Here is a 63076-nt window from a genome sequence, read left to right as displayed (position 1 = left end):
TGAGGCAATTGGGGTTAAGTGACTTGCCCAGGGTCACACAGCTAGTAAGTGTTAAGTGTCTGAGGTTGGATTTGAACTCAGGTCCTCCTGAATCCAGGGCCAGTGCTCTATCCACTGCACCACCTAGCTGCCCCTGAAGTGCGATCTCTTGCCTGCTCTCCTGGTCCGATGACTGGCGCTGCTCAGACAAACGTGGACTGGAGTTGGACGCGGCCCGGCTCACCGTTAGCAGCACATGCTTGACTCGGTCTCTCTCTCTCCCCAAAGGTGGCCTTGGGCTTTTGGTGAGTTTTATACAGAATATAGACTAAGCTTAGACTTAAGACTATTTGTTTTGTATTTCTACTTTCTTATCCCTCTAATCAACATCACCTGGTAACTACCACACACTAAAAGCTCTAACTAGAAAACCAGAAGCTTCTTCCATTTACTAGTCTGGGAGATAAATTAAGGGAAAGGTTAAAGAGGGGAGATTTATGATCTAATATGCAATTTTAAATCTCACAGGGTCTAATATTATCTAATTTAATACTTATCTAATCTAATATCAGGTCATCTGACGGTTGAGTGATTAGTCAATCAAAGTGTAGCAAAATAATTGTGGTTCCTATTTTCCTTCCACATGGAAATAGGGAGCAAGGAGTTCTACCTCCCCTATCTTGACTAGTGAGCTGGGGGAATGAGAGAAAATTCAACGAGTGCTGGAGAGAGGGCCAGGGAGGCTGTGTCATCAGAAGGGACCCAGATGAAAAACAAGTTTACTGTCTATGGAGCAGGCATCCCAGACATTGAAAGGGTTGGGTTGAGGGGCATTTGAATCAGAGATGGGGCAGGGAGGAATGGAGAACTGGCTTGCATAATCACTGCCAAGGGTTCAAGATCACCAGTATAGGGAAGATATAAGCTGGTGGAGTTTGTTAACCATTGAGGAAGGTTATCAACATCCTTAGGTGATTGTTCTCTGAGTAGAGTCTTCTCAGGGCCTGAGGCAGCTCAGGTTGGGGGAGCTGAAGACATGGTGTTACTCTCCTTCCCCCTAAGGCAGGAGACCAGGTAGAAGACATAATGGAATGTTATCTCTCTTCCCCTAGGAGGCCCAAGGTGTGATGCAATAAAATGGTGTTTCCCCCCACCTTGCCCCAAAGGAAATAAAACAACATAAAATACAGAGTTGAAAGGAATATACAGAGCCCTGCATACAAACTGTACTTGAACAAGAATCCCTTCTACAACACTCCTAACATGATCTTTCAGCCTTGGCTGGAAGGCAAAGTGATGGGGAACTCACTACTTTTTGAAACAACCCATTCCACATCTTAGACAACATGGATAGTTAGGGAGTTTTGTCCTCACATGAAGTTGAAATGCATCCTTGGTCTTCTCTCTAACCTTTCCTGTTAGGTAGAAAAAGCACCTTGTAAGATTTGGAGGGTCCAGAGGATTTTGGATGGGATGTAAAAGCAAAAGCTAGCAATACTTTAGGGAAAGAAAAAAAGAATAGTTACCATTTAGAACTATGGACAGACTTCTGGGGTGGAGCCAAGATGGCGGAGGAAAGGCAGTGAGCTCTCGAACTCATGACACAATTGCTCCAAAAAACATCCAAATAAGGTCATAGGAAAATGCCCGGAGCAGCAAAACTCACAGAAGAATGTGCTGAAATCATCTTCTAACCAAGAACGGCTTGGAAGGTCAGAAGGAGGGAGCTGCTGTGCTGATGCAGGAGTTGGGCCCAACCCCACAGTCACCCCGACACAGATCCAGTCTCAGGAAGTCCTCACCAGAGAAGGAGACCCCCAGAGCCTCTGACTCAGCTGAAGCACCAGTGTCGTCTGGAACTAAACTCACACTCTGGTGAGTGGACTGAGCCCTGGGCAGGGGAGAGACTACAGGGGTCTATGCTGGTGCTAAGACAGAACTTGGATTTTACACCCCTGCTGAGAACCAGGTGGTAGGCTCAAGTAGCAGTGGCCCAGGTGGGGGAGGGGCACAGGCTCATCAGAGCTAACAACCACAACACACAAAGCTGGTTGACTGGCAAGTTGGTCTGGGGTCATCTAGGACCAGGAAACAGGCTGGGCGAGGGAAGAACCTGATTCTCCTTAAATCATACCACCTGGGACTTCTAAAGCTTGGGATACTGCAGCCTGGAAACAGTGCCCCACTTTAAGGAGCTAAAAGTCTAGTAAAAGAAAGGCAAGATGAGCCGACAGAGAAAGGTGAGGACCAGAGAAAGTTTCTTCAGTAACAAGGAAGACCAAAGGGCACCCTCAGAGGAAGATGTCAACATCAGGGCCCCTAGATCTAAAGCTTCCAAGAAAAATATGAATTGGTCTCAGGCCATAGAGGTGCTCAAAAAGGACTTTGAAGATAAAATTAGAGAAGTAGAGGAAAAAATGGAAAGAGAAATGAGGGGGATGCAGGAAAGACATGAGAAAAAAGTCAACAGCTTGAAAAGTCAAATGGAAAAGGAGGTACAAAAACTCTCTGATGAAAATAATTGCCTTAAGAATTAGGATTGAACAAATGGAAGCCAGTGAGTAGGATGGGAAGTACACCCACTGACCCCTGTAATAGAGACTCGAGGAGAAAGAAGGCCGAAGCATTGATTTTATTTCTTTCGAAAGAAAGGTGTACCACACTCACTGGGACAACCAGGAGGTGTGACACACCGGGATTAGAAATCAAGCAGTTTTTATACTTTTTACAGACATCTAATTTGAGCAAAATGCGGTAATTGGGTTCAGCAATAAATCTTTCTCCTGGGATGTTCAGCGATAAGTCTCTCTCTCCTGGGTCAGAGTGCCCCAACCTCAGGGGTTTAGCCATAGGTTATTTTGCAAAATTTCATGTTTCAGCAACAATTTATCATATCTACATAATGTCTCGGTGCAGACCCTATGAAGCAATTTTTAAGTTGATATGCCTATATTTAGAAAGGGGAATAGTAGCTTCCCGTTATTGCCTCTCTCTAGAGAAAAAACAGAGAGAGAGAGAAATAGGGGGCTTTAAGGGGCTTTAAGACTTTGACATCAGATCACTAGGCCGAAGTGGGGGGCACTTTCCATCTCAGTGGAGGGTCATATCCATATGTCCCTCTCACCAGTGACTATGAGAAACCAAGACACAATAAAGCAAATCCAAATAAATAAAAAAATAGAGGGCAGCGTGAAATATCTTCTAGGAAAAACTGCTGACCTGGAAAATAGGTCCAGGAGAGATAATTTGAAAATTACTGGTCTACCTAAAAACCATGATCAAGGAAAGAGCTTAGACACCATCTTCCAAGATATTCTCAGGGAAAATTGCCCTGAAATTCTAGAAGAAGAAGGTAAAATAGAAATTGAAAGAATCCACTGATCACCTCCAGAAAGAGATCCCCAAAAGAAAACTCCTAGGAATATTATAGCCAAATTCCAGAGCTCTCAGCTCAAGGAGAAAATATTGCAAGCTGCCAAAAAGAAAGAATTCAAGTACTGTGGAGCCCCAGTCAGGATAGCACAAGATCTAGCAGCTTCTACATTAAAGGACCAGAGGGCATGGAATATGATATTCCAAAGGGCAAAGGAAATGGGATTACAACCAAGAATCACCTACCCAGCAAAAGTCAGCATAATCTTTCAGTGGAAAAAATGGGACTTTAATGAAAAAGACTTTCAGATATTTGTGATGAAAAGACCTGAACTGAATGGCAAATTTGACTTTCAAATACAAGACCCTAGAGAACCATAAAAAAAAAATTGGATCTGGGGGACATACCTGGGATCGTACAGTGGGCGACTGTCTTGTGTCTGAGGCCAGGTTTTGGCTGGGATCCCCCTGGGTCCAGGGGTGATGATTTGTCCACTGTGTCACTTAGCTAGATGATAACATCTTTAGGGTTAAATTGAGGGGTGAAGGGAATTCATTGAGGGAGGGGGAAGGGCAGAAGTGAAATCCTACAGGAAAGTAACAGGAAAAGGCTTATGGAGTAGGGGAAAAGATGGGAGAGAAGCAGGGCAGTAAATGAATTTTACACTCATCAGAAAAGGCTCAAAGACCTTAAACTCATCAGAGCTGACTCAAGGAGGGACTAACAGACACACCCAACTGGGTGGAGTAATCTATTTAATCTGGGAAGTAAATGAGCCTAACACTCATCAGAATTGGCTCAAAGACCTCAATCTCATTAGAATTGGCTCAAGGAGGGAATAATGTACACACTCAATTGGGTAGAGTAATCTCTATAACCCTGCAGGAAAATAGGAGGGGAAGGGGAGAAAGAGAGAGGGGCAAAAGAAGGAAGGGCAGAGTGGGGGAGGGGACAGACAGAAGCAAATCCCTTTGGAAGAGTGATAGGATGAAAGAAGATGGATAATAGAATAAATATCATGGGGAAGGGAATAGGATGGAAGAGAAACAGTTAACAATAGTAATCATGAAAAAGAAAAAAGGGGGAAAAATTGTACAAAAAATATTTATAGGGGCAGCTAGATGGCGCAGTGGATAGAGCACCAGCCCTGGAGTCAGGAGTACCTGAGTTCAAATCCGGCCTCAGACACTTAACACTTACTAGCTGTGTGACTCTGGGCAAGTCACTTAACCCCAATTGCCTCCCTAAAAAACAAAAAACAAAACAAAAAATATTTATAGCAACTCTTGGTGGAGGCTAAGAATTGAGAATCAAGGGAATGTCCATCAATTGAAGAATGATGGAAAAAGCTGTGTTATATGATTGTAGTGGAATGGTCTTGAGCTACAGGAAATGACAAACAGGATGATCCCTGAAAAACCTTGAAAGACTAATGAACATCGATGTATGGTGAAGTGAGCAGAGCTGAGAGGACATTGTGGGTAGTGACAGCAATATTGTTCAATGAGTAATTGTGAATGACTTAGCTACTCTCAGCAGTACAATGATCCAGGACAATCCCAAGGAACTAATGAGGAAGCTTACTATGCACTGCTATAGAAAGAACTGATAAAAAGAACACTTGTGGATTGTACATATATAACCTGATTGCGATCTTGTGGAGGGGGGAGGAAAGGGAGGGAGGGAGGGAGAAAAATTTGGAACTCTAAATCTTATGAAAATGACTGTTGAAAACTACCCTTACATGTAAATGGAAAATAAAATAAATGTTTGTTGAGAAAAAAAAATAGAACTATGGACAAAGGACAATCAAACTGCGCAAACCCTTTGACCCAGTAATACCACTACTACATCTGTATCCCAAAGAGATCATTAAAAAGGCAAAGGACCAGGCAGCTAGGTGGCATAGTGGATAAAGCACCAGCCCTGGATTCAGGAGTACCTGAGTTCAAATCCGGCTTCAGACACTTAACACTAGCTGTGTGACCCTGGGCAAGTCACTTAACCCTCATTGCCCTAAAAAAATAAAAGGGAAAAGGACCCATATGAACAAAAAATATTTATAGCTGCTCTTTTTGTGGTGGTAAAGAATTGAAAATTATGGGAATGTCCATCAAATGGGGCAGCTAAGTTGCGGTATATGAATATAATGGAGTACAATTGTGCTATAAGAAATAATGAGCAGGAAGATTTCAGAAAAACCTGGAAAGACTTAAGTGGACTGATACTGAGTGAAGTGAACAGAAGCAGGAGAACATTGTATACAGTAACAGCAACATTGTGCAATGATCAACTGTGATAGACATAGCTCCTCTCAGCAATACAGTGATCCAAGACAATTTCAAAGGACTCATGGTGGAAAATGCTTTCTACATCCAGAATAAGAATTGTGGAGTCTGAATGAAGATTAAGGCATACTATTTTCATTTTTGTTTTTTCATGGTTCCCCCTTGTGTTTCTTTTTTCACAACATGACTAATGTGGAAATGTGTTTAACATGATTGCACATGTATAACCTAAATCAGATTGCTTGCTGTGTTGGGAGGGGGGATGGGAAGGAGGGAGGGAAAATTTGGAACTCAAAATCTTATAAAAAATAAATGTTGAAAATTATATTTACATATAATTGGGAAAATAATACCACTTACAAAAACAAAACAAAACAACAGATTTCAATAGTCCATCCTCCTAAATTAAATTTTCCAATAACCAGCTTAAGCATCAGGAACCCATAATTCACCCCAAACTCCAGCAAATTTAAGTTTTTATGTACCCCTTGCTATTTCTATCTATACCTAACCCCTGTACCTGAAATAGACACTGCCAAAAACAGGCTAAAGGGAACATCTTTAAAAGAATTTATGAGGATCTGATAGGTAAAATGAGCCCTTCTGGTTAAAGATTTAATATTTACCTAAGTAGATGTGTAAGCTAGGGTTAGTAGGGGTAGTTAGTAGTGGCAGTGGTAGTGGCAGTGGTGGTGGCGGTTACTAGCAGTTAGTAGTAGCGGTAGTTAGTAGTAGTAGCCAGTTAGGTAGTGCCTTTCTAAATTGGCATTGATTTCATTATGATTGAATCTTTTAAGACTGGCATTCATTTATTTCATTCTGTATTTTGGATTTAAGCCTCATAAGGACAGCTTGGTGAGGCAGTGGAGAGAGGACTGGGCTAGGAATCAGGAAGACTCATCCTTCTGAGTTCAAATCTGGCCTCAGACACTTACCATTTGGGTAACCTGGGCAAATCACTTAACTCTGTGCCTCAGTTTCCTCATCTGTCAAATGAGCTGGAGAAAGAAATGGCAAACCATTCCAGTATCTTTGTCAAGAAAACCCCAAATGGGGTCATGGAGAATCAGACACGACCGAAATGACTCAAAAATATTTACGAAATTCAAGTAAGAACTGATAAATCAAAACCCAAACATTCCAAGGTATCACAGAACACAAATTCTGAAAACTCCTCAGATCAAGCATTAAAAAACACCCCAGGGGCAGCTAGGTGGTGCAGGGGATAGAGCACTGGCCCTGGAGTCAGGAGTATCTGACTTCAAATCCAGCCTCAGACATTTGACACTTACTAGCTGTGTGACCCTGGGCAAGTTACTTAACCCCAATTGTCTCACCAAAAACAAACAAACAAAACAAAACAAAACAAAACAAAAAACACCCCAGAGAAGGCCTAGTTTGTGCCCAGGGGGAACAATACAATTGTATACATAAAGTCCTGTACCTAATTTTAAAAACTTATAAGAACATGCTCAAAGCCTGTATGTCTCATTAGGATAGTTTACATTTGACATATATACTTGTCTGAGCTTCTTGCTTTCTCAAAATTTACTACTGCTTTTACTTTTTTTTTTTTTTTTACTTTTTAAATTTTTTTGCAGGGCAATGGGGTTAAGTGACTTGCCCAGGGTCACACAGCTAGTGTCAAGTGTCTGAGGCCGCATTTGAACTCAGGTACTCCTGAATCCAGGGCCGGTGCTTATCCACTGCGCCACCTAGCCGCCCCCCCTGCTTTTACTTTTTAAACTATTAAATAGAAAAACCTTTATATCTATGTCTAATTCCTTCCTTAGGAGGAAATCATTCCATTTATTAAACACTTACTATATACCAGGCACATACTAAGTAATGTGGAGACAAATACACCATGTTTGGGAAAGTAGATTGGAACAGCACTTAACAACTTGTATTTCTGCTAGTATTAATATATAAATACTGTTTATAGCCATTAATTGCAAGTTTAGCTTGAATTAGAACATTTTGGGGAACCATTAACTTAATTCCAGGTAGTTTTTGTCATTGTTGTTCAGTCATGTCTGACTCTTCGTGACCCTGTTTGGGGTATTCTTGGCAAAGATACTGGAGTGGTTTGCCATTTCCTTCTTCAGCTCATTTTACAGATGAAGAAACTGAGGCAGACGGGGTTAAATGACTTGCTTGGGCTACACAGCTAGTAAGTTTTGAGGCTGAATTTGAACTCAGGTCTTCCTGACACCAGGAACTATGTTCTATCCGCTTCACCACCCAGCTGCCCCCAGTAGCGTTTTGAAATATGTTTTATTAGCAGAGTTGGCACAAATGCAACAATATGGTAGACTAAGAGATGGGGCTCATACTAAGAGATATGTTCCTATGGAAACTATTTGAATATTTGCCTCATATGGATTTTTATTCGCTTTTCAAATATGGTGCTAAAGACTGACCCTCAGCTGCTAAGCAAGCATTAGTAGCTTGTTCAATGGCAGAATGGAGTTGAGTTTAGTGTTGTGACCTGTTTTAAAAATAAAAGTGTATTGAAATAATTAGGTATTGGAAAAAGGATTTTTCCTAGTGGTTTGACTCAAATTATCTTATTAGCTAAATACAGATGTCAGATTACCTCAAAAATATAAGTATACAAGGACAGCTATCCATTAAATAACAGCCACTTGGCTTAGGTTATCTTTCTGACAGTGATGACTGTTAGGCAGCAGAAAATGCTTGAAGTTTTAATATCCCAATTGATTTTCTCAGTCCTTTCCACCAGATACTTTCTTTCCTAGCCATCACTTACAGAAAGGCTGGATAGATCGAACCCATTCTGACATCTTTTCTATCTTAAGTACAGGACCTTAAAATAGAGATGTCTCAGATCTTGACAGAGGCATTACAACGAGAATTCAAAAATATATGCACCTCTCCCACCACCTCCCACCACTATGAAAAATCCTTGGCCGAAATCCTCAATTGATGAAATTCAATTCACTCTCTGTATTTTTGGTTACTTGTCTTCATGGTGTTATATGCAAATCAGTTTTGAATGACTGTAAGAATTTTTCCGATACCAAGAAAAAGAAACACAACCTCATACTGACTTTAAAATAATTCTGCATTGACTATTCTCACTTATCTTTGTTAATTTACCTAGTATGAGGGGATTATCTCAGAGTTGTTTTAATTGGCATGTCCGTTATGATTTGGGAGGAGAGGGTTTGGAGTGTGTTTTCTTGTATCCATCTATAGTTGCAAATCCTTCTGAGAACTGACTGAATCCTTTGACCATCTAGCCAATGGTTCTCCTGTGATATTTCATAAACATACCCCACCTTTGGCATGTGTCTTTGACCCTGTCCACCATCTTGTTCCCAGGGAACTTCCAAATATAGCTAAGGGATAGTTCAGGTCTCATTTCATATTAAGAGTCTTTTCTCTTCCACTCTGTGTGACTCACAAAGAAATGGGCAGCATGATTTAGAAAACACTCATTGCTAGAAAGCCTAATTAAAAGGACATAGTAATAAAGCTTCAGGTGGAGCTGGGCCGTTTAGATAAAGGACCGGGCATCTGTCATGCTAACAGTGGCAGCTGCATTCATGGGTAATTCATACATTTACTCTTCCCAAAGGAGCCAGCTCTCTTAGAAGCTATTGGCAGAGGAAGGCCATTGTTCCCCTCTTCCCCCATTAAATTTGTAGTCTTAAAAGAGGGGGAGTAGGGGCAGCTAGGTGGCGCTGTGGATAAAGCACTGGTCTTGGATTCAGGAGAACCTGAGTTCAAATCCAGCCTCAGACACTTGACACTAGCTGTGTGACCCTGGGGAAGTCACTTAACCCTCATTGCCCCACAAAAAATAAAATAAAATAAAATAAAAATAAAAGAGGAGGAATATACTGCCTTGCCTCAACCAGGTTGCTGTATAAGTAGTTCCTCAGAGGATTCTGGGTCAGAAGTTACCCCCATTTTTCATCACTGGAATCATCCCATGGCAAATGGCTATGTTCATAGCTCCGGGGATAGAAGGGACCTCAGAGGCCTTATAGTCTAACCCCTTCATCTTGTCGATGAAGAAACTGAGGCACAGAGAGACTACATGACTTGATAAACTCATAGGATCTTAGATCTAAAGCTGAAGGAAGCCTCAGAAGCTCTTTAGTTTTTACAGATGAGGAAAGTGAGGCTTAAGGGAGTTTCAGTGACTAGCTGTGTGACCTTGGGCCAGTCACTTAACCTCTGTTTTGTCTTAATCCACTGGGGAAGGAAATAGTAAATCCCTCCAGTATCTTTGCCAAGAAAATCCCATAGACAGTATAGTTCACAGGGTCAAGAAGAGTTGGAAATGATTGAATGGCCGCACAACAACATACACATATATGTGTATGCACATGTATACATGTATACACACATATATATATATTATGTGTGGGGTTTTTGCAGGGCAATGAGGGTTAAGTGACTTGCCCAGGGTCACACAGCTAGTAAGTGTCAAGTGTCTAAGGCCGGATTTGAACTCAGGTCCTCCTGAATCCAGGGCAGGTGCTTTATCCACTGCAGCACCACCTAGCTGTCCCTTATATTATTTATTAATAATAATAAGCATAGCCTCCATTTATGCGGCATTAAGGTTTGCAGGGTACTTTATATGATCTCATTTGATCCTTGAAACCATCCTGTGAAGTAGGAGCTATTGTTTTCCTCATTTTATAGAAGAGGAAACTGAGGTCCAAAGAAATGAAGTGACTTGGCCATAATCACACAGCTCTGAAATATCTGAGGCAAGATTTGAACCCAGATCTTCTTGATGACTCTAAGGCCACAACCTTAGCTGCTATGCCAAACTGCCTTTCTCACCTGGAAAGGTAGGTAGGTAGGTGTCAGCCAGCATTCATCACCTCCTCTGCCGTTGGTAAGGGATCAGTCAACAAACATTTGTTAAGTGCCTACTTCACGCCAGGCATTGTGCAAAGACCAAAATGAAACAGCGTGCCTTCAAAGGAGAGAAGGGACCAAACCTGAGCACTTTTCACAACCTCAGGGAATGTTAGGGTTCTTTTCCTGGAGAGCGGAGATAAATGCCTCCCTCTCCTTGCAATGGGTGGGGATGAACAGTTTGTATTTAAGACAATGTCTGGCAGAAGTCTGGCCTCACCATAAAGGCCTGAGGTATGTTTTGGGGAAGGATAAAAAGGGAGGCTATTAAAATCTGGACCCACCCAAACCAAAGTGACAGGTGAACTAATTCCTCAGGCTCACTGACTTGGGAAAGAACTGCTTTCTTAGGCCTGGAGCCAGGCTTCCAGACAGGCAACCTGGTGGAAAAGGGAAGCCCAGATAAAACCACTCTGCCCCTGATGGTCAGAAGCCTTTTCCTAGCCCAAAGCAGCTCAGGGCTGGGCTCAGGAGTGTGAGGCTTTAAGGAGTGCAGGAGCTGAGCCTAGAACTCAAGAGTGGCTCAAGGGACCTCAGATTTGGGGCCTGGGCTGTCATTGGATCCAGAGGGAACCTGGGAGATGTGGAATCATGGATTTAGAACTAGAAAGAACAGTGGAGGTCATTTTTTCTGCCCCCCCCTCATTTCACAGGTGGGGAAACTGAGGCTCAGAGAAATGAAAGGATTTGCCCAAGGTCATATAGTAAGTCAGCAGGCATCAAACCCAGGGCCTCTGGGAAGCAGAAAGGTGGCTCAATGGATAGAGCAGTAGGCTGGAAACAGGCAAGAGCTGAGTTCAAATCCAACCTCAGACACTTACTGGCTGTGTGACACAGGCAAGTCACTTAGCTTCTGACTACCTCAGTTTCCACAACTGTAAAATGTTGATAAAAATAACACCTGCTGGGGGCAGCTAGGTGGCCCAGTGGATAGAGCACTGGCCCTGGAGTAAGGAGAATATGAGTTCAAATCCAGCCTCAGACACTTGACACTTACCAGCTGTGTGACCCTGGGCAAGGCACTTAAGACTGCCTTAAACATCCGGAGAGAGTGAGGTTGGTGACTTTGCACAGTCCTCCCTCATTTAAATTCAATTCATTACAAGTCATGACATCACCTCCTCTTCCAGAAAGGACAAACAATAACAATGAATAAGTATTAAGCACAGACTCAGCCACACATTCCAGTTGCTTATCTCTCCTGAAATAGAAGCCATTCCTTGTTGAACATGTCTTTCAACAGCCCATTCATTAACTGTGGAAAACCCTTAATGTTGTGGGTCCTTACATGCGAGATCAGGAGCTCATCACTACAGACTGCTCTACCCGGGATCTTCACATGCAGTCTGTGGCAGTCAACTAGCATTTATTAACGATTTACTATATACTAGATACTCTTTAAAGGCTGAGATTTACAAAGAGGCAAAAACATTGTTTCTTCCCTTGAGGAGCTCAGCATGTAAAGATAAGAAACACAGAGGAGATGGAAGGCATTCTCATAGGAAAAGGTACTGGAAGCTGAAGGGAAAGTCCTCCTGAAGATAAGCTTTTTTTTTCCCCCCCTTCAGGGCAATGAGGGTTAAGTGACTTTCCCAGGGTCACACAGCTAGTAAGTGTCAAGTGTCTGAGGCCACACTTGAACTCTGGTCCTCCTGAATCCAAGGCCAGTGCTTTATCCACTGTGCCACCTAGCTGCCCCGAAGGTAAACTTTTAAGCTGAGTTCTGAAAGAAGGCAGGAAAAGAAAGAGGTAGAGGTGAGGGGTGGGGCATATGGAGCATCAGGGGTGGCCAACAAAGATGCAGAGATGGAAGATGGAATGTTGTACATAAGGAAAAATAATAGACCCAGGGTAGCTGGATTAGAGTGTGTGGAAGGGAGTAAGGTGTCTGACAACTGGAAAAGTCAGAAGAGGAAAGGATATGAAGGGTTTTAAAAGCCAAATGGGGGGCAGCTAGGTGGCACAGTGGATAGAGCACCGGTCCTGGATTCAGTAGGACCTGAGTTCAAATCCGGCCTCAGACACTTGACACTTACTAGCTGTGTGACCCTGGGCAAGTCACTTAACCCAATTGCCTCACCAAAAAAAAAAAAAAAAGCCAAAGGGGATTTTCCATTTGATCCTGGAGGTTACTGAGTGGTCACACTGCAGTTCTGAAGGCTCGCTTTAGAAGCTGGGTAGAGGACCACTCAGGAGTGGGGAGAGATTTGAGGCAGAGGAAATAATCAGAAGACTATTGAGATTTTTTAGTTCAGGTGAGAGGAGACGAAAGTCTTCACTACAGGGGTAGCAGCAGAATGAAGAGAAAGGGATATAAAGTGTCCCAAAAGTCTTAGTTCAGTTTAACACTAAGGCTTTTGGGACACTCTATGAGAGATTTGGACATTTGGATTGTATACGTAGGATGAGAGGGTGAGGACTTGAGGATGACACCAAGGTTTCAAGGTTGGGTAAGCAGGAGGATGGTGGTACCCTCAGCAGTAATAGGGAGATTCAGAAGAAAGATGTTGGTAAATCTGTTTCCGACATGTTGAATAGGAGATGACTATGGAGCATCTAGTATTCAAAAGGCAGTTGGTGATATGGATGGATTGGTGCTTCAGAAAAAGGACAGACTGAACGTATAGATAAGAGAATTCATTATTTGCCTAAAGATGATAAATGAACACAAGGGCATGGGTGAGATCATCAAGTAGGATATCACAGAGTGAAAAAGGAAGGGGGCCCAGGAGAAGCCCTTGGGGGCCCCACAAGGTGAAGGAACCAACAAAAGTCAACGAACATCTCCATATTCTAGACAACACTCTCAAACTCCAGCTGCAGAGAAGGAGGCGAACCTGGATGGGTAAAGGGAGTTTCCTCACTCAAGTACTTCTCTAGACCAGTGAAATCACAAGTCCAGTCTCTAGCCAATGACACACACACAACCAATAATAAAAAATAGGGTACCATGGGGCAAAGAAACATTCCAGACAAGGTGATCTAGGAAAATGTGGATAGAGAAAATACTCAGTATTGTTTGAGAGCTCAGAGAAGGCTGCAAAGAAGAAGGAAATTGCAAACCACTCCAGTATCTATGCCAAGAAGTCCCCAAATGGGGTCACGAAGAGTTGGGCATGACTGAAAAGACCCAACAATAACAACAACAAAGAATTCAACAGGTGGAGAGGGCAAGAGAGGACATTTCAGGCACTCATTTTTTACCCCTTGGGATCAATCCCTGGTTTCCTTGGAAGCTCAGTCATGACCTTCTACATGAGGCCTTTTCTGATTATTAATGCCCTCTCCCTATTCCCCTAGCCCCAGCGGCCCTGCATCTTTTTTTTTTGGGGGGGGGCAATAAGGGTTAAGAGACTTGCCCAGGGTCACACAGCTAGTAAGTGTCAAGTGTCTGAGGTTGGATTTGAACTCAGGTCCTCCTGAATCCAGGGCTGCTGCTTTATCCACTGTGGCACCTAGCTACTCCTCCTGCACCTATTTTTATCTCTACATATACAGGGTGTCCCAAAAGTCTTAGTATGGGTTTAAGCTTTAATAGGCTAAAACATCACTAAGACATTTGGAACTTCCTGTATATGTATTTGTTGGCTCAGCTGATAGAATGTAAGCTCCCTGAGTGCAGGGACTATAAATTTCTTTCCTTTGTATTCCCAGCCCCCAGGACAGTGCCTGTCACTAGAGTATATCCTTGTAGATTGATTGAAGGTGTAAGCCCCAGCTTCCTAAACTTTTTCCACTCCCAACCCCTTTTGCCAGACAAATTTTTACCTGACCCTGGGTATATAGGTACCTAAAATAGGTATACATAACCTTTTTTTTTTTTTTTTTGTGAGGCAATTGGGGTTAAGTGACTTGCCCAGGGTCACACAGCTAGTAAGTGTCTGAGGCCGGATTTGAACTCAGGTACTCCTGAATCCAGGGCCGGTGCTTATCCACTGCGCCACCTAGCTGCCCCTATACATAACCTTTTACTGTTTAGCCTGTATGGTTTTTGTTTGTTTGTTTGTTTTTTAGGGCAATGAGGGTTGTGACTTGCCCAGGGTCACACAGCTAGTGTCTGAGGCCAGATTTGAACTCATGTCCTCCTGAATCCAGAGCCGGTGCTTTATCCACTGCACCACCTAACTGCCCCTAACCTTTTACCGTTGACAAATTTTTCAAGACCCCCACATTCAGTTAATCGACCCCATATTGGGTCACGACCCACAGTTTAAGAAACTAGGGTGTAGGGGGCAGCTAGGTGGCACAGGGGGTAAAGCACCAGCCCTGGAGTCAGGAGTACCTGAGTTCAAATCCGGCGTCAGACATTTGACACTTACTAGCTGTGTGACCCTGGGCAAGTCACTTAACCTCCATTGCCTCAAAAAAACTCCACCCAAAACAAAACAAAAAAACAAAGCCCCAGAGGATTAGGGGAGATGACAGCTATCCAGTTTGGCAGGAAGGAACCTAGAGTGCTTAAAGCATAGTAATCTGAGACAAGACTTGCTGAGATAAAGAGGCACCAGGTTTAGGAGAGCCTTGAATGTCACACAGAAACTTCAGTTTTTTGTTTGGTAAATAAATGGGGGTGGGGCAGCTAGGTGGTACTGTGGATAGAGTGCCAGGTCTGGAATCAGGAAAGGAAGATGAGCCTTCATGACTCCAGGCCCTGTCTATTCCGGGCTCTATCCACTGAGCCACCCAGCTGTCCCTCACACTAAATGCCTTCCCTGCTTACATTTCCTCATCATGCCAGCGACAGTGGAGGAATACATTTCTTTTTTTTTTTTTTAGTGAGGCAATTGGGGTTAAGTGACTTGCCCAAGGTCACACAGCTAGTAAGTGTTAAGTGTCTAAGGCTGGATTTGAACTCAGGTCCTCCTGACTCCAGGGCTGGTGCTCTATCCACTGCACCACCTAGCTGCCCCTGGAATACATTTCTTTTTTTTTGGGGGGGGGGAGGCAATTGGGGTTAAGTGACTTGCCCAAGGTCACACAGCTAGTAAGTGTTAAGTGTCTGAGGCCGGATTTGAACTCAGGTCCTCCTGACTCAAGGGCCAGTGCTCTATCCATTGCGCCACCTAGCTGCCCCGTGGAATACATTTCTAATATGTTTTATAATGTTTCCAACATGTTAAAAAAACCCAACTGTTTGTGTATGCACATCCTTTTGGGACTTACCGGACTGATGTTTGCTCTTTCCTGGGGTCAAAGGCTTGGTACTGGCTCAGGGTTTTCCCAAGCCTGATGACCGCCCCCCCCCCAAGATTTGCCTAACTTTGGATTTCTCATTATTTAATAGGTCACAGCCCCGCCCCACACGACATCCCATCTCTTGACTCCGTGCATTAGTTATACCCTATGCCTGGTCCTCTTTGCTGCCTCACCTCCAACCGCTGGCTTCCTTTGAGATTCAGCTTCTGCAGGAGGCCTTCCTTGGACTCCCCAATGCTAATGCCTTCCAACCTTCCATCCATCTACTGTGCACAGATCTTGTGCTGTATCATTTATATGAATGCAGTCTCCCCTGTTAGACTGTGAGCTCCTTGAAACCAGAGACTGTCTTTTGCCTTTCATTGTAATACCAGCACTCAGCACAATGCCTGGTACATAGGTGCTTAATAAATGCCAGCTGATTCACTCCTCCCCTCTCCCTACCATCCCAGGACAAATACCAGCCTTTCCAACAATTTTCAAAAGTTGAACATACTGGGGGCAGCTAGGTGGCGCAGTGGATAGAGCACCAGCCCTGGATTTAGGAGGACCTGAGTTCAAATGCGGCCTCAGACACTTACTAGCTGTGTGACCCTGGGCAAATCACTTAACCCTCACTGTCCCTCCCCCCCTCACCCGCCCCAAAAAAGTTGAACATACTGACAACCCTTTGAAAAATTCTTTGTACTCACTATTTTTGTTAAAAGAGCATTGGGCATCTACTATGTGCTAGATGCTATGGAAGAAAGATCTCTAAGGGCAAGTAGGTGGTGCAGTGGATAAAGCAGCAGCCCTGGATTCAGCAGGACCTAAATTCAAATCCAGCCTCAGACACCTGACACCAGCTGTGTGACCCTGGGCAAATCATTTAACTCTCATTGTCCTGCAGCCCAAAAAAAAAAAATTAAATCTCTAAAACAGGGGCCCTGCCCTCACAGAGATTATAGTCTGGTTGAAAGAGCTGAGATTTAGATACATCAGAAGGATGATGTTCTGTTTCATCCAAACGTCTTTCCTTCAGCACCTGCTATAGTGCCCTGCACACAGGAGGCACTTATTATGTAAATATTTGCTAAATGAATAAATGGCTTAGAGAAAAAATTCTGGAGACAAACCAATTCACATTTCAGCTGTGTTTTTTTGTTGTGTGTGTGTTGTTTTTGCGAGACAATGAGGGTTAAGTGACTTTTTTTTTTAAGCCGCCGGTGCTTTATCCACTGTAGTACCACCTAGCTGCCCCTTCAGTTGTGTTTTAAGGTTGACAGGACACTGTCCTATTAACAACTCTTTAATGTAGGGCAATGTAGATTTCCTCATTTTACAGATGAAGAAACTGAGGGAGGTGAAGAAATTCACTCATATTTAAATGGCTGCTAAATGTCAAGGTGGGATTTAAACCCAGGAGACTCCAGTAGGTCTACTTTGCTAATAAACATTTGCCAAATGGTCATCACTGGCTTCCTCTAAGGGTTGGCTCAAATTCTACCTTGTACAGTGGGCCGTTACCAGTCCACAGCCCTAGCTCTGCTAATGCTGACCCTATTCAAGCGGTCTTTTACTCAGCACAAATGTGGAAGTAGCTGTTTGTACATTGTCTCTTCCAGCACAAATTGCATTTTTTTTTTTTAGTGAGGCCATTGGGGTTAAGTGACTTGCCCAAGGTCACACAGCTAGTAAGTGTTAAGTGTCTGAGGCCAGATTTGAACTCAGGTACTCCTGACTCCAGGGCCGGTGCTCTGTCCACTGCGCCACCTAGCTGCCCTGTACGTTGTGTCTTCCATTAGACAGAGCTCCTTGAGGGCAGGGCCTGGCTTGTCTTTCTTGGTCCTGAGTGCAGGGCACATAGGAGGCCCTTAGTGAATGGTGCCTGACCCATAGAATGGTGGATTTGGAGTCAGAAAGTCCCAGCCAAACTCTCCCCTCTGACATTGAATTTACTTAGCTGTTCGACCATGGGCAGGTTACTTTATTCCTCTAAGATCTGGGCTACTCTTCAAGGACTAAGCTGGACGTGGGTTTCCATCTCAAGAATTTCCATGACAATGTCCCTAACATAGTGGCCCCTGACTCAACCAAGACAAGACAACAGAAGTGTGGCATCCATGTTTTTAATTTTTTTAATTTTTTTTTAAATGGGAGTCATTGTACATTGTACAAACCATATCTACTGATGGAATAAATAAGTGGAAAAAAATCATACCTCTATACAACACACCAGAAAAAAAAAATCATGAGAAGAGGGGAGAAAAAAAATGAACAACAAAAAAAAAAACCCAAAACGATTAGGTATTGAAAAAAATTCTTTACACCTTCTAACAGGTCCTTAGAGAACAAACATTCCAAAGCATTACACTTTTATGAAAGGAGGTTACCACCCAGAAAAGAGACCCTAACTGCCCTGAGGGTCACTGATGGTTGATTTCATGAAGTGCCAGCACTATTTGGAATGTGTCACTGCGGCGTGTCCCTGGCATAAAACAGCCCCCCCCCCCAAGGAACAAGTTCAAGTTCATCCTGGGAGGAGAAAGGGCCAGTTTGGCCAAGTGCGGAAGGCCTTTGGGTCTCTCTCCCTGCCCTCTATTCAAGCCGCAGGCTCCTTTATGATGGGTGGTGGCTGTGGTGCGGTGGCAGCGATGGGGTGGCGTGGTCCCTGAGGACCCTGCGCTGCGCCCAGGAAGCACATTTGGATTTTTGCACTATTTCTAAAATGTGGTCAGCAGAAGAACTTTGGGTCACCATCAAGCCCAGGGCAGGCCAGCCTGTGTCCAGCCCGTGTCTTTCAGAGCGCCCTTCTGACCGCTGGGATCCACTAAGACCCCCCCCAACCTTTCCTCCCGAGCGAGACAGTGGGTCCATTCCTACTTTCAGGCACTTCAGAGAAAGCCTAACGAGGGGCTCAGCGTTGCATCCTCACTCCAATGGTCCAGTCCCTCTGGTCTTTTTGGAGAGGGGACGATGCTGAAGAGATGTGAACAACCCCAATGAACTTCGCCCTTTCTTTAAAACAAAACAAAACAAAAACAAAAGTTTCCTCTGGCTGTCTGTACCGTAACCTCTGGTCTCCCAACAGAAAAGGATAGAAAACTCTAAATGCACCTTCATTTCATCCAAACGGAGATGAGCTGTGATCAAAGGTCAGTGTAGGGTTTGCAGATAAAGCCTTCCACCTCACAAAGTGAAAGGGCAATGGGGATTATTTCCTTCTTCTTCTTTTAAATTGTAAGATATTGCAATGCACAGTTCTCACAGCGTGAATGACTGCCCAGGGGAGAACAATTCATGGATACAAGGATCTGTTTGAAGTTTTTCAAAAGAGAGCTACCAGTTTGAGCGTCACTAACTCCAAAGTCAAGACTTGAGTTGTTTTCCCTTTATTTAAGGAGAAATTTTGCATGAGGTATTTGAAATGCAGACTTTTTTTTTCTTTTTCTCAGAAGTGCAGGAAGAGACTTATTTTAAAAAGAAAAGCCAGACCCCCTCCCCTCCTTGGAAAGTCATAGAAAAACCAAGCCTGGAGACGCTGGAGGTGATGGCGGTCAGCCCCCCTGGCGGTGGAGGTGTCACCGGAGAAAAGGGGACAGACGTCCAGAGAGAATCCACAACTAGAAAGGCTGTAAGAGAGAATGCCGAGGACATCACCTACAGAGGAGAGGATTCCCAAATCTGCAACTGAACAACGGGCCTCTATTCCACTCGAGCCAGCCAGGAAGAGCCGGAAAGTCTCTGAGGGCCCCGGGGTTGAAGAGCCAGCTTTCCTAATCAGGGGCACTTGCATTTGAACAACAGTCACCCGGACTGATGCAGGTGATCCGAGGGTGATGCTACCGCTGCTCTCTCAACAGGGTGCAAAGGTTTGCAGAGCTCATTTCTCTAGCGGAGGCGTTACCTGTCTGAAGGATGCCCTTTCTGCAAGGCCAGAAGGGATCAACGAAAAAGGGGGGGGGGGGTTGGCTCTGGTAGAATGCAAGGGTGAAGGCTGGGGTGGGGATGGGGGTTGGGGGGCTGGGGGACGGGGAGGCAGAGGGCAGAGCACATGACTTGGGATTCGCAAACCCAAGTGAAAAGGTGAGGTCAGCACCAGCTCATCCGGGCCTCTCCCCATCCCACCATTCCCTCTCTCCCAGCCTCAGACCTTGATACAGAGCCTGCAAAGAAAACTTCAATCATTAAAAACTACAACTACAGTCTCGCCATTTTCCACTTTGGAGATCTGAGAGATGCATTTCAGGGTGAGTGAGGATTGGAAGCGCCGAGTTTGCACAATCATTCTGGTCCCAGGGCTATGGCCAGTGGAGGGGGGTGGGGTCCCCCAGGATGGAGCTCAGCTTCCCAGAGAGAGAGATTGAAAAAGAGCAGCAAATTGGGGAGCAGCGACAGCATCCCCAGGCAGGAACCCCTCCCCTGGGGGCATGGAAGGAGGCCACCTCCCACCCCCACCTCCACCCTACAATCCCGAGGGAAATCCCCACCAGCTAGTCTCAGGTAGGTTAAACCCTCGGGGAGCCGGAACCTGGAGTTCAGGGCGAGAGGGGTCCAACCCCAGACTCGGCTTCTCCAAGGGGGAAAATGGCCAACGTTTCCGATTTTCCTCCATCTCTGCTCCGTCTCGAGGTGGGGCTAGGGTGGGGAGGGGGGCAGGGATCAGGAATGAGTTGGAAGCAACCTAGGAACAAGAGGGCACTTGGCAAAAGAAGAAGAAAAGCAACTGGGATGGGGGGGGGAACCCCAGACCTCGAGAGTTGTTCTCAGGGACACAAGGCACAAAAACCAAGCAGATGGAATTGCTGGAACAATCAAGGGAAAAAAAGCAAATGACTGACCTGTATCATCCTTAAATAGCTTACATGGTTAAATAGAGAAATGAAAAGATACAGCGGCGACACAAATGTAACCGGGACCTTTTTTTTTTTTAAAAGAAACAGTGCATTAGACCCTCCTGAGTTGTTGACTCCAACCTTGCCAAAGACAGTAACTTAGAACTTCTGAACGTTTGCTTTCACAGGAAAAAAAAATTAAAATAAAATAAAACAGTGTTCCATTTTGTATTTTTTTTTCAGTGTCTGAAAGAAGTCACACCTTCCTAGGTCTCCTTGGAATTTTTTTCTTTTCTTTCTTTTTGCTGGGTAAACTTTAAAAAGTTAGGAGTTCTGTTCTCATCCATGAGAAGCTGCGTGGGTCAGCGTGGGTCTGCGTGTTCTAGAATGAAGCCCCACCGGTGTACCTTCGGTAAAAATGGGATTGGAAAAACCTACTTCCGTGTCTAAATCTCGTCGGAGTTTTGGTGGGAAGCCTCTAGTTTCATCTTTTTAGAAGGTGGTGCTCCTTCGGAATCCTGGAGAAAGGGGAGGAGGAAAGAAAGAAAAAAAGGAATGAGATTAAAATGTAATGTTTAGGGGGCAGCTAGGTGGTACAGTGGATAAAGTGGATTCAGGAGGACCTGAGTTCAAATCTGGCCTCAGACACTTGACACTTACTAGCTGTGTGAGCCTAGGCAAGTTACTTAACCCCCCTGTTGCCCTGCAAAATAAATAAATAAATATGATGTTTAGGGGGCAGCAAGGTGGCACACTGGATAAAGCATGGACCCTGGATTCAGAAGGACCTGAGTTCAAATCTGGCCTGCTTTTAGGAAAACCAAAGTCTATTTCCCCCATTATTCACCAACCCCCACCCCCCAGTCCTGACTCTCTTCCTTGTTATCTGTTTAATCTTGGGTAAATCACTTCACCAACCTGGGCCTCAGGATATTCATCTGTAAAATGGGGGGCCTCTGAGGTTCCTACCAGCTCTAGGTATATGAGCCCGAATGATCTTTTTCCCCCTTTTCATGGCAATGAGGGTTAAGTGACTTACCCAGGGTCACACAGCTAGTAAGTGTCAAGTGTCTAACGGCAGATTTGAACTCAGGTCCTCCTGAATCCAGGGCTGGTGCTTTATCTACTGTGCCACCTATCTGCCCCATGGATGATCTTATAATTCATTATTCATCTTCTACTTTGCTACTTATAAAAATATGGATAAAAGTGGCTCACATTTCTATGGGTATTTCTCTTTTGTAAATTCCCCCTCCCCCCCCATTTTGATTTCTGTAGTTAAGTAGAAGCACAACAAATACCTCAAATGAAATTAGCTCACTTGAGCCTCACAACAGCCCCATGAAGGGATTTTTGCAGATAAGGAAAGTAAGCCCTGTTCAAAAGGTAAAGTGATTTGTCCAAGGAAACAAATCAGTAAGAATGGGCGTTGGACGTTGGGTTTTTGGACTCTTTTTAATCCTGTTGTAATCTGTATCACACCATGCGGTGTCTTAAAAATGGTCTGGAAGAAGAGCCAAGAATTCACCACCATCCCTTCTTTGCAGAGTTGGGTGGCTCTGTTGGAGAGTAGGGACCAAGGTATATCAGGAAATTAAGGTGATAGAAAAATAAAATCAATCTTTTTAAAAAAAAAATCTAAAGAAAAAGGAAAGGAAAAAAGGGGAAAAAAGAAGAAAAAACCCAAGTCCCACAATCTCGGACTGTTATAAACTGAGGAAAGATTCAGTGAAGGGAAAGTCTTTTTGCTAGATGGAGTTTTATTAAGCACCTCCAACACCTTGGCGGCCTTAGGTGAGCCTTTGCGATTTCAAAGGAGAGACTGGTGGGGTTAGTAATCACAGCTGATATTTGTATTGTGCTTTAAAGGTTTACAAAGTGCTTCGCATGCATCATATTATCTCGTTTGATCCTTACAGCCAATCCCAGGAGGTAGGTGCTTATTATTATTATTATTATTTTTTTTTTTTTGGTGAGGCAATTGGGGTTAAGTGACTTGCCCAGGGTCACACAGCTAGTAAGTGTTAAGTGTCTGAGGCCGGATTTGAACTCAGGTACTCCTAAATCCAGGGCCGGTGCTTTATCCACTGCGCCATCTAGCTGCCCCCGTAGGTGCTTATTATTACCCCCATTTGAGGAATTTGGGGCAAACAGAGGTTAAGAGACTTGCTCAAAGTCACACAGCTATTAAGTGTCTGAGGCTGGATTTGAACTCAGGTCTTCCTGACTCCAGGCCCAGCACTTTACCCATTGTGCCACCTATGAGACTGCTTCTTTGTAGTTCAGACAAAAGTACAAAAAGAAAAAAGAAAAAGAAAGGCACAAATAAAGGACTCACTGAAGTGTTTGACTTAGCACTGGGGCTACTGTGACGTCAAATACTGATAAAAATCAATCTGAATAATGCCCTCTTTAATGTGCCCGCCTCCCTCCTCTCCCCTAAACAAAAGACCCACTGGGAAACTTGGCTGCCCTTCCACGTCTAGAGGTGAGTACCTGAGAGTTATTTGATGCTTCTGTGGTTATATCGTTGTCCCCAGAGGGTTGCATTTCGACTTTCTCTGAACTGTTCATTGAATTTTCCATTGAAGACTGTGAATTCTGTTCATCAGAAGTATCTGAAGGGAACAAAGAAGAGACAGTAGTTGTTGTCAAAACACATGGGCAGATGGTCCACAACCTAACAACATCCAAAGTCTGTTTGCTTGCAAAATCGACACCTTTCATCCATCCGTCCATCCATCCATCCATGCACCCATCCATCCTTCCACTGGGGGACTTCCTCTGCTTCTGGAGGATGGCTAAGAGAGGCCTTGCTTGGCCCCTCTGGTCCTGTAGTAAGCAGTCAGGAAATTGCTTCATCAACACTCATCTGGGCAGCTAGGTGGCACAGTGGATAGAGCACCGGCCCTGGAGTCAGGAGTACCTAAGTTCAAATCCAGCCTCAGACACTTGACACTTACTAGCTGTGTGACCCTGGGCAAGTCACTTAACCCCAATTGCCTCACTAAAAAAAAAAAAAAAATCAACACTCATCTTTCTATATTTGGCAGGGTCTCCTCCCCCCACTAGAAGAGCTAACCCTGATAGTAAAGAATTTAAAATAAATCACCACCACCACCAACAAAACACAACACTCAGTCCCACAAAGCTAACCGACACTGAAACACTCATATGTGTGTATCTCGAGTGAGGCCCTTTGTAAAGTGCTTAAGCATTGTGTTTGCCCTTACAAAATCATGTTCCCTTCTCCCCCATACCTCTCCAGCAGAGGGGGGCACTTTCACATCTCTTTTTATTCTTTTTTTTTTTTTTGCAGGGCAATGAAGGTTAAGTGACTTGCCCCCAATGGGGGCAGCTAGGTGGCGCAGTGGATAGAGCACTGGCCCTGGATTCAGGAAGACCTGAGTTCAAATCCAGCCTCAGACCCTTGACACTTACTAGCTGTGTGACCTTGGGCAAGTCATTTAACCCCAATTGCCTCACCAAAAAAATTTAAAAATAAAAATAATAAGCAGCATTTTTATAACCCTTTAAGGTTTGGAATGCTTGATGTGTTAACTCATTGGATCCTCACAACACCACTGTAAAGATGTACTATTATTGTTCCCATTTTGCAAATGGGGAAACTGAGGCATTCGGGACAGGTAACTTGCTGAGGGTCACAGAGCTAGTAAGATTCTGAGGCAGGATTTGATTCTGAGTCTCTCTGACTCCAAGTCCCCAGCTCTATCCACCGAACCACCTTGTTGTCTACAGCGCCAAACTTTGTTATTATAATTAGACTTTGTTTAGTTTTGTATACTTTGGTTCTTCTGTGACCCCCTCAACCACACTATTCACGGTATTTTCTTGGCAAAGATACTGGAGTGGTCTGCCATTTCCTTTTCCAGTGGGGTAAGACAAACAGAGGGCAAGTCACACAGCTAGTAAGTGTCTGAGGCTGGATTTGAACTGAGGTCTTCCTGACTCCAAGTCCAGAGCTCTAACCACTGGGCAACCTGGCTGCCTCTTTTTATTTCCACAATTGTAATCATCATGGGTCTTGTTTTTCTGTTCTTGCTTATTTCCTTTTTCATTAATTCTTGTCTTCTCTGAATTGTTTACATTTGTCACTTCTTCTGGTACAATAATAACGTGCCACTGTATGCACAGACAAGTTGGTCACTTTTTTTCCCCTTTTAAAATATTTTCTCGATGCTTTTCCTCCTCTCCCCCTCCCCACTGTTTCCCAATTGGGACTCCCTGTTCCCAAGGAACCGTCCCTTATAACGAATAAGGAGTCGAACCTAAACAAACCAACACACTGGCCCTGTCTGAAACTAGATGCTTCATTTTGCACTGGCGGCCCGCCACCTCTCTGCCAGGAAGCAGAAGGCATGCAGTCCACGGAAGCCAGGAGAAGCGTCCCAATCCATCAGGGTCCAGCAGACTTCCCCTTCCATTGATAGAGTCATTCTGCAGGGTCTACCAGCAATCAGGAGATACAGTCCGGCCCCAGCAGGGCTGACCTCTCTGTCTGTGCTGGATGGGCAGTGCTAGGGGGCATTGTGGTCAGTCAGGAACAAAGGAGTCCAGTTTCACCCAGAGACATGTGCTTGCTCTGAACCACTGCTACTTTCTCCAGTGGCTTGAAGTCAGCGCCATCTAGTGGACAAAGAGGCTGCATCCGTGGAGGCAGCAGGTCAGCCTCAATTTCTATGTACTCAGAAAGCAGTGGAGTAGTTCTGAGAGAGAAATGGGCATTGCCTTGTGGCTTCACCAGATCGATTTAGAGTGCCTTAGTTCTCCTTCAAAGTCAGCCAGGAAAAATTTGATCTGTTTCTTAAAGAAAAGGCTAAAACAGAATGTCTGAGTTAGAAACAAAACCTTAGAACAGAGAATGTCAGTACTAGGAGAAGGACCTTGGAACAGGGGATGTCAGGGCTGGGAGGGCACTTAGAACAGGGGATGTCAGGGCTGGGAGGGCACTTAGAACAGGGGATGTCTGGGCTGGGAGTGCACTAAGAACAGGGGATGTCAGGGCTGGGAGTGCACTAAGAACAGGGGATGTCAGGGCTAAAACTTCAAAGATGACTTAATCTGATCCCCTTATTATTATTATTATTATTATTATTATTGCAGGGCAATTGGGGTTAAGTGACTTGCCCAGGGTCACACAGCTAGTAAGTGTTAAGTGTCTGAGGCCGGATTTGAACTCAGGTCCTCCTGAATCCAGGGCCGGTGCTCTATCCACTGCGCCACCTAGCTGCCCTGATCCCCTTATTATACAGATGAACTGAATCCCAGAAAGAACACATCACTTGAGCAAGGTCTCTGTACCTGTCAAGTAAGAATCTCCCGTAAAAACAGGGCACAATCTGCTCCACTAGAGCCAGCTAAAGGATTCTTCACAAGCACTGATGGATATGACCATGTTCACCTTTGTATCTCCTGTGGCACCTAGCACAGGGCCCTGCATAAAGCAGGGCACCAATAGGCGTCTGCTGGACCTAAGCCCTCATCTCCCTTGGGTCCCTGACCGCACCTCACCAATCCCTAACCCTAGAGACAGCTCAGGTATGAGCCAACCCTGGGAGGCCATGACTGGACACTGGACAGACCCTGCACTTCCTGCCTTGCATGCTATTGGCTGGAGGCATGGCTTAATTCCTGGGAATATCAATGTCCCAAGATAGGCCACAAGTAAGGTTCATCACCACATTGTCCCTGGTCTTCCTGGATGAACCGAATGTGGGAACCAAGTACCCAGATCCTGATGCTATTAATGCAGTACTTCAAAAGTTTGCTGAGATTAATAATAATAGCTAGCATATACAATGCATTTTAAGGTTTTCAAAAGGACAGAAATGGACATGTTAATGTCATTTGATCCCCACAACCATATTGCAGGATGAGGGAACTGAGGTCCTGAAAAATGAAGTGACTTGTCCAAGGTCACTAGGTATGAAGTATCTGGGGTGGGATTTGGACTCTGGTTTTCCTAACTCCAAGTCTAGGGTTCTATCCACTACAGTACCAGGGGGTTTATGGACAATTTAAAAAATACTCGGATAACTGTACATGATATTGGTTCACTTTGTAATCCTAGGTATTTTGTTTTATATATTTTTTTAAATTAAGGAGTCCATAGAATTTCCCAGAGTATAAAAGTTAAGAACCTTTATACCAAGCCATTTAACTGCCTGACAAAATGAAGTTTGCTAATAAGTGTCAAGTGTCTGAGGCCAGATTTGAACTCAGGTCCTCCTGAATCTAGGGCCGCTATTCTATCCACTGTGCCACCTAGCTGCCCCGAAGTTTAGAGATCTTTTTTATATGTTATCTCTTTTGAGCCTTGCCACTGTCACCCTCCAAAGTAGGGACTGCAGGTCATTATTCCCCCCATTTCACAGATTTATTATTTTTTTAATTTTTTATTCACAGATTTTTTAACTGAGGTTCAGGAAGGTGAAGTATCTTGTCCAGGGTCGTATGGATACTAAATATCTGGGATGAGATTTGAACCCAGCTCTCCTAACTCCTGTGCTCTACCCTCCATGTCTCATGCATAGATAACCTCAGGTGTTCGCAGCTGTCCAGGCCCCTCTGGGCTAGTGCAGGGTGGAGGCTTCCTGAGCAGGTGAGGCCAAAGCCAGAGAGGGAGGGAAGGGACTGGGAACACCAGCTCACGTTAGAGGTTGGCAGTATTTCCCTACCAGTGGGTGTGTGGTGATTAAGAGCTGGTTTTAAGTAATTACTCCATCATTCCCTCCACTGATCTCTCTTGCAATTAAGAGCTGCTTGATTGGTCAGCAAACCCCACCCATGCCCTTGCTTGCCTTAACAGATGTTAAGTTTTGGGGCTCACACCCATGGATATGTTGTCAGAGGGCTCAGTTGGCCCCTGGTATCTCTGGGTCCCCATTCCCATCCTTCCTTCCTTGTGCCTGGGTGGGCCCCCTCTGCCTTTCCAGTCTTTACTCCCCACCCATACCCTTTATGAGCCAGCAACACTGGATTCTTTGGTGTCTTGGCCCTGGCTGTCACTCATACCTAGGACCACTCCCCTGCCAGCCTCCCTCAAGACTTACCTCTAATCTCACCTTCTGTAGGAGACCCTCCCCTATCAGATTATTTTCTGTCGACTCTATATGGGTGGGTACCTAGTTATTTTCATAGCATTTTACTAAGCTCTTTGAAAAAGGCTTGCTGACTTGATTTCCTGCCTTATTAAAATGGAAGCCCCTTGTGGGGAGGGACTAGTTTTCCCTTTCTTTGGCACATAGGAAGTGCCATTTTAATTAATGCTTGTTGACTGACTGAAAACATTTTCAATGGTGTCTTTTGTTTAGCTACTGTTTTCATCTCTAAATACACACCATCCCTCATCCTCAGAGGACCAAACATTGCAAATTGGAATAAACAAAAGGTGAAAAACCCCAATCATTTGTTGAAACTAACCAAAGGAGCTTGATAGCGTATGCAGCATTCCAAGCCCATAGTACCCTACCCCAGCTCTGCAAAGAATGAAGAATCACTTTTTTTTGAGGCTAAGTTTGGTCATTATAATTAGACAGCATTAGGGCCTTTCCCCCATTTATATGCTGTGTACAGTTTAGTCTGATTTGTCTTACTTTACTGTGGTGAAATCCCTTCTTTACACCAACCCTTAAACACCAACTTAAAGGCGACTTCTTACAGGAAGCCTTCCATGACTCCTGGTCAGGTCTTCTTAAAGCACTTGGCTTTTGTGACTTTCTAAGGGGATCCCTTTGTTGGTAAGTCTGTGATCTCATTGATGGGGGTTCTCCCTTTGGGCAGATCACAAGCCATCCATGCTGGCCCATCCTGGACACCTTGTCCGTGTCCTGTAACTCAATCCAAGGTGGTCTACGCAAAGCGCTTCAGGCCTTCCTGAAGCTCTAGACACATAATATTATGGATTATAGTTTATCTAGATTTGTGTCTTATCCTTTTCTCTCCTACCAGACTGTTAGCTGTAGGTCAGGGCCAGAGGCAGGATCATGGATCTGGAGCAAGACAGGCCTTCAGGGGCCATTGATTGTCTAAGCAAAATCATGGAAATGTTAGAGACTGCAACAAAAACCAAAAGAATGCATAGGAGGATTCTTTTTTTTTTTTTTGCAGGGCAATGAAGGTTAAGTGACTTGTTCAGGGTCACACAGCTAGTGTCTAAGGCTGGATTTGAACTCAGGTCCTCCTGAATCGAGGGCAGGTACTTTATTCACTGTGCCACCTAGCTGCCCCTGCACAGGAGGATTCTTTCTTTATTGATTGATTTTGGGGGGGGGGCGGGGGGGTGAGGCAATTGGGGTTAAGTGACTTGCCCAGGGTCACACAGCTAGTAAGTGTGAAGTGTCTGAGGTCGGATTTGAACTCAGGTCCTCCTGAATCCAGGGCTGGTGCTTTATCCACTGCGCCATCTAGCTGCCCCAGGAGGATTCTTAAAGAACTTTCTTCCCTCAGAAAGAAGCACAGACAAGCAAGACAGCTTTGGAAGTAATAAGCAGAATTATTCTATACTTATCCACTAGTCTGGGCCCTCATCCCTTATGCCTGGATTACTGCAATAGCCTGCTGGTTGGTCATCCTGCTTTCTATCTCCCTACTTTAATCCATCCCCCCCATTCAAACTGACCCTCCTAAAGCTGAGGTTCAATCACATCACTCCTCTACCCAATAAACTCCAGTAGCTGCTGGCACCTCCAGGATCCAATACAAGACCCTCTGCTTGACATTCAAAGCCCTTCATAACTCAGCGTACCCCTAACCTTTCCACTCTTCTCCCACCTCACTCCCCAACACTTCCTCTTCGGGCACACTGGACTCGTGGCTATTCCACAAATAAGATACTGCATTTCTAGGCTCTGGGCATTTTCACAGACTGCCCCCCATGCCTGGAAAATCCTCTTCAAGAAAATCCCACCTTCTGCAAGAGGCTTTTCCCAGTTCCTCTTAATCTCAGTGCCTGGTCTCTGTGGGTCATCTCCAACTTGTTTGTACGCAGTTGATAAAGCACCAGCCCTGGATTCAGGAGGACCTGAGTTCAAATCTGGCCTCAGACACTTAACACTTACTAGCTGTGTGACCCTGGGCAAGTCACTTAACTCCAATTGCCTCACTAAAAAAAAAAAAATTTGAAAAGAGAAAAGACTCAGGCCCCTACTTTCATCCCCCAGTGGCCACTTATCCAAGTGGATAGAATGGTCTAAATGGAGCAGGAAGTCAGGTGTACCAAGCCAGGTTTTTAAAGGGCCTCAGCATTCAAAGACTCTGCTTCAAGGCTTCCATGTAGCCTTAGCTGCCGCCCGCTCACGGTCAGCCTCTTCCTTGAGCTACTTTGGTCTGACCCTGGAACTCACCCAGAGCAAATTACTTTCCTCAAACCTAAATTTAGTACTCGGGTACACCGACATTATGTCATTTACTGAACTCACCAGTAAACAAGCTTAAGGCAAGGTCAGTAGACGGCCATTGGTCAGCTTGGTGGTGAGGGGATGCTATCCATGTGCCTGAAAAGGCCCCGGCCTGTCTTCTATACCCTACCCTGGTGAATGATGACAACAAGGCAGTGTGGCTCAGCAGTTATGTGGAACCAGGAAGACCCAAGAGTGAACCCCTAGGATGAATCCATGTTTTATTGTATTTTTATTTATTTTGTTACACACCTCCCAATCTTGAGGTGTTTGGGGGGTTTGTTTTTGGTGAGGCAATTGGGGTTAAGTGACTTGCCCAGGGTCACACAGCTACTAAGTGTCAAATGTCTGAGGCCAGATTTGAACTCAGGTCCTCCTGAATCCAGGGCTGGTAGTCTATCCACTGTGCCACCTAGCTGCCCCTCCCAATCTTGTTTTAATCTGGTTCTGTTGGCCAGTGAGTCCAACACCTCTGATCCAGTCTAAATTCCTCATTTTCCAGATGGGGAAACCGAGGCCTCTCATGGGACTTCCCCAGCATTTCTCAGGTAGAAAGAGACAACAGATTCACACCCTGATTCTCACTCTATTGTCCCATAAATGGTTTGTCTCCAACACCTCGTGACAAATAAAAAGAGCCCAGAGCTTGAAAGAAATTAGGGCGTGACCTAAAATAAATCAGGATGTGGGGTGGCACAAAAGCCACACCCAGCTCCTGGCCTGGGTTTGCCCAGGCAGTGGTTGCTGCTGTTGCTCTCTCTGCTCCCTGATCTATCATTCCCCTTCTATGAAGGGTGAGAAAGCCTTGGGAAGAGGCTGCTGATCCTATCGCTGGGAGCTCAATCCAGAGGGGCTGCCCGGCCTGGACCACCCACCCAAAGAGGCAGCCTGCAGTCTTCATTCCTGCCCTACCCCATCAGCAAAGCAGCCCACTGGGGGTTGTTTCAGGCTGCAGGAGGCATCAGGTAGCCAGGTACCAGGCTAAGTGCTTCACAAATGTGACCTCATGGGATCCTCACGACCACCCTGGGAGGTGGGGGCTGTTATCATCCCTGTTTTACAGTTGAGGAAACTGAGGCCCTGTGAAGTTACACAAGAGTGGGAGAGGTCTGGGAGGCGTGCCCAGGCCACCAGGGACCCCGCCTCCATGGTGACAAGAACAACAGTGGCAGATCACGTGTCTGCTGTGCTCTGAGCTTAGCCCGGAACTGGGCACACAGTGAGGCAGGTGACAGGGGATACTGTGCTAGGCCTGGAGTCTGGAACACCTAAGTTCAATTCTAGCCTCTCAGACACTTGCTAATACTAGTCACTTAACCTGTTTCCTCAACTGTAAAATAATCAGTTTTGAAGATCACATGAGATATTTATAAAATGCACAGTGCCTGGCACATAGTAGGCACTATAGAAATGCTATATTATTCAGAACTTAATATTTCCTTCCTTCCTTCCTTCCTACTGTCCCCTCCCTTTCTCCTTTCCACCTTTTTTCCTCCTTTCTCCTCTCCTAAAAACCTGCGAGGTTCAGAATATGTTCACTTTAATCCTGTCAAGTTCAGCCATTTACAAGCCCCATTTGGCTAGCATTGTTATACCCATTTCAAAGCTGAGGAAACTAAGGAGCAGGGAGATGAATGCCCACAGTCATATAATCAAAGATCTTTTCCAAAACAACCCACTGCTGCTAATTTTACAGTCTTTTTCAGGAGGTAACCTGTGGATTCTTTTGAATTTTACTTAATCCTCTGGTTCTAACAGATCTGGGAAGTTTTCACTTATGACTTACTGAAGTATGCCACCTAGGCATTTTTATTTGGGGGGAAGGAGGGAAAGGTAAGGGATTAAGGTTTCTGAGAGTCTGAGGATTCTTTAATTACTTCTCCTTGGCCTGGCCAAAGTTTTTCAGGTCTAATGTCTTTAATAGTAGATGCATTACACTTTCTCCTACTTTATTACTCTCATGATTTTGTTTTAACTCTTCTTGCTGTCTCACGGCAAGAATCCACTACTTTGTTTTCTACCATCTGCTCTAAGCTATTTATTTTCTTTTCAAGTCTTTTCCTCCAGAGCTCTTATTTCACATCTAATTTTACTTTTCAGGCCTCGCTTCATTTCATCCATCTTTTCTTTCATCTAGCTGCTGCTTCTTTGTGGCTGGGTCATTTTTTAAAACTCTGAGGCTGGGGCAGCTAGGTGGCACAGTGGATAGAGCACTGGCCCTGGATTCAGGAGGACCTGAGTTCAAATCCGGCCTCAGACCCTTGACACTTACTAGCTGTGTGACCCTGGGCAAGTCACTTAACCCCAATTGCCTCACCAAAAACCAAAAAAAAAAACCCCAAACAAAAAAACCTCTGAGGCTTACTCTCTTTCTCCTAGGTTTGTCCATTGGACACCTCTGGATGCCTCATATTTCTTCAAAGTATCTGGTGATTTCTTCTGCTCAGTCACATCCTTAGCCTCAGTACCCAAATGGAATCTTTGTGCCAGGGTCAGGGTCTGCTCCCTCCTGCCCTCCTGAATGCGGTGTTTGGTCTCCCACAGGGAGGTTTTGCTGCCAACTTCTGCCTCCGATGGTGTGTCCGCACTAAGCTGTCTTCAGGGTCCGCTTGGGTCTCTGGTCAGAGTACTACAAGTCTCCAGCCCCCCTTGACAGCTTTGCCTGAGTGCTGTGGCCTCCTGGCTCAGAGCTCATTGTGTTTCTGACTTCACCGGAGTTTCCCTGTCTGAGTGTTTGGCTCTTCTTGCCCCAGATAGGGAGCCCGACAGGTTTCAGGTGCCCCTGGCAGGTCTCCGATTTGCACTGGCAGGCTGCAACCTTGTTTACTTGCTGGAGCTGGAACTGGCTTTTCTGGTGGGACACCTTTCTCATTGCCCACAGACTTCTTGACTGCCTTTTGTGCAGCCTGGGGCTAAATGAAGGGGCTCACTGTAGTTTCTCTCTGCTTCCCCTTGGTGATTATTCTGTCTGAGGCTGCTTTAGGTCTTTGCTGATGTATAGGAGAGAAAGCCGGGGGTTCCTCTGCTGCCATGCAGTCTTTTTTTTTTTGGCGGGGCAATGAGGGTTAAGTGACTTGCCCAGGGTCACACAGCTAGTAAGTGTCAAGTGTCTGAGGCCAGATTTGAACTCAGGTTCTCCTGAATCCAGGGCCGGTGCTTTATCCACTACACCACCTAGCTGCCCCTGCCACACTCACCTTGCTAAAGGCCTCACCCACCCGGCCTGAAAAGACATCAGAAGGGCACGGCATACTGGCTGCCCCCTTCCCACTCAAGCCAAACCGGACCATACCAACTCCAAAAACTCCATCCTCCCCAAACTAAAATCATGAAATACTCTCAGAGACATTTGCAATTTAATTTTTTTTTTAAAGAGCTAATTTCAGCAATGACATCACTAGTCTCTTTGGAATAACTCCACAACCTCAAAATTCCAACTGGACTGTGCAAAATTTCCTCATGACCAAAGAATTCTGCTTGCCCGAGGCAAGTTTAATTCATGACCAGGCAGAAAGCAAGGCCAGCTAAAAGCCACTAGAACAGCCTCAGTGGTCACTGTCCAATGCCTGCTGCAAACTCAATCCCTCAGCAGGCCCTTGGGGATGGGACCAGAGCCCTTCCAACAGTCCAAAGGCAGAGTCTGATCACAACAGACATTTCAGAATGAGAACAAGCATCACATGTTTTGGCACGGAGCTCCCTGGGAAACTTCGGTAACCACCGCTACGGCTCCACTAGGAAAAATAAAATCATGTCACTCCTTCTGGATGTAATGCAGGTGAAATCTGCCCCGCAGGCTTGTGCCCCCACCCAACTCCACCCCAGAACTGCATTCCAGCCTGTAGTGAAGAGACAAGGATGCCATCCTGGTCCGACCTGACTATACAGCCACCCCTGAGTAGAAGACAATTGTCAGGGGCAGCTAGATGGCACAGTGGATAGAGCACCGGCCCTGGACTCAGGAGTACCTGAGTTATAATCTGGCCTTAGACACTTAACACTTACTAGCTGTGTGACCCTGGGCAAGTCACTTAACCCCAACTGCCTCACTAAAAAAAAAAAAAAAAGAAGACAATTGTCAACGAGAGGGGAAGGATGGCCGGGCGAGGGAGAAGTCTGGAGGAGGAGGGTCAAAGACCCACCAAGCAGGGGCACCTACCTTCTGATCCGGCTTGCTCCTTCGGCTCTGCATGGACCTCATCGGACTTCGCTTCGGGGCCGTCCCCCTGTGCTGCCGAGTTTGGTTCTGGCACCGGGCTGGAGTTGCTGCTGTTCTCCTGCTTAATCGGTGACGCATCAGCTATGGAGCTCTGATTGCTGTTGTCATCTGGGGCAGGAGGAAGAGATGGGGAAGATGAGAAAGACCAAAGGTGGAATCCCCCAGGGGAAACCTGCCACCACACCCTTATGCCTGCTGAGTGAGAGCCAAGGAGTCCAGTTTGGATAAGAGACTCTTCCCCAGAGCTCCTCACTGTGAAGAAACCCACTCAAGACCCCGTCCTTCACTCAATTTTGGCCTATGCAATGGCAAGGGAGGGACTGGTCTTCATTGAGGGAGATGGTAGGGGGGTGCAGAGGGTCATTCTAGAATCTGAAATTCTTGAGGTCACTGAAACTCACAGGATCATAGATTTAAGATCTGGGAGGGACCTCAGAGCCCTTCTTATTGGGAAGATGCAGAGGAAACTGAGGCCCATGGAACACCAAGTAAAGTGACTTGGCCAAAGTCTTCCAGGCAGACCCAGGTCCACTGTCTTCAAATCCCAGGCTCTTTCTCTATGGTACCAATGCTTCCAATAATCATAATCATAACAACAACAACAACAACAACAAGAGCAAGCATTTATACAGTGAGTTTGAGGTTTGCAGGGCACTTTGCAAAGATCTCATTTCTTTCTTACAACCACTTTAGGAAGTAGGGGTTGTTATTATCCCCATTTTATAGATGAGAAAACTGAAGCAGACAGAGGTTACATGACTCATCCAGGGTCACACAGTGTTTGAGGCTGAATTTGGAGTTGGGTCTTCCTGCCTCAAAGTCCAGCCCTCTATCTACTTTAGTACTTATATGCCTCTAAGGAGGCAGGGCTCATAACAAACTTGGGGGGTGGGGAAGGGATGATTTTTTGGTTTTTTAGTTAGTTTTTTTTTTTTGCGGGGCAATGAGGGTTAAGTGACTTGCCCAGGGTCACACAGCTAGTTAAGTGTCAAGTGTCTGAGGCTGGATTTGAACTCAGGTCCTCCTGAATCCAAGGCCAGTGCTTTATCCACTGTGCCACGTAGCTGCCCTGGGATGATTTTTTAATTGAGGATTGGCCCTTTCTCAAGTTATTTCCCTGGGGGACCCAAAGGCATAATTGGATAATTGGAGCCTTTAGAGCTAGTGACACAGGATAACACAGACCACTATGTTTTCTCATCTACATTGTACACTGTGTTTTTTAAAGTCATATTGCATTTTAGATATTTTCCTTTCTACCATAGTTCATTCATGCTGTATCATTAAGGGCCTGGGGGTTGGAATGGGTTCAGAGGGTTTATTTTTTACTTGTTTTTCTGTAAACTGATGTCTGCTTTTGTGTGTGGAAATAAAATATACATTAAAAAAAAAAAGATTTAAGAGCTAGAAGGAACCCCAGCCTACATCTTAGTCCGACCCATGAGGTAGCTGAGGCCCCACAGGTGAGGTGATTGATCTGGGGTCACATACAAAGGCATCCAGGGGCAGAGCTGGGATCTAAAACCAGGTCCTAGTGAGCCCAGGGGAACATGGATCCCAAATACCCCACTGCGCCCCACATGACAACCCGGCACCTGGCGATGTCTCATGGGATGGATGAAAAGCCTCCCAGCTGGGCAGGTGGACCTCACTTTACAGCAGAGGCTAGTGTCTGAAAAGCTGTCTATAAAAGGCTCTTTGAAATGGAATCCCATTTTATGAGCCCAGCAGGGAGCTTATTAGGGAAGAGAAGCCAGCTGCTGGGACTTCTGTGGAGTGAGTCATCTCCCCCCACCCTGCAATTTCCCTGTGAATCTGGATGTTCCTTGGAGAAGGCTCAGCGCAGGGCCCATAACCCCAGAAACTCAGCCTGTTTTATCAAGAAAGCAAGACTTCCCTCCCCCTAAGAGTAGGCAGGAACGTTCAAGTTCAGATTTCAAAAAAAACCTCTAGGGTGAAACTTATGATCAAACAGTTAAGAGCCAAAGGGGCTCTGGGTTCAAGTTTCACCTCTTCTGCTTCTAGCTGTTTGGAGTTTTGGCCAGTCACCTTCATGAGATCATAGATTCTGAGCTAGAAGAAACCACCAAGTTCACTCAATTAATTTTACAAGGGAGAAGACCAAGGCCCTGAGGGAAGTGACTTGCCCAGGGTAACACAGCTTGTTAGGTGTCAGAGAGAGGCTTCCTGATGTCAATGTTATCCCCATTCTGATACCATGCTGCATCTTAGACAGGAGGAAGCCTGCACGCAGAGAAATTAAGTGACTTGACTAAGTTATAGCAGCAAAGGTAAAATTTGAACCCAGGTCCTCCAAAAGCCAATCCTGTAATGAGTGCCACAGCACTGGACTTCTGGGGTCAGAAAGACATGAGTTCAAATCCAGCCTCAGCTTAAGAGCTGTGCAGGCAAGTCTTTTCAGCACTGCCTCAGTTTCCTCAACTGGAATATGGGCATGATAACTAATGCTATCACCCAGAATGGTTGTAGCACCCGATTCCAAGGTTGCTGTGGGGGTAAACAGATATTTGTAAAGTGCTCTGCAAAACTTAAAGCACTCTATGAACACTGTTATAAATAAGAAGACTAAATCTGTGATCTTCTGAAGTGATTTTCTGGGAAGGTCTGTCTTCCCCTCGAAGCAGCGTCCAGGTGGGTCTGACTCTGTGTCCTTAGCTCAGGAACCTCCCGCCTCCTCCTTCCCTCCCCATCCATCCCAGGCCATGCCCAGCCTCCTACTCCCTCGATATGGAATGTGAAAAAGCCTGTTGGTAATGAGCAACGCTGAGGAGCCCGGCCCTATCCCCCGGAGTCCCAGCGGGGTAGGCGGCTCACCGTGCATGTCCATCATCCCTGGGGACGAACTGTTCTCCGGGGTGGTCACCTCAGACCCACACTTTTCATCTTTGCCCTTCTTCTTGCTTTTATTTTTCTGAAGGAAAAACAAAGATAGGCCGAATCACCAAACTCTATGAACACTGTGCAAGGGATACCGGGGGTGGGGTGGGGTGGTGGGGTGGGGTGGTGGGGTGGTGGTGGTGGTATAGGATTTATTTTTTCTATTGTCTCCTTTCCAGAATTTCTCTGGAGGGGTCTTCTTGTTTTCTATCAGAAAATGTTTCACTGGAGACCTTACCAAGTCACTCCCCTTCCTTCCCACCCATCACTATGATACTGAAAATTAACTCCCCTCCCCAGCAAGGAGAGAGACGGGGTGTGTGCGGAGGGGTGTGGCATATCACTTAAGGCAATGAAGCGGCTGCGTTTTTGCCCACTACTGCCTCTGAAGGGTACCTACACAGCCTGGGGAATTCTGCTTTCATTTACTGAGGGAAAGAGACTCCCTCTTGGGTCTGTCTAGGGCAAGTTCAGACTTGGGCCAAACGAAGGACAAGGAATGCAGAGTCTCCACATTCTTGATCTGCTGGAGGGGAACGGAGAGCAGTCGGATCCCAGGGGCCAGGGGAAGTCCCCAGGTGAGGGGGCGGGGCTGGGGAGGAGGGGGGGGGAGCACTCTCTCCATGACTGGAGTAAAGCAATAACAAGGAATATTATTATAATAGCCAGAAGCCCACCAATCTTCAGAAAGTGAAAGATCCTAAGGCTCCGGACTATAAATACAAACCACAAGACGTCCTTGAAAATTCAACAAATCGACTGCAGCAGTGTGGGGAAACAGTCACCCAGTCTTCCCGACACTAACACTGACCCATTTAAGAATGACCTTTTAATAGATGTTACCATCTTGGATATTCCTAACCCCATAACTCCATAACTCCAAGCAATCAAACAGCAGAGACTGGACCTTTGCTTTCAGCAAGAGACATCAGCCTGTGCTTAGGGCAGTGCCTGACACATAGCAACCACTTAAAAAAATCTATGCAGGGGCAGCTAGGTGGTGCAGTGGATAGAGCACCAGCCCTGGATTCAGGAGGACCTGAGTTCAAATCTAGTTTCAGACACTTGACACTTACTAGCTGTGTGACCCTGGGCAAGTCACTTAACCCCAACTGCCTCATCAAAAAAACCCCAAAACCAACCCCCCCCCCAAAAATCTAACCATCTGTTCATCCATCCTTTTTTTTCCTCTTTCCTTCCGTTCTCCCTCCCTTCCACCCACAACTAGATGGTTAGGAAGTACAGAGGATAATCAATCAATGGACCTGGAGTGAAGAGCCCCGAGTTCAAATCTTACCTCAGACACTTAACAGCTGTACGACCTTGGGCAAATCATTTAACCCCTGCCTGCTTCAGTTTCCTCTCTGGCAAAGTGGATATAATCATAGCACCTACCTGGCAGGACTGTTGTGAGTTTGTAATATTTGTAAAGTATTTGCAAATCTTAAAGAGCTACAGAAATGCTAGACGTTACCATCATTATCACCGTCATCACTTCCTCAATGAGTATGTTTACACGGCTCACCATCTTTTGCTCCTTCCCAGCCCTTCATGGAAGGGGACTTCAAAATACAGAATGACTCTCCCTCAAGCCCATTCACCACTTGATTTCTCAACCTACTCACTTCTCAAGCTGCTCCTCCACCCCACCCCAACTACACGCAAAGACAGGCATCCCCTTGATCTTGCCATCACACACACAGGCACCACCATCATGTTCAAGAATTCCGAAATCTCCTTATCTGGCCATAATCTATTGGCTTTTCACCTTTCCCCCTGTCTTCCCTTAAAGAATACTCCTCTTCGGGGGCAGCTAGGTGACACAGTGGATAGAGCACCGGCCCTGGATTCAGGAGTACCAGAGTTCAAATCTGGCCTCAGACACTTGACACTTACTAGCTGTGTGACCCTGGGCAAGTCACTTAACCCCCATTGCCCCACAAAACAAAACAAAACAAAAAAAGAATCCTCCTCTTCATCCATACTGGGACCTCCATCCAACACCTCGGCCCCTCAATGCTCTCCCGGGCCATCTCCCCTGCACTAGTCACTCTCTGCTCTTCTCCCCATCTTGACTCCTCGGTGAATCAGCTCAACTCTACACTGTCCTCTTAGGTCTCCGGCCCTCTTATCATATCACCCATTATGTCTACCCAAACCTTAGCTTCAGATCATTCCCACCATTTGCCACCTTTGAAAAGTGCTGCTGGGGCAGCTAGGGGGTGCAGTAGATAAAGCACCAGCCCTGGATTCAGGAGGACCAGAGTTCAAATCTGGTCTCAGACACTTGACACTTACTAGCTATGTGACCCTGGGCAAGTCACTTCACCCTCACTGCCTGGCAAAAAAAATAAAACCTAACAAGAAAAGTGCTGCTAAAGGCAGAAACAATCCCGCAGCCATTGTGCCTGGGCCTACTACTGTATTTATGTCACACTAGCTCTAATGGGCTCTCGCTGCTGCAAGGCAATCCCATTTTACTTCCTTTCACAACACGCTCTCCATGGCTGCCCTTCCAAGCCCGTCTTCCCTTTTCAAACTCCCACGTTTCCCCCACTCTCTATATGTGCTGGTGATGCTCTAATCTACCTACCCTGCCCCAGTCTCTCTGCTGACCTCCAATCTGGGATCTCCACCTGGCCCCTCCTATCTTTCCAGTCTTCTCACACCTTATGCCCCACATGCCTGGTTGTTCCACAAACAAGACATCCCATCTCTGGGCTCCGGATATTCCCCCATTCTTGGAATGCTCTCCCTTCTTATCTCTGCCTCCTGCCTTCTTGTAGCCCAATTAAAATTCTATCTTTTACAGGAAACATTTCCCAACCCCTCTTAATTCTAGTGCTCCCCCCTCTCTTAATTACATCCTATTTATCCTGTACATAGCTGGTTCATAAATATCTGTGAGTCTATTGTTGTCTCCATTAGATTGTGAGCTCCCTGGGGGCCTTTTTCTGTTCCTCCAGTGCTTAGCACAGTGTCTGATATATGGTAGGTGACCGGCTGACAATGAAAAGTTTCCCAAATATAGTACACTTGCTGCAGAAATCAAAGCCATACACACAGGATAAAGGTCAAATCTCATTCCTTGTCTGTTTGCTAGTGGAGCTGTCCTGAAGAACTCACTACTTTCGTTCAATTACAGGAAGCTGTTATTTTTATTTATATATATTTGGGGGGGGGGCGGCGCGGGGCAATGAGGGTTAAGTGACTTGTCCAGGGTCACACAGCTAGTGTCAAGTGTCTGAGGCTGGATTTGAACTCAGGTCCTCCTGAATCCAGGGCTGGTGCTTTATCCACTGCACCACCTAACTGCCCCTGGAAGCAATTATTTTCATCTAGTTGTACAATAGTTCAGCAAGCATTAAATAATAACAGCTGGAATTTACACAGGACTTTTTAGGCTTGCAAAGCACTGTACACATTTTATCTCACTTGAACCTCACAATAAGCCTGGGGTGGGGTGGGGGAGGGGGGAGATGCTATCATTATTCTATTTTACAGTTTTTGCAGGGCAATGAGGGTTAAGTGACTTGCCCAGGGTCACACAGCTAGTAAGTATCAAGTGTCTGAGGCGGAATTCAAACTCAGGTCCTCCTGAATCCAGGGCTGGTGCTTTATCCACTATGCCACCTAGCTGCCTCTATATTCCATTTTACAGTTGAGGAAACTGAGGCAAATAGAAGTTAAGTGTCTTGTGCAGGGTCACTCAGCAAGTGTCAGAGGCAGGCCTTGACTCCAGGCCCAGAGTTCTGTCCACTGTCCCAAATGGATAGAAACAACTTATCAAGAGAGGGGCTCATCCCAGGACCCAGGACTATCTCTACCCCAACTGTATCCAAGGCAGGAACGAGAATAACAACGGTATTAATGACAGCTGACATTTACACAGCACAATATTTAAATCTTCCTCTCATCTGATATTCACAATGGCCCCCTGCAGAGTTGTTTCGTTCCATGGCTCTGGGGTAGGCTAGAAAATAACCTGGAAGTCATCTGGCTAAGTCCTTTTCACTTCACAGAAAGGCCTGAAAGATGTTCCCCACCCCCCCATTCTACCTGTGAGGTAGATCTCACAGGATTATTGTCCCCATTTTACAGGTGAGGAAACTGAGGCACAGAGAAAGAGGTTAAAGTGACCTGCTGCTCAGGGTCACCCAGCAAGTCAGCGTATCGGGCAGGATTCAAACCCAGGTCTTCCCAACGCTACGCCTGGCGCGCTACCTACTAACCCACGTTACCTCTGCCTGCACAAGCCTCCTGGTTGTTTCCTGAACTTAGCACTGTCTAGGCCACCTCCAGGACTCTGGCCTCCTGGCCTTTCCATGAATAAGACTCCATCTCTCAGCTCCATCCCCCATCCCCTGCTCCAACCACTGACTCCTCTGGCTCCCTTGAAGTCCCAACTAAAATCCCCCCTCCTACAGGAAGCCCTCCCCAGCCCCCCTTAATTCCAGTGTGTTCCCTCTGCTATTATTTCCTACTGATCCTATCCTAGCTTGCTTTGTATCGATTTGTTTGCACGTGGTCTACCCCATGAGACCCTCAGCTCCTTGCGGGCAGGCGATGTCTTCTGTCTCCCTTTGTACCCCCAGCCCTTAGCACAGTGCGTGGCACATCGCCGGTACTCAGTAAAGGTTTACTAAACTGAACTGCCTCGAGTGTGCTTCCCCCTCATTTCTGCTTCTCCAGGGCCACCCTCACCTCTGGCATCTGTCCGGATCTGCTCAGACCCTGCCCCAAATCACCTTCTATTTACCCATCTGGGTGTAGCCCATAAGCTCCTCCAGGCCAGGGGCTATTTCAGTCCTGTCTTTGTAGCCTCAGCACCTTGGAGAGTAGCTACTTAAATGCTCACTGACTGACTAAGCTTTGACACACTGCAAAAAAACCCCAAGACAAACAAACCAAGAAAGCAAACCCCAAACCTCCCAAATGGATAAAAGAGCGCCCGCTGATCAGGGAATGGCTGGGCACAGGCGGCAGCTGAGGCCTGTAACGGGACACCACTGGGCTGAAGACTCTGACTTATACCAGGAATCTGGAGAAACACGAGCAGATTCAGCATCCCGGCCTGCAAGGGACCTAGGAGGCCCTTCAACGCAAGCCCTCGTTTTACAAATGAGGAAATTGAGGGCCAGGGAAGGCTTGTAGACCACAAAAACATCCAGTGATGCTGAACTCAGGCCGGAGGAAAGAGATACCTCCTAAGGGATAGGTAGCTGGGTGGTACGATGATGAGAGTTCTGGGTCTGGAGTCAGCAGGACCCCAGTTCAAACCCTGCTGTGCAACCCTGGGCCAAGTCCCTTCACCTCTGCCCACCTCGGTTTCCTTATCTGTAAAATGGGAATAGCAGGGGACAGCTAGGTGGCACAGTGGATAGAGCACCAGCCCTGGAGTCAGGAGGACCTGAGTTCAAATCCGGCCTCAGACACTTGACACTTACTAGCTACGTGACCTTGGGCAAGTCACTTAACCCCAATGCCTCACTTAAAAAAAAACAAATGGGAATAACAGGGCTATGGAGAGCGAATGGGATAATAAATGTAAAGCGCTCAGCACAGCGCCCAACACATAGCAGGTGCTTCACGAAGGTTGCCTGACTGACTGACACTGTCTTCTCAGTTTCCTAGGCTTGAAGTCTCGGTGTGGTCAGGATTTATCATTCTCACCCAATCCACTTCCAAATTTTGTTTCTACCTTTACAACATCTCTTCTATACACCCCCCTATATCCTACAGCCGTAACAACAACCACAACCACTGTTTCTATTGTGCTTACTATAGGCCGGGAGCTGTGCTAATAAAAATATCCTCATTCAATCCTCCCAACAACCCTGGTGCTATGACCATCTTGATTTTACAGATACGGAAACCGAGGCAAATGGTGGAGTGGCTTGGCCAAGGTCACACAGCTAGTAAGTGTCTGAGACTGGATTTGAACTCAGGAAGATGAGTCTTCTTGATTTCTTTCGCCACCTATCTGCCCTGGCCAAAATTGGTTTGCCATTTCCTTCTTGAGCGGATTAAGGCAAACAGAGGTTAAGTGACTTACCCAGGGTCACACAGCTAGTAAGTGTTCGAGCCTGAGTCCAGGCCCAGAACTCTGTTCACTGTACCACCTATCTGTCTCAGACATTTATAGGGTCATTTACACATGTGACTCTAAGCAAGTCAAGTAACCTCTCCAGCCTCAGTTTGCTCCTCCCTAAAATGGGCATAAAAAAGAGTACCTACCTCCCAGGTTTGAATGAGGCTCAACCAAGATAAGGATGTCTTCATCTCAGTGGGCAAACCTTAAAGCTCTCTCCAAACGCTAGTTATTATTGTTGTTATTGTCATCGTCATTATATCACACAAGGGCTTGTCAGTAAGAAGGGGAATCCATAAGGGAGGGACAGTGGAGGCCCACTCAGGGGGACCTAACAGGAGATGACTGGCATTAGGCTGAAAGGGAGGCGTCTGGGACAGGAGCCTGGAAGGCCATAGCCACAAGCTGGCTTTTAAGACAGGAAACAGCAGGGAGCCCCCCGGAGCAGGGATGGGTAGGCGACCTCTGGCCGGTGAAGCCCCTTTGGCTCAGCAATGTGGTTCTGGGGGCAGGAGAGCTAGCCTGCAGGAAGTCCAGCAGTTCTAAGCTAGAAGACTGGGCAGGGTTCCCATCTGGGCTCTGCCCATCAACTGCATGACTTCAGTCACTCACTCAATCATCCAGCATTGATTAAGTGCTTCCTCCATTCCAGGTGCTAGAAAGGAACATCCCCGGTCCTCAAGGAAGCTTACATGTTTCTGTAAAGAATGGGTGGAAGGCCGGGGCAGGGAGGAATGAAGAAAGAGCCCCCGCAGAAAGAAGGCAGCACCTGGCCTTAAAGGAAGTCATCAATCTTAATGGCCGGAGTCTCTCAGTTTCCTCATCTGTCAAATGGGGGTAACAGCACCTGGGGCTGTGAGATGAAGGGCGTCTTCTCCTTTATAAAGAGCAGCATTGTACAGGTGCCAGCTGTTATTTATGACCACAGGGAGGGCATGAGCTGCTGCTTCTACACCTGTCCCCGATTTACCTAGTGGGAATTTCCTCCTTCTCTCACCCCAGTCAAAAGGGAAAAGAACAACCGTGACCCCTCTTGCACGTGAGTGGTGCTTCTGGCCAGTAGGATGCTATCCCAGGGGAGTGGAAAGGGGTGATGGGGAAATGTGGGGAGAAACTGTGGGGCCATCGAGAGGTGTCAGAATATGCCATTACATTTTGGGGGAGGGAGTCCCCAGCTACTGACAAACTGGCCCACCCTATAAACCTTCCAGGATGAAGAGGCTCTGCCCTCCCACCCCTTATTCAGGGGATGGGAGGTACTCAATTCTGTGCCTAACAGGGGGTGCTGTGGGTGGGTCCTTGTTTCTGTAAGGAGAGTGAAACCCTCCTTACAGGCCCCCAGTGATGGACACCCAAGTCAAAAGCCTGCTGTGGCTGCCAAGGAGAGACACAAGAATATAAGCTGCTACAGAGCAGGGACCATCGCACTTGTCTCTGAATGCCCAGGACATTGTTCAGTTGTTTCAGTTTTGTCCAACTCTTCATGATCCCATTGGGGGTTTTCTTGGCAGAGATACTGGAGTGGTTTGCCATTTTCTTCTCCAGCTCATTTTACAATTAGAAAACTGAGGCAAACAGGGTTAGGTGACTTGCCCAGGGTCACACAGCTAGTAAGTGTCTGAGGCTGAATTTGAACTCGGGAAGAGGAGTCTTGCTGACTGTGGGCCCGGCACTGTGTATTATGGTGTCACCTAGCTGCCCTGGAACCTGTAGGGTGAACCCTTTAGTAATTGAGCTAGCAGCGTATTTTCTTCCAGGGCCCATTTCATACCAGCCTCTTCCTATAATTTTCATGGTAATTTGCCAACCTCCAGGCCACTGCCTCCCCGCCCCTTTTTAGGGTGTGTGTGTGTGTGTGTGTGTCAGGGCAACTAGGGTCAAGTGACTTGCCCAAGGTCACACAGCTAGTAAATGTTAAGTGTCTGAGGCCGTATTTGAACTTAGGTCCTCCTGAATCCAGGGACAGTGCTTTATCCACTGTGCCACCTAGCCACCCCCTCAGGATACTGCCTTTCAATCCATTTAGTTTTTTGTTTTTGGTGAGGCAATTGGGGTTAAGTGACTTGTCTAGGGTCACACAGCCAGTAAGTGTTAAGTGTCTGAGGCTGGATTTGAACTCAGGTCCTCCTGACTCCAAGGCTGGTGCTCTATCCACTGCACCACCTAGCTGCCCCTCTCAATCCATTTAGTACCTGCTCTCAGTTTCCCCCTCTACCTCCTCCTTTGATGTCAACCTTGAGGCTTTGCTTGTGCCCTTCTAAGCCAGGAAGCTGGTGAGGAGAGTCTGCACCTTTTTTTAAGTCGTGGACCCCCTGAAAGTCTGGTGAAGCCTATGGACTCCCCAGGGGAAAAATGCATAAAATATCATGTATGAGATTAAAAGATCATCATCGTCCCAAGCATTTATGTAGCATTTGAGAGTTTACAAAGCACTGAACCTGGGAAGAAAGAACAACCACCAAATGACATTTATACAGCGCTCACGACAAGCCAGACCCTGTGCTAAGCACTTTACAGTGATTATCTCCTTTGATGCTCACAACAACTACGGGAAGCAGGGGCTCTGAATGGCCTCATTTTACAGATAAGGAAACAGAGGGAGACAGAATTTATGTGACTTAGCCAGGGTCACACCACTAGTAAGTGTCTGAGGCAGCATTCCTTCCTGACTCTGAGCCCAGCATTCCTTAAAAATTTATCTTAAAACACATGAATCTGAGAATCTTAAAAGAGAAATTAAGACTGTTCTAAAATGGTAAATATCAACAGAAATGATCCTTATTAAATCAAAGCTCTTGGGGGAGGGGGGGTCATCCATGATTTTTTTTTTTTTGGTGAGGCAATTGGGGGTTAAATGACTTGCCCAGGGTCACACAGCTAGTAAGTGTGTAAAGTGTCTGAGGCCGAATTTAACTCAGGTCCTCCTGAATCCAGGGCCGGTGCTCTATCCACTGCGCCACCTAGCTGCCCCATCCATGATTTTTAAGAGTATAAAGAGCAATCCCAAGACCAAAAAGTTTGAAAAGTGAGAGTGGTGGAAGCTTGCTAAATGCTTGTCACCCTCAGCCATTCCGTCCTTATGGGACAGCCAGGATATAGGCAAGGGCCAGGAAATGGGGTGTTAGGAGGGGGAATTATGTCCCGAGGAAGGCTGGCAAGGAGGGATAGGGCTCCAAATGCCCAACCAAGGCCTTCTTATTTTGCCCTGGGAGCTCATATAACTCCCCAGTCCACACACTGCCAACCCATCAAACTGGACTACCCACTACCCCATAAGCCTTGTGCCCACCCCATTCCCTGCGGAACATGGGCCTCAAAGGACTAGTTGAAATATTAACAAGTCCATGTAGGGAGGGATTCTTTAAAATCATTTATTTAGTATCATATGTTTTAATTGCTGGTCTTTGTCTTGAGAGGCTGTCATGAATAGATAATTGAGGCTTTGACACAGGAAAACCCGGATTCAAATCCAGCCTCAGTTTCCTCATCTGTTAAGTGGGGATAATAAGAGCACCTCCCTCCTCCTAGGGTTGCTGTGAGGATCAAATGCGGTCATATTTGCAAAGCCCTTAGCACAGTGCCCAGTTCATGGTAAGCGCTATGTAAATGTTAGCTGTTATTCTCGTTAATGATAATAATATTTTGGTCGTTGCCAGTGCTGAGCACAGGCTCTTAAACACATATCCACTGAACTGGATCTAAAGGACAGTGGCCAGTCATACTCACGTCATCTACCTTCGGCTCTGTAACGGGGACCCACTTATAGATCCGCAGGGATGTGTCACCTACGGTCACCCATTTCTTCTCCCTGTGGATGACAGACAAAGAGATCCTGGTTATGTGGGGATTGGCTGGGTGGAGTCAGTGCCAAGCAACCCCTCCCTCTCCTGATGTGTGGTGGGTGGGGACAGGGTTTGGAGGCAAAACCCTGAATCTGCCCAAGAGGCTCAAAACGAAGCTTTGCCCATAGAGTCCAAACTCCTCCAGTAATGGCAAGACAGGGCTGGGTCACTGGGCCAGGGGACATTCCACCGCTTCTATGGTTAAAACTTATCCTGCTGTCAGCAGTCCGTCTGTCCGGGAGAATGCAAACTCTCTGTCAAAGGCAGAGAGAAAGGCCTCGTACACACCTAAAATTCACAGCTGCATCTTTTGTGTGTATGTGGCCAAGAGAAACACCCCATGTGGGTGTCCACCCATGTGGGTGCCCATCGACTGGGGCATGGCTGAGCAAACAAGAACCCAATAGAACGTAACTGACCTGGGATAGGCAATGACTATGAGGGATACAGAGAACCACAGGAAGACTTACTGCAACTGACAGAGTGGAATAAGCTGGACCCGGGGAACAACACCCACAACTACGACAATATACACAGAGAGGAAAAATAAAACTGACCTGAGCACTGAGCAAATTCACCTCCCTCCCTTCACTACAGAGTGGAGGGCCATGGGTAGGGAATGCTGCATATGCCATTGTCTGATGTGGAGCCAGTTTTACCAAATTCTTTTTTTTTTTTTTTTGCGGGGCAATGAGGGTTAAGTGACTTGCCCAGGGTCACACACAGCTAGTAAGTGTCAAGTGTCTGAGGCTGGATTTGAACTCAGGCACTCCTGAATTCAAGGCCAGTGCTTTATCCACTGTGCTACCTAGCTGCCCCCCAAATTCTTTTTTAATCTTTGTTACACGAGCCATGGCCCACTGGGTAAGGGAGGGAGAAGGGACATATCCAGAAATCACAGTGATGCAAAAACAAAGGCATCAGCAAGAATTAAAAAGAAAAAAAAAGGTTATACTTCTTGAAGGCAGGGACTTTTAAAAAAATTTTCTCTGTAAACATCTAGCGGTATTCGGTTGCTAGAAGGTTCAGCAGATAGAGCACTGGGCCTGGAGTCTGAAAAGTCTGAGTTCAAATCCAGCCTGAGACACTTACTAAAAGGGTAACCCTTTAATTTGTGTGCCTCAGTTTCTTCAGTTGTAAATTGGGGATAACAAAACCATCTATACCCGCCCCTCCCCAGGATTGTGAAGCTCAATGCCTGACAATAAACAATCAATAAACATTCATTAAGTGCCTACTATGTGCCAGGTCCTGAGCTAAGAGCCAAGGATACAAAAAGAGGCCAACCCCCCCCCCCAGTCCCTGCCCTCAAAGAGCTTATATTCTATTGAGAAGATACAACAGACACACAGATTAAGACATATATAGTATGGGACAGCTAGGTAGCAAAGTGAATAGAGCACCAGTCCTGGAGTCAGGAGGACCTGAGTTCAAATCCGGCCTCAGACACTTAACACTTACTAGCTGTGTGACCCTGGGCAAGTCACTTAACCCCAATTGCCTCACTAAACAAACAAAACAAAACAAAACAAAAGACATATATAGTATAGGGAAAGCTATTTTAAAACGATTTCAAGAAGAGAGAACTAACAGTTTGGGGAAGAGGAGGGAGAGACTCAGAAAAGACAGCATGTATTAAATAGCCCCTGAGATGAGGCTTCAAGGATCTTAGAGATTCCAAGAGGAGAGGTGGGAAAGCATTCCTGGTAAGAGGGACAGCCTATGCAAAGGCTTGGAGATCGGAACTGAAGAAGCATGGAAGAAGAACAAAGAGTGGCCGGTTTGCCTGGGACACTGGGGGGCGGCAGTGTTTACAAGGTGATATCAAACTGTGAAAGGGCTATGACAGGGCAGAGAAAGAAGCTTGTGTCTTATCGTAAATGCACAGTTATGTGACATGCTCAGATCCGAGCTTGTACCCTGGGAGCTGTGTGCACAACAGAGGGGAGAGCAAAGACTGAATGAAGGCTGGGAGGCAAATTAAGGAGCTATTATAACACTGTCAATTTTTTCAATGCTTTGATCACTTTTGCTGATTTTTCTTTCCTCTTCTACTTTCCCTGAAAAAAATTCTTTCTTTGTTCTATGATGGGTTTCCAGCACATACACGTGCAAACCCCATCAGAATGGGTGTCTCCTCCCCCCATTACAGTTATAAGGGACAGATGGCTCACTGAGAAATGTAGGTGATTACAAACAAAATAATAATGATAACAACAACAATAATGCTATTAAAAATAATCGGAGGCTCAATAATTTAATTCTAAAGAAATGGTGGGTGAAAGAACAAATCATAAAACAACAGAAAACTGCATCAGATACAATGACAATGGATGAAAACTTGGAGGATGAAGTTAAAGGGGGAAGGATACAAGGGGAAATCTGAGATAGGGAAAAAATGAAAATTAGGACAGCTAGGTGGCGCCATAGGGTCTGAAATAAGGAAGACTTCTCTTCAATGAGTTCAAATCTGGCACCAGAGACCTTAGTAGCTGTGTGACCCTGGGCAAGTCACTTAACCTAAATAAATTCAGCTTCTTTGTGTGTAAAGTAAGCTGGAGAGGGAAATGGCAAAACACTCTAGCATCTTTGCCAAGAAGGCCCCAAATGGGGTCACAAAGAGTTAGATATCATCGAAACAACTGAGTAACAACAAAAAACGAAAATTAAGAGCAAAATTTTTAAAAAGGTATTATAATAGTCAAGAGATGATGAGGGCCAAATTAGGAGGGAGGGGGGCTAAAAGAATCATCGATTGAAAGCTGGAAGGGGCTTTGGGGGGGGGGTGGAGCATTCTAGCCTGACTCTCCCAACGTTCCCCTCTTCCAGTTATCTAGTCCAACCCTACCCCCCCCCCTTCATTTTACAGAGAAAGAAATGAAGGCCCAGAGAAGTTAAAGTGATTTGCCCCAAGTCACACAGGTAGTTAATAAATAATAGAGCCTCTGGTACATTAGGGGGGGGAACAGGACACCCCACATGCTGGACTTGGGGACACAGGAGGCCTGAGATTCAAATCCAGTCTGGGACACTTACTAGTTATGTGAGCCTGGAGCAAGTTACTTAACCTCTGTCTGCCTCAGTTTTCCTCATCTGCCAAATGGGGATAACAGCGCTCACCTTCTAGGGTTGTTGTGAGGACAAAATGAGTTCTGTAAAGCGCTTTGTAAGCCTTCAGAGATTCTAGCAATGCCAGCTATCATCATTACTCCAACCCAAGATGTCCTCCCGCTGTACCATGACGCGTGACTGGGGAAAAGGCCATCCCCCTGCTGCAGAGGACCCGGCATTCCTTATCTGGGTCAGCAGAAGGCAGAAAGCCCTGGGTACCATGCCCATGGCGGCGCTTCACCAGACCCAGCTCGACCCACTTTCATTTGTCATTTGGGCAGGAACCTTGCCAAAGGCAACTCACCCACCCACTGCACATCTCTAACAGCTGAGGAGTCCTGCTCTGGCTCTTTGGGGTAAGAAGGGACCTCGAGTTGCTGGAGAGATGATGGTAAACTCCGATGGGAGGCCCGGGGCGGGGGGAGAGGGAGGAGGGGGAGAGGGGGAAGGGAAAAGGTGGGGGGTTTACAATAAAGGAAAGAGAGGCCAAGAGAGACAAAGAGGGAGAGGGAGGGAGAGAGAGAGAGAGAGAGAGAGAGAGAGAGAGAGAGAGAGAGAGAGAGAGAGAGAGAGAGAGCACGCGAGCGCAAGCGGGCGCACCAGATCGAGCGGGCTCTGCTTGGCTGCACCCAGGCCAGGCTTCCTATTGACACTGATGCGTTCTGAAAGGGAAACTCAGCCTAGGCCTCTTGGCTCAAGGGCAGGGGCCGCAGATGGGTGAAGAGGAGCCGGACTGGAAAGCACCATGCTAATGGGTTCTACTCCCCCCAGCCCTGGGCATGTCTTCGTTATATATTATTCATGCCTGTCTCCTGGGTCACACATGCGCGGATAACACAGGGCTCCAAAAGACCTAGCAGAAGGTTGGCTAGGGCCTCTAGGAAGGAGTGCAGAAAGGCAGGGAAGTGCCGCTGATGGGAACACAGACCCATCTCCAAGCCAATCTATTGTTTGCAGAGGGTGGTGTTAGAAGGAATGCTGTTTGCCATCGGAAGGCTCTGGTTAAAATTCTGGCCTGGGGACCTTGGGCCAGTCACTTAAGCTAGGTGAGCCTCAGTTTCTTCATTTGTAAAACAAGGGGACATACAAAGAAAGGCAGATAACGGTCCCTGCCCTCAAGAAGTTTACATTGTAATGAGGGAGACAACAAGGTGAAATGTTAGTTAAGATATGCCAAGGAGGGGGCAGCTCCATGGCGCAGTGGATAGAGCACCGGCCCTGAGGCCCTGGAGTCAGGAGTACCTGAGTTCAAATCCGGCCTTGGACACTTAACACTTACTAGCTGTGTGACCCTGGGCAAGTCACTTAACCCCAATTGCCTCACTAAAAAAAAAAAAATATGCCAAGGGTTCTGTAAGAGGCTGACATAGTGGATAGAGCACCAGACCTGGACTCTGGAAGACCCAAGTTCAAATCCAGCTGCAGATACTAGTAGTGTGACCCTGGGGAAGTCACTTCACCCTGTCTGCCTCCGTTTCCTCCTCTGTAAAATGAGCTAGAGAAGGAAATGGCAAACCATTCTAATAACTTTTGTCAAGAAAACCCCAAATGAGGTCACAATGAGTCAGATATGACTGAACACAAGAGAAGACATCAGCCCTAGGGGAATGGGAAAATCCTCCGGTAGAGGGCAGGATTTCCACTAAGTGTTAGGGGAAGTTGGGAGGCTTCATGTGCATTTATTAAGAGACGAGGAAACCAAGGCTGAGAGAGTACACAAGCTGAGGTGTGCCCATTTCAAATGGCCTGTGATAGCCGTACAACTACAGAGTATCTGAAACGGGAATTCGAACCCAGATCTTCCAGACCCCAAGTGCGGCAAAAGTGAAGACAAAGGGCAAACTCACTGCAAAAAGAGATGGGGGAAGGGGCAGTTAGGTGGCGCAGTGGATAAAAGCACCGGCCCTGGATTCGGGAAGGCCTGAGTTCAAATGTGGCTTCAGACACTTGACACTTACTAGCTGTGTGACCCTGGGCCAGTCACTTAACCCTCATTGTCCCACCAAAAGAAAAAAAGAGAGAGAAAGAGATGGGGGAAGATCAATTAACCCAACCCAGGGAAGACAACCAACCCCCACCCCATCCCTCCCCACTTTTGTCTGAATTTCAATCCAATTCAATGAGCATTTATTAAATGCCTACTATGTGCCAAGCACTGTGCTATGCACTTTATGAATTTTATCTCACTGCGTTCTCACAAACCACCCCAGGAAGCAGGTGCTGTAATTATCCCATTTTACAGTTGAGGAAACTGAGGTAAACAGAGGTTAGGACTCAGGGGCCGGATTTGAACTCTGACTCTAAGCCAAGCACTCTCCACGTGTGACTTCAATGATATAGGAAATCCCCTCTACCAATGAAGGGCTCAACCCTTCCAAGCAATATAAAGTCTTAGAGAATTGCCTAGAGCAATCAATCAGCTGGCCACATGTTGACCTAGAAAACCGCAAATTAGCATTATCTGTGCAGTGTTGTATTTTTATTTTGTTAAACATTTCCCAATTACATTTTAATATGGTTTGGGTAACACTCAGGATCCCTCCTGGGGCATTGAGGAGTTGTTACGAAGTCTTGATGGGTCAGATGCAGCATTTGAACCCGGGTCTTCCTGGTTCTGAGGCTGGAGGGATAGGGAGGCACTGACGTGGCTTCAGGGCTTGGGGGGAGGGGCGGTGGCATATCCTGGCAGGACTGTGATAGCCAGTGTTGGAGGGGATGAGGAATGAGTGGTGAGGAAGGTAAGATTAAGGAGAAGCTCTGGAGGAGGGTGCCACAGACACCTAGACCATAAATCCAGAGAACAGTGTGTAGCCTGTGCCCATTGTAAATAGGATTATGGGATCCTATGTCTAGGAGCCAGAAGGGACCTCAGAGGTCATTTAGTCCAACCCCCCCCCCATTTTACAGAGAAGGAAACTGAGGCCCAGAGAGAAAAAAGCAGTTTGTACAAGGTCACATAGCTCATAAGCAGCTGAGCCAGCATTTGAACCCGGGCCTCTCAACTTGAAATCCAGCCCCATTTCTGCTGCCCCATCTAGTCTTGGTGTGTGGGCACACAAAGTCCAAATGACCCAATTCTTAAAGATTAAAAAAAATTAATAAACAAAAACCCCAAACTGGTTGACTTAATTAGCTCTGGCTGTTATTTAAAACATGCTTTAAAAAACAAGAAGAAGAAATTTTAAAACTCTCCCCAAAACATCTTTTGATGCTGGAAGTGAAAGTGACAGAATTCTCTCCCTCTCCCTCTTCCACCCTCTGTCTGTCTATCTGTCTGTCTCCTCTATAAGCTGTTTAAGGGATAGGAGCCAACACAGAGAGCCCCCAAACCCCATCCCATTCTCTGGGCCTTGGCTCAGACCAATTCCTGCCTTTTCCTCACCCCATCTTTACTTGGCACCGACTCTAGCATGAGAAGGCCTGTCTGCGTGGTCCTGTGCATGCAGGTAAGCCGACCGTTGGAAACAAGCTCCCATGTGCTTGAGGTGATCAGAAGATCAGGACAAAAACCCCAACCACCTCCTTCATAGGGCTGACATCCCTCCCCCTCTGGCCATCGACCTCCCAAAGTTCAGCCTCGTTTCCACCCAAACATCTGGCGTCCTGGGTTTCCAGCCTGCTCCTTGACGAGAACATTTCTTAAGAAAAGGACAGGCCAGTTCAAGGCCCCTGCCAGGGCCCCAGGAAGCCTGCCCAGCTGCCCACCGCTGCCTCCTTTCAGTACTTGGCCACAGTATAATAAATGGGAACAATTGTCATGTGTCACACAGGATGGAATCTGAGTTACCAGGCGCCTTTTCCTTCTCCAGCTCCATGATTTCATCTCCATCAAGCCCAAAGCTTTAATCTTGGGCAAATCCCTGGACCTCTCTGCCTCCCAGCTCTTAATCCAACATCTCATGACGCTGCCTTTGTTCTTCTTCCCTTTCAAAAAGAACATACATTCGCACAACTCTCCAAGATCAGAGGGATCATCTGACCTGGAGTTTGGAAGGCACCTTAGAAGCCACCTTGTCCTACTCCATTATTTTACCCAGAGGCAGCTGGGGCACAGTGGAAAAACCTGAGTTCAAATCTCTCCTGAGACACCTCAGTTTGCTCAGTTGTAAAACAGGTTTAATAATGTGCTTTCTGGGGGCAGCTAGGTGGCGCAGTGGATAGAGCACCAGCCCTGGATTCAGGAGTACCTGAGTTCAAATCTGGCTTCAGACACTTGACACTTACTAGCTGTGTGACCCTGGGCAAGTCACTTAACCTTCATTGCCCCACCAAAATAATAATAATAATAATAATGATGTGCTTTCTTCACAAACAGCCCTGCTTGTTAAGTAGTGTATTGTTGTCCTCGATTTACAAAGGAGGAAACTGAGGCAGGAATGAAGTGATCTGCCTGGGGTCACAAAGCCGGGGTGGGGGTGGGGGATGTCTCATCCCTCCTTTGGGGCCAGGATTACTCTTTCTAATTTTGCAATACTCACTTTGGATTTCTTGGTGATGGTTCTAGTGATAAACATGGGGAGTCACTGTGCAGACTGATTTCTCAGCTCACCCTACCAAACTCTGCATCAGTTCAGGCTGTCTTTTCACACTTCTTGATATTCATCACAAACATTTCTTCCACCCAATTGCCTCACCAAAAACAAAACAAAAAAAACAAAAAAAAACCCACAAAAACCCCCACAAACATTTTTTTCCAGCCCAGTCATATTCCATGACATTCACATACCACAATTTGTTTATTGGTTCCCCAAATCAACAGACATCTACTCTATTTCCAATTCTTTGCTGCCACAAAAAAGTACTGCTAGAAATATTTTGGTCTTAAAAAAAAAAAATCCAGTGCTCCCTATTTACCTCTGGGATCCAACATCAACTCTTCTGTCTGGCCTTTAAAGTCTTTCACAACTTTGATCTCTAACCTAGTCTTACATATTATGTCTCCTTGTGAAGTCAACCAGTCCTTCTTGCTACTCCTCACACTCGACACTGCTTCTCCCACCTCCAAGCCTTTGCAGAGCCTGTTCCCAGTGGCTGGGCTGCCCTCTGCGCCCCCCCCCCCCCCGGCCTCCGAATCCTCAGCTTCTGTCCCCAGATATGTTAGTTATTTTGTACAGACTTTCCTAATGGTGCCTATGTTGACTGGCCCGACAGAATGTAAGCTCAAGGACAGGACCCATTCCGTTGTTGTCTTTATATAATTCTCCAGCACCGGGTACAAGGCACTTGGCACATAACAGGTGCTTGTAAAGCCTTAGGAAAAGTAGGGTTTGGAAGGAAAGGAGAGAGGGAGGGAGGGAGGGAGGAAGGAAGGAAAGAAGGGAAGGAAAAGAGGAAAGGAAGGAAGGGCCCAAGAATCTCAAGTGCCCAACTGCGGGGACCTGGGCAAAGATCCAGGGGCCCAGAGAGGGCAGTAACTAGGCTGGGCCCCGAGCTTTGCTGACCAAAGCCAGGGGTCTGATCTGACCCCTTGGGGGCAGAAGATACCCCGGGCTCCCGGCTTCCTTCTCAGAGCCAAGTGCCTGAAGTTGCAGCCGCTTCCCACGTGCTGGCGGGGGAGGGGGGGCAGTGCTGGCCTGTCCCAGGCTGGGCATCACCCCACCCCCCCTTCATTCATTCCCAAGCAGTGAGGAGATCAGAGCCCATTCTTCAGGCCCCAGTTGGGTGAGTTTTTTTTAAAGTCACAGCCAGGCACTCTCCACCTCAGCGCACAGTGTTCTGCATGAGCCCGTGGGGCTTGGGTGGGGAGGAGGGAGCCTGTGCAACGAGATGAGAAGGTTCACTCCCACCAGAGACAGGCAAAGGAGGGGAGACTGAGGCACAAGGAATGCGGGAATCAGAGGCAGAAGGTCAAAGGCAGACACACAGAGGCTGAGCCCCAGGCGGAATCAGAGACAGTTCCAGGCAGGGACGAGGGCCAAAGGAAGGAAAAACGTGCATTTATTAAGCACTCACTGTGTTCCAGGCACCATGATAAGAGACATGGGCAGAGACGAATGGAAAGAGAGAAAGCCTCAGACAGAGAGTAAAAGGCATGGAGAGACAAAGAGACACAGGCTGAGACTTGAATGGAGACAGGAAATCAGGCAGAGGGGTCAAAGGCAGGGTGAGACAGAGAGAGACAGGGAGAGCAGAGAGCAGAGAAAGGGAGAGAGAGAGAGAGAAGGGAAAAAAAGACGAGGGAGAGAGAGGAGAGAGAGTCAGACACAGAAGTTAACAGGGAGAAGGGGAGGGGGGGAAGAAAGAATAAGAGGCAGGAGACAAAGAGACTGGAGCTGAGCCTGGGCCAAAGAAGAGACACAATCAGAGACAGGGTGGGAGACTGGGGGAAGGGAGGAATGAAAGAGAGAGAGAGAAGGGAAGGAAAGAAGAAAAGGGGGGAAAGGGAAAAGGGGAGAGGGATAGAGGGGGAAAAGAGTGTGAGGGAGAGAGTAAATCTGAATCAGAGGCAGGAGGTCAAAGGTAGAGAGAGACAGGCACGTGGGCAGAGACTGGACCATGGCAAGAGACAGGACCACAGACACAGGTCAAGGGCAGAGGGAGACAAAGAGACATGAACACGCTGGACCAAAGTAAGAACGAAAAGCCAAACCAAACTGAAGCCCACAGACAAAGAGACATGGGCGGAGGGGAGGGAAGCAATCAGGGATGGGGTGAGGCAGGGACCGAAGCCACATTTCACACACAAATTCCAAAGTCACGCCACGGTAAAAAAATATCCAACTCCCTTCTGGTGGGCCTGAACGGCGTATCTAGGTGGGGCCTCCACCTGGGCTACTTCCTGAAACTGAGCACCTGAAAACATTCATCCGTGTGCCCTCTCGGCCCTTAGACATCCACGCCGGCCTTTTCCAGAGGCCTGCACTCAGCCCCCGGCTCTGAGGAGGTCCTTTCCAGGCAAAAAAGCCTCTCTTGCCCCAAGTGCCCATCTGACCTTGGCCTGGAGCCTCACTGCCGCATGACCCCCACACACAGACCTGCTGGCTCAAAGCGAGTTCTGTACCCCAAGAAGGGAATTTCATTCCACACAAAGGGGCTTTTCTTCCTCTGGCATTCAAGTCTCCCTGGAAGCTTGTTCCTCAGCCTTCTTTGGCCCTATCCAAATCTTAGCAGGGTCTTGGCCTTATTCAGCCAACAGATCCCAAAGCACTGTCCACAGGGACCCCTGAAGAGTTCCCCACCGCAGGATTCAGGGTCAGAAGGTGCCGGCCCCCTTGGCTGTGTCCCAAATGGGGGACACCACCTCCCACCTCCATGAATCCTCTCCCTCTCCTTGCCTCCACCTCTTGAAATCCTCCCCTTCATTCAAAGCTCAGCTCAGGGACCGCTTTCTTTCTACCGGAAGCCTTTCCCCGCATCCTCCTCATTGACAGTGCTCTCTCCTCTCCCTCCTTGAAATATCGTTCCCATGGAATGTAAGCTCTGTTGTGACCGGCCCTTGAAGCTTGCTGAACTCAAAAGAGGGCAGATTCAGAGCTGAAATCAACCTTGGAGATCATCCAAAGGATCGTAGATTTAGAGGGAGGAGGGGCTTGAGAAACCATCTATCCCCCGTCCCCCCCCCACACCCCCCCCCTCCCCACACAGGTCATTTTGCAGGTGAGGAAATTGAGGCCCAGGGAAGGGACTTGGCCAAGATCACGAGGGTGGCAAGGAGGTGGTATGGGGATCCCACCTGGCCAAAAGAAATCCCCAGGAAGCAGCCAAGAAGGAACATCAAAGAGTCAGTGATTCAAGACAAGTCCAGCTGCTCACGGGCATCAGGCGAAGAGCTGGATCGGGCCATTAGCACTAATTTAGTCAAAGCCTGTTACTGAAGAGGTGAGGAAACCTCAGGAGGAGACGTGACTGACCCTGGGTCATCAAGACAGCATGGAAACTCAAGTTCTCAGCTCCAATTCCTGCATTCTTCCCACTAAATCAACCCTGCCTCTTGTTGAAAATAAAAGGAAAGTAAGGAAACAGGGGTTGGAAACCCTAAAAAAAAAAAAAAACCCTCTCCCAAAAATAGCTCCATCTGGACTTCCCAGCCCCAAGAGCCAAGTCTGGGAACATTCAGACCCAACTCTAAGGGAAACGGGCCTTGGCCTGCCCTGGGGTACAGCTGTCTGCTGTTTATGTCCCACATCCCTGACTGAAGGCAGCCTGGGCCTGTGCCGTCTCCTCTAATCTTTAACAGAGCACTTCACAGAACAATTCTGCTTCTCTGGGGACCATAACTCTTCTCTCCCTTAATCTCCAACCCACTAGGGTTGGGTTTCTTCTTCCTTTCCATTGGCCGGTCCATCAAAGAGGACACCGCCATTTTGTTTTTATTATCCTACATGGACACCTTCTGGTAGTGATGCACACCATCGACGTTCTAGATATGCCACTGTGGGTTTGCTATCTCCACACTGAGGGGAAGGGGGTGTTAGGCCTTGCCATGGAAAGAGAGGAGGCAAAATCACACACCTGGCTCTTCTTTGATGGGACAAGGTCACTACTGTAGAGAACTGTAACCACAGGCTTACAGGCCAAACGATACACCAAACCTGATTTTCTAAAAAGACCAGTACCAACCAGCAAGGAGCTGCAAGGTCCCTCTCTCGGCCCTGAGCCCAGTTATGATAAAACTATATACTTTGCTTGATGTTGTGTGATGATCAACTGATGGCTCTACTCAGCAATTCGATGATCTAAGAACAATTCCAAAGGACTCATGATGGAAAATGCTTCCCACATCCAGAAAAAAGAACTGTGGATTCTGAATGCAGATTGAACCACATCGTTTTCACTTTTGTTGTTGTTTTTCCCCCCTTTTGTTCTGATTCTTCTTTCACAACGTGACTAATGTAGAAATATATTTAATATGATTGTACACATATAACCTATATCAGATTACTTTCTGTCTTGGGTCGGGGGAGGGAAGGATGGAGAAAAGTTTGAAACTAAAAATGTTATAGGGGCAAATGTTGGAAACTATCTTTACGTGTAACTGGAAAATAATAAAAATACTTTATGATTAAAAAACAAAACTATATACCTTGCTGGCCGAGTTCCCCCATATCTATCCACCGAACTCAACTCAAGAGTCTGGAGTAACTAGGCCCCCTCCAAAAACCTCATCTTCCCTCTCCCTGAGGGTCACCAAGCAAGGTGGGGGTAGGAAACCAGCCTCAAAACCAGATCCCCAAATGAAATCCTAAAAAAACCCAAATGACAACCAGGCAGCCAGGAGATGATGAGAGGTCTAGCTTCGACCCCTGGATTAAGTCTGAGAGGAAAACAAACATTCCCCAGGCTGGCTGTGACTGAACTCTCGGGGTGGGCACGGGAACAGCCCCTCAGAGTTGAAGTGAGGTCGCTCCATCTGCCCTTGTGCAGGCAGCTGGTGAGTCCTGCTGGGCCGCTGAGAGCCTGATAACCAACCAGCTGGAGCAGCTGTCAGGTTGCTGGGGCCCTGGGAGAGAGGTGCTCCTATGAATGGGGAGGGGGCGAGAGAATAGGAGGGAAATGTGTCCACTCTGTATATTTGTACGTTGGATTCGTGTGCAATGAGAAAAGTGGTGGGCCCCTGACTTCTGCTCCTAAAGGAAACCGTGGGGTCCGGTCCCTTTCTTCCCATTAGAGTAGGAACAGATAAGATGATCCAGAGAAAGAAAGAACTCTAGTGTTTAGGGAAAACTTTCCTGTGTGACCCACCCATTATGCAACAGAAGAAGGTCCTCGGATAGGGTTTAGTTTTGTTTTTTTTTGGGGGGGGGAATGGTGCTTTATCATTTTATAGGGATGCATTTCCGGAATTTGCTAATCCCTTAACACCAAGGTTGTGAGTCAGAATGGACTGGAACAGCCCGACCTCACGATCTGCTTCTCATGGTTCTGAATATTCTTTGTCCCCAGTTAAGCCAAATCAGCCCATTGTCCCGGCATCTAGCCACTCCGAGGCAAGCCCTTTCAATAGGAGGGCTCAGAGCACGTGGACCTTATTGATTTTTTTCCCCTTTTTTTGGTTGGATTTGGCTCAAGAGGGTAACTACTAACTTCTGACAATCTACGAGAGTCCTGCTTCCAGTGTTTAGAACTAGAGACCGCTGCGACCTTAAACAGGATAGGGGACTTGGGGAAAAAAAATAACCCCGTCACCTAAACTTGTCAACCAAACCTAAAGTTATACGTATGCGTGTTTACATATAGGTCAAAACATCCTGAAACATTATAGACCCGTCCGGGGAACTTCTGGGAACACTCCTCCCTCCCAGCCCACAGGCCGAGGGGGAGGGGGCCGGTGAATCCATGGGAAAGCAGAGTTGAAACGAGGGACACTCGGGGAAGGGTTCCACCCAAGGGGGCTAACTAAGCCCGCACACGGCGGGGCTGACCCCACCTCACTGACCCTCCCCCCCACCCCCCTTACTAGAGCCAAACTGGCCCAAGGTTAACAATAAGACAAGTTTCGGTCAGAACCCGAGCGGCTTTATCTTCTCGGAGGAGGCGGCTGCCCCCCAAATAGTCGGGGGGAGGGAGGGTGTATTCACACACACCCCTTTCAAAAAACACATCTTTTCCGGGGCAAAAGCAGCACGTTAAATTCGGGTCTGACGTTTCCTAGCGCCAGGGGTCAATTACAAGGAAATTAACCAGCCTCGCGCTCAGCCAAGGCGGGAGGGGGGGGGTCGGGCCCCAGCCCCAGTCCCTGCTCTCGCTCGCTCGCCCTCCGAAAGCGCTAAATTTAAACGGCTCGCGCTGGGAGACCTCAGCAGACTGCGGGGCGCCGGCGGGGGAGGGGCGGGGGGAGCAGGCCCCCCCCACACCCGGCGGCACAATGGAGCTCTCGCCTCCGCCGCCCGGCAGCGCTGCGCATCCTGCCCGGGCCCCGCCGCCGCCGCACAAAAAGCAGCTTTCATGTGACTCGCAGGGAACGAAATGGCTTCTGGGTCCAGCCTGGGTTTCCCCTCCCCGCCACTGCCGCCGCCGCCGCCGCTGCCTCCGCCCCGGGGAGCGGCTCCGGGCTGCGGGCTGCGGGCTCGCGCACGGCCGGGCTCGAGGCCGCCGCCGCCGCCGCCGCCGCCGCCGCGCCAGGTGGGGTGGGGGTGGGGGTGGGCAGCAGCCCGAGCCGCGGCGCGAGCGCACCTGGGGCAGCGCGCGGGCGGGCGGGCGGCAGCGGAGGCGGCGGCCCCGAGGCTGCTGCTGTGGCCGCCGCCGCTCGGCTCGGCTCCGGCTCGGGCGCCCCCTGGGCAGGTGACCCGGGCTCGACTCGGCTGGGCTCGCGCTCCCTCCCGCCTCCCCGCCGGGCCCGGGCACCCACGGGCACACTCACGCGCGCACACACACTCACACACACGCGCGCACGCCCGGAGGTCGGCCGGCCGGCCGGCTCGCTCGGGCCCCCTCCCCTCCCCCTCCCGGGGGGGCCCGCCCCCCCTTACCATTTGCGCACTTTCTCGATGGCCGCCATGACCCTCTTGATATCATCTTTGGCCCGGCTCCTGGTCTCGGCTCGAACCGACCGGCCCGACATGGTGCTGGCTAGGCGAGCGAGGCTGCTGGAGCGCGCCCTGGCCCTTCTCGCTTTCCCCTCCTCAGCCGCGCACTCACTCGCACGCACATACACACACACACACACATGCATGCATCCACACACTCACTCACACACTCGCACACATACACACACTCCCGCACGCACACACACACTCGCACACACACATACATACACACACAAAGCCTGCTGCCGCCGCTCGCTCCGAGCCCAGTGCGCAGGCGCCCAGCGGCGGCGGCAGGAGGAGCAGCCGCAGCAACGGCGGCGGCAGCTACAGCAGCAGTAGCAGCAGCAGCAGCAGCAGCAGCAGCAGCAGCAGCTCCGGGCAGCAGCGGCAGAGGGAGCAGCGAGCAGGGCCACCGGCCCGGGCTGCAGCGGCCGGGTCACAGGAGTGAAGGAGAAGAGGACGATGGGGGGCTGCTGCGCTCCGGGGACGTGCCCGAGCCAAGTTCTCGGGCGTGCGATGCCCCGGGGGCTGCCGCATTTCCTTCCCCCATAATAAAGAAATCAATAAATGGGGATTTCGAGGGCTTCTGAGCTGGGAGGGAGGGGGGGGGTGGGTGACCCACACTTGATCCTGCCCCTTGCCAAATACGTCCCAGAAAAGGTCACCCGCGACTCCCTGCACCCTCAAATCGGAGGTGCCGAGCAAACCTCGCCGAGAGCATGGGGGAAGGGAGGGCCCGACGCGGCTGCACGCTGCATTTCCCACCTACTGGCGCCCCTCTCCCCCTCCCCCCACGCCATCTTTCCTCAAAAGCGCCAAGAACGAGCGCTTTCGCAGGCTCTGCTTTCGAGCCTCTGGAATCCTGCGCACTGTGGGCTCTTTTTGGACTTCGGGGGAACGGGGCTTGTTCTCTTACCCGCCAGCGATTGCTTGCATTCCCCAGGCAGTACTGCAAGTTTCCTATGGGGCCTTTCCCACGTCTAGAGAGGCTAAAAACTACAATTCTGGGACCTCAACTTCATTTTGGAAATAGTTAACAGCTGTTTTCTCTCCTTTGTTTAAAGAGGAGGGCAAAAAAAAAAAAAGACGAGAAAATGCCCTTCTCTCTCCCACTTTATCGTTTCCTTGAAAGAGTGGTAACTGGGAAAAACAAGGCCATCCAAAATCCTTCACCTTACTGTTTAATTAGCACACACACACCCCCCTCTAACCACTAGGATTGGAATCTTGGGCTTTGATATGAACCATGGGGTTACTTATTTTTGCAGGACAGTCTGTCAGCTGTCTCTTTCCACTGGAAATGTTTACTTTGCAGTAAACAGATGGGAAAGGGGCCCGTTCAGAAATTTTTCCTTTGGGGCCCAGAATTTAAACTTCTGTCCGTAATTGGACTCGTTCAGTGTGAGAGGTATATCAGTGAGAGTGCTAGACTGAAAGGGAAACCTGTCTTCCCATCTAGACTCTGACCCCACCTGC

The 63076-nt window shown here is 47.3% G+C and overlaps 1 protein-coding gene across 2 annotated transcripts; it reads right to left on the bottom strand.

Annotated features, from left to right (window-relative positions):
- Window positions 1-19153: 19153 nt before the first annotated feature.
- BCL7A (BAF chromatin remodeling complex subunit BCL7A) lies at window positions 19154-61878 on the bottom strand. 2 transcript variants are annotated; one of them, XM_043975179.1, is made up of 6 exons: window positions 61544-61878; window positions 46909-46990; window positions 37029-37125; window positions 34134-34301; window positions 23052-23173; window positions 19154-21073 (listed from the first exon to the last, which is right to left on the bottom strand). In XM_043975179.1, the coding sequence occupies exons 1-6, from the start codon at window positions 61744-61746 to the stop codon at window positions 21002-21004; spliced, it is 744 nt and encodes a 247-aa protein (XP_043831114.1). In that variant the 5' UTR covers window positions 61747-61878; the 3' UTR covers window positions 19154-21001. The 2 variants fall into 2 exon arrangements, with proteins under 2 accessions (XP_043831114.1, XP_043831115.1); XM_043975180.1 differs by having other exon boundaries at window positions 46918-46990.
- Between the last annotated feature and the right edge of the window lie 1198 nt (window positions 61879-63076).

Source organism: Dromiciops gliroides, chromosome 1 (genome assembly GCF_019393635.1).
Source record: "Dromiciops gliroides isolate mDroGli1 chromosome 1, mDroGli1.pri, whole genome shotgun sequence".
NCBI classification, from domain to species: Eukaryota; Metazoa; Chordata; class Mammalia; order Microbiotheria; family Microbiotheriidae; genus Dromiciops; species Dromiciops gliroides.
Note: the sequence above shows the minus strand (reverse complement) of the source record. Positions and strands in the feature narration are given on the sequence as shown.

What these genes read in the sequence shown, in the direction of transcription:
- BCL7A (XM_043975179.1), bottom strand. Translation starts at nt 61,746, where the DNA reads ATGCATGTGTGTGTGTGTGTGTATGTGCGTGCGAGTGAGTGCGCGGCT. An exon ending in ATCGAGAAAGTGCGCAAATG is followed by an intron (nt 46,991 to 61,543) that starts GTAAGGGGGGGC and finishes TGTCATCCACAG; the next exon opens with GGAGAAGAAATGGGTGACCG. An exon ending in AAGCATCAAATAACTCTCAG is followed by an intron (nt 21,074 to 23,051) that starts GTACTCACCTCT and finishes CCCTTTCTCCAG; the next exon opens with GATTCCGAAGGAGCACCACC.